We start from the raw sequence: 71811 nt of genomic DNA, 5'->3' as shown, positions 1-71811 counted from the left end.
TGACCCGGAGCCAGCCCCAGCGGAGGCCGTGCCTGGGCCCGTCCTGGGGCCGACCCCGGAGACTGCGGGAGACGCGCTGGGTGCCTCCGTAGCCGCTGTGGCCGGCGAAGGCCTGCCCCCAGAGGTCGCCGAAGTCGCACCTGATGCCTCCGCGGCGGCTGCGCCGAGCGCCGTAGATCCCGCAGCGGTGGCGGCGGAGATAACAGCGGAAGCAACGGCGGAGCCAACGGCGGAGGCTCCCGCAGCGTCAGGGCCGTCGCAGGTGGCGTAGTGGGTTTAGAGGGTTGGGGAAATTTGTACATGTTACTGAATTTTGGTTGCTGCGCAGGTTCAAGATTTTGGGCCTGCGCACACAACCGCTACTACTAAAATTTTGGCGGCTTCGACCGCGGAAGATGGTAATGAATGTGGTGGGTCTGCATCTGAGTTTTTGGATTGTGCTGACTCTGGGAGCTCGGTTGAGTGGACCGAGGAGTCGTCGGAGGAGGACTTGGACTACTTTGCGGCCTTGGATGTGGCTGCGGCGGAGGCTTCGCCGCACGTCGCGGATGCAGGAGATGTGCCAGGTCCTAGCACCGCGCGACGACGACGACGAAGGGCGGTTGCGAAGCGTAGAGTTAGTGGGATGGAGGGGGCTCGGCTTCGTGTGAGTGGGACTGGCCGGCAGGAACTATTGTCTTTGCCGGCCGCCGTGAATACGGGTGAAGGGGAACTGCGAAGTCTTTTTGCGGGTGAGGAGCTTAGGATAATGTTATTTAATTATAGGGAGATGGGAATTATTCCTAAGGTTGAGCCGATGTAGAGTGTGGTGCCCTCGCTTGTATATGTAGAGGCCTGTATGATGAAGTTGTGTGCCCTCGCTTGTATACGTGTGCGAAGGCGTTGTATACTTTGTCTAGTATGTTTTGTTATGCTGTGCTGGTGTGATTATAGTTCGGCTGCGCCCTTAGGCGGCTTCTGCGGGGATAGCCTTCGCGGTAGGCTTCGGGTTTTTCGCACTTGTGCTAATCCGGCTGCACCCTTGGTCGACTTCTGCGCGGATAGTCTTTGCGATAGACTTCGGTTTTTTGCGCACTTGTTGTGCTAGTCCGACTGCACCCTTAGGCGACTTCTGCGGGGATAGTCTTCGTGATAGACTTCGGTTTTTTCGCACTTGTTGTGCTAGTCCGGCTGCACCCTTAGGCGACTTCTACGCGGATAGTCTTTGCGATAGACTTCGGTTTTTTGCGCACTTGTTGTGCTAGTCCGGCTGCACCCTTAGGCGACTTCTGCGCGGATAGTCTTTGCGATAGACTTCGGTTTTTTGCGCACTTGTTGTGCTAGTCCGGCTGCACCCTTAGGCGACTTCTGCGGGGATAGTCTTCGCGATAGACTTCGGTTTTTTCGCACTTGTTGTGCTAGTCCGGCTGCACCCTTAGGCGACTTCTACGGGGATAGTCTTCGCGATAGACTTCGGTTTTTTCGCACTTGTTGTGCTAGTCCGGCTGCACCCTTAGGCGACTTCTGCGGGGATAGTCTTCGCGATAGACTTCGGTTTTTTCGCACTTGTTGTGCTAGTCCGGCTGCACCCTTAGGCGACTTCTGCGCGGACGGTCTACGCAGTAGACTTCGGTTTTTTCGCACTTGTTGTGCTAGTCCGGCTGCACCCTTAGGCGACTTCTGCGCGGACGGTCTACGCAGTAGACTTCGGTTTTTTCGCACTTGTTGTGCTAGTCCGGCTGCACCCTTAGGCGACTTCTGCGCGGATTTGTCGCATGCGAGGGTGGCTAGCGCTTAGCCTCGCGGTGACCTCGACTTGGTCGAATGTCGAAGACCGTCGTCGCGGTCTTTTTTCGACGCGTGTTTTTGCGGGGGATTTTTCACACATATATTACATGGCTCCGCCTCGTTAAAAACCTCACCCCCCGGGAGGAAAAGAGTGCGGGCCGGTACAAGATTGTTTTTGGCGAATTACAAGGGCAAAGTCAGCCCCGATGAGTCAAATAAAAAATTTGCGAAGGTTGTCGATGTTCCAGGAGTGCTCCAGGTCCTCGCCGTTTGGCGTTGTGAGCCTGTAGGCGCTGGGGGAAGCTTTTGTCTTGACTATGAAGGGGCCCTCCCACTTGGGCTCCAGCTTGCCCCTGGACTCCGTCCGAGCTGTTCGGACGAGTACGAGGTCCCCTTCGCTGAACACCCTCGGGATGACTGCGTGGTCGCGCCATGTTTTGGTCTGGGCTTGGTATTTGTTTAGGGCCTGTAGGGCGAAGACCCGCTCTCCGTCAATGAGATCTTTTGAAGTTGGCTCGTCCACGTCGGGGACGGCTGACGGAACTGTACGCGGGGACCCATGCTTTATTTCTTGCGGGGTCATGGCCTCCGACCCGTATAGAAGGCGGAAAGGAGTGAACCCAGTCGCCCTGCACTCAGTTGTGTTTAGCGCCCAGACTGCCTCCGGTAACAAATCGGTCCATCTGCCTTTTTTCATCGAGGAGCATCTTCTTGACAGCTGTGAAGATTTTCCCATTGGCGCGCTCCACGACCCCATTGGACTGCGGGTGATAGACTGAAGCGAAGGCAAGCTTGGTGCCGATGGAGAAACAAAAATCCTTGAAATCTTGGCTATCAAACTGCTTGCCGTTGTCAACTGTTAGCTCGGACGGTACTCCGAAGCGGCAAACAATGTTTTGCCAGAAGAATTTTTGGGCAGTCTTTGATGTTATTGCGGAAACAGCCCTCGCTTCAATCCATTTGGTGAAGTATTCGACGGCTACGAAGGCGAACTTGAGGTTCCCCTGAGCGATGGGCAGGGGCCCGACAATGTCCAGGCCCCAGCGCTGGAGAGGCCATGTATGGGCAACCAGCTTTGTATACTGCGAGGGGCTGCCTGACCGAGGAGAAAACTTCTGGCAGGCTTTGCAGGACCTTGTGACCCGATTCGCGGTGCAGATCATTGCGGGCCAGTAAAACCCTTGGCGGATCACCTTGGCAGCCAGGGCCCTTGGCCCTGCGTGCGAGCCGCACGTGCCACTGTGGACTTCACGTAGGATCTGCATGCCTTCGGTTTCGGTGACGCACTTAAGCATTGGCTGACTGACCCCTTTCTTGTAGAGTTGGCCCTCAATCAGTGCGAAGTCCCGGCTTCGATGTCTGAGGCGCTTGGCCTCACTGACGTCGGCTGGATGATAGTACCCCTGTAGGAACAGGGTTATTGGTGTCCGCCAGTCTTCGGTCATGATTAGGTTGACTATGCGGTGGCCCTCACTATCATTAGTTATTTGGAGCCCTTCGGGGCTTCGGACGGCTGGCGTGCCGATGGTGTGAAAGAACACGTCGGAGGGCAAGGGATCGCCCTTGGCGGCAGCCTTGGCCAATGCATCGGCCTCCTCGTTCTTGGCCCTATCCACATGCTGCAAGGTGAATCCCTTGAACTGTCTCTCGAGACTTCGGATGGCTGTGAGGTATTGCATGAGCGCGGGGTCTTTTGCTGCATAGTCTTTCTCGACCTGGCCGGCAACTATCTTGGAGTCTGTTTTGATGATACATGTGGTGACTCCGAGGGCCCTTAGCTTGCGGAGGCCGAGGATAACCGCTTCATACTCTGCTATATTGTTTGTGCATTTGTCGGATTCCAGGGCGAAGCTGAGGCGTGCTGCATATCTGTGTTTGACTCCGGCTGGTGAGGTGACGACTGCAGCGACGCCTGCCCCCGCATGGCACCATGCGCCGTCGCAGTGGATAGTCCAAACCTTCTCTGTGGACGGGTCTGGCTGCGTTGTTGGCCCAGTCCAGTCGACGACGAAGTCTGCCAGGACCTGTGACTTGATGGCTGTCCTGGGCTCGAAGCTGATGTGCTAGCCGGATAGTTCGGCTGCCCACTTGGCAATCCTCACCGATGCCTCCGGGTTTCTGAATAGTTCGTCGAGTCCCCTGTCTGAGGTGACTCGGACCTTGAATGCTTCAAAGTAATGGCACAGCTTGCGCGAAGACATAACGACTGCGTAGGCGATCTTCTCCAGCTCTGTCATGTTGCACTTGGACGGTGTCAGTACTTCGGAGACATAGTAAACAGGGCACTGTCTGACCGCACCCTCAACCGTCTGCTCTTGCACTAGTGCCGCGCTGACCGCGTGCAGCGAAGCCGCGACATAGAGCAATAGGGGGAGCGAGGAGTCGGGGCTCGTGAGGATTGCCAGCTCCGACAGGTACTGTTTTAATGAGGCGAAGGCCGCTGCCTGCTCCGGTCCCCAGGCGAAGTCTTTTGCACCGCGGAGTGTTTTGAGGAAGGGGAGACTTCGCTCGGTGGACCTAGAGATGAACCTGTTGAGAGCGGCCAATCTGCCTGTCAGGCGCTGGACGTCCCTGGCGGACTGCGGAGGCATCATGTTTATGATGGCATGGATCTTGGTTGGGTTGGCCTCAATGCCGCGATGTGATACCAGGTAGCCTAATATCTTGCTCTGGCGAACACCGAAGACGCACTTTTCCGGATTTAGGTGGAGTCGTGCGTCTCGCATGCTCGCGAATGTCTCGGCGAGGTCGGCGAGATGGTCCTCCTTATTCTTGCTGGCGACGACGATGTCGTCCACATATGTAAATATATTTCTGCCAACCTGCCCTTCGAGTACTGTTTTGGTGAGTCTGGAGAAGGTGGATCCGGCATTCTTGAGTCCCTCCGGCATTCTGATGAAGCAATAAGTGCCGAAGGGTGTTATGAAGCTGGTGCTGGCCTTGTCTTCCTCCTTCATGTATATCTGGTGATAGCCGGAGAAGCAGTCGAGGAGTGACATGACCTCGCATCCGGCCGCGCTATCGACTATTTTGTCGATCCGTGGCAGCGGGAAATTGTCCTTTGGGCAGGCCTTATTGAGACTGGTGAAGTCTATGCACATTTGCCATTTCCCACTTTTTTTCTGCACCATTACAACATTGGAGAGCCACGTGGGGTAAGCCACTGGCTCGATGAATTTAGCCTCTAGGAGGCGGTGCACCTCCGCCTTGGCGGCCTCTGTCTTTTCGTCGGACATTTTGCGAAGCCTTTGCTTTTTTGGTCGCACCGAAGGGTCAATTCCCAAACTGTGCTCAATTATGGATCGGCTGACTCCGACCAGGTCGAGGGCGGACCAGGCGAAGACATCTTTATTCTTGGCCAGGCAGCAGAGAAGCTTCTCTTCTTCATGTGATGTAAGGTCTTCGCTGATAGTGACTGTCTGCTTGGGCGTGGCCTGATCGAGGGGGACAATCTTGGTCCCGTCTTGGCTCTGCAGCTGTGCCTTGTCGTGCTGTTTATCGGTTGGGCTGGCGGGCGCGGGGACTTCGCGCTGGGTCGTGAGACAGTGCACGTTCCTCTGACCAGGCACGAAGTCCCGCTCTATGTTGCGCGCCGTCTGCTGGTTGCCGTAGACCGTAATAGCGCCTAGCGGACCTGGTATCTTCATACATAGGTACAGCCCGTGGATGGCAGCCTCGAACTTATTGATGGAGCCCCGGCCCATGATGGCGTTGTATGGATATACCATGTCTACGATATCAAAGGTTACTTGCTCACTCCGGGCATTGGGTGCTACACCAAAGGAGAGGGGCAGCTCTATCTTGCCAACAGGAAAGGTGCCCTTGCCGCCGAAGCCATACAACGGGTTGTCCGAAGGCTTGAGCAGGCTGTGGCTGATACCCATGCGGTCGAAGGCGTGGAGGAAGATGATGTCCGCCTGACTGCCGTTGTCGACTAGGACTTTGTGTAAGTCCCAGCCTGCCACGCTGCAATTGATGACCATGGCGTCGATGTGGGGGGCGCTGCGCAGGTCGACGTCTCGTGCGTCGAAGGTTAGCGGTATGTGGGACCACTTTGTCTGCACGACTGGGCCAGTGACGGCGACATGGTTGATGCTGCGGTAGTGGTCCCGCTTCTGCCGCTTGGTGTCGAAGTCCGTGCTTGACCCCCCTGTAATCATGTGAATGACTCCGCGATATGGTTGATCGGCGAAGTCTTCCTGCTTTGGGGCGTGGGGGATGTTTTGATGTTGCTGGTGTGGAGGTGGGGGTGGAGGAGGTACGATTTGTACTTCCTGATGGTGTTGGTAAGCGTGGTGCGGTGGATGCGGAGCGGGGGCGCGGATATATGGTGGAGGGGGTTGCTGGTAGTTGTGCGCGACAATTCTGGGGTTGTCGGCTGGCTGCGCCCGTGCCATTCTGTCTCTGGTGGCCTTCGTTTCGGGGCAGTCTTTGGTTTGGTGGGCGCAGTCTTCGCCGTGAAAAAGGCAGTAGAATCGGCGCGGCGGCTGCGCGCGCCCTCGGCCCCTGCCACGAGTTCCATTTCCGCGGCCCTGGGGGGATATTCCTGGCGGCGAGGGGTGTCAGCAGCGGGATGCTGGTTGGCGATGTTGTGTACTTGCTGCCGACTGCGGCCGTCTCGACCGGAGTCTGGCTGCGGAGTCCTCGTCCATGTGCGGCTGGACTGCGGGGCATCTTTGGGCTTCCGCTGTGACTCAACCTTGCGCTGGTGGAGCTCTTCGGATTTGGCATATTTTTCAAAGAGCTGATATAGCTCCTGGAGGTTCTTGGGTGGATCTTTGATACAATGACTGTAGAGGACGCCGGCACGAAGGCCACTGATGGCGTAGTGGATAGCGATCTGATCATCGACGGAGGGCAGCTGTGACTTGAGTGTTAAGAATTTGCGGTAATACTCCCGCAGAGTCTCCTTTTCCAGCTGCTTGCAAAGCGAGAGCTCGGCCAAGGCGTCGGTGTCTGGGCGGTACCCTTGGAAGTTGAGCAGGAACTTGTCCCTGAGACTTCTCCATGAATCAATGGACAGCGGAGGCAATCTGGTGAACCAGGTGAGTGCTGGGCCCTCTAGGGCGATGATGAAAGACTTCGCCATTGTGGCGTCGTCCCCTCCGGCGGATGCAACGGCGACCTGATAGCTCATTATGTATTGCGCCGGGTCGGTGCTGCCGTTGTACTTGGGATAGGCTCCTGCTCGGAAGTTAGCTGGCCAAGGCGTCACTTGCAGGTGTGGCGCGAGGGGACTTCGCTCGTCGAGGTAGTTGACCCCTTGGAATGGCGCGCCGTGCTGGAAGGTGTAGTCACGCTGGGGGAAGCGCGGGTTCTCCGGCTGTGCTCGGTGTTGCAGGGGTGGTCCATGCTGCAGGCCGAGGTGGTCTTCGCGCGTGTCTTCCGGTTGTGCTCGCGGCTGGAGGGGTGGCTCTTGCTGCAGGCCAAGGTGGCCTTCGCGCTGCATTAGCGCGATCTCGCGCTCGAGGTCTTGGGCCTTCTGCTCCTCGTCGCGTATCATTTGCCGCACTTTGGCTAGTGCGGACACACGTTGGCGCTTGGCCTCCAGTATCTCTTTCTGCCTCTGCAGATTGCGGTTCTTGAGGCGCAGGGCGCGCAGCTGTAGCTGTTCTTCCGTTGAGACACCGAGGACCTCACCGTCCTCAGTGAGGTCCGCGCCTTCCAGTGGGGCGAAGCCTGGGGGCGGCTGCGATTGTCCTTCGGGCCCGCAGGTGCGGAAGGTGTCGTCTTCGCAGGTGCGGGGAACATTGTCTTCGGTGGGCTCTTGGTGGGTGGATTGGGTGAGGGCGAGGGCCTTGCCCTTTCTTGCGGCGAGCAGTGCTGCCTTCGCAGCCTCGTCAGCCTTCGGGTTAGCTCTCTTGGGTGCCATCGCGGGTGGTTTTGTCGTAGCACGAACGGTGGGCGCCAAATGTTGGAACTTGCTCTCAAGCGCAAGGAGGCCAACAAGGGTGAACAGTGGTGACAACAGGGTTACGTGCTAGGAGGCAATAGCTCTGTTAATCTAGCCTCTCACGGGCACAGTGCGGGGGTATTTATAGGTACCTGAGCGCCCAGCGCCTTGTGTTAAGGACGCATGTGCCCTCAGCTACCCAGGTTATCCCCAGAATATTCCCATAAAGCAGGGTTACAGACCGTAATTACAGGAATGCCTTTACAAATGAGGCCCGTAGCACACAGCGACCGCGCAGGGCCCGTTACAATGGGCCGGATCGTACGTGGGCCTCCGAACTGGATGAGGCCGCACGGCGGGAGGACCTCGTCGCAGGCCTTCGTCTGGCGTCGTACCGAGCGAAGGGTGTCCCTGCCCGTTTTGTCTTCGTCGGACCGACGGCACCGGCGAGGACTTCGAGCGGAGGGTGGCGGCTATGCCTTCGCCCCAACAAATACCTTGCAGGTTTATGCATCTGGGGGCTCAGGCTGGATCATTGATAGCGGATGCACAAACCACATGACGAGGGAGAAGAACATGTTGACCTCCCACGTCAAGAAGAAGGATTCTCATGACATGATCATCTTTGGAGATAGGAATCAAGGCAAGGTAAAGGGGATAGGTAAAATAGTGATTACTACCAAGCATTCAATTTATAATGTCTTTTTTGTAAAATCACTTGGATACAATTTGCTTTCTATTAGTCAGTAATGTCACATGGATTACAATTGTTCATTTACAAATGTTGATGTAACTGTCTTTAAAAGAAGTGATGGTTCATTAGCATTTAAGGGTGTATCTGACGGCAAGCTTTATTTAGTGGATTTTACTAAAGTAAATGCCGATCTAGACGCATGTTTACTTGCTAAGACCAACATGGGATGTCTTTGGCATCATCGTCTAGCACACGTTGGAATGAAGAACCTTCATAAACTTCAAAAGGAAGAACATGTGTTAGGACTAATCGATGTCTGTTTTGAGAAAGACAGACCTTGTGCAGCGTGTCAAGCAGGTAAATAGGTGGGAACAAGTCGTCCAAGCAAGAATGTGATGACGAATTGACGACATCAAGACCATTGGAGCATCTCCATATGGATCTCTTTGGGCCCGTTGCTTACCTTAGCATCGGTGGAAGTAAGTATGGTCTAGTAATTGTTGATGACTATTCCCGCTTCACTTGGGTATTCTTTTTACAGGATAAATCTGAAACCTAAGAAACTCTCAAAATGAGTTTGAGTTAAAAGTAAAGAAGATAAGGAGCAACAATGGATTTGACTATGCTGGAAAGGAAGAATAGAATGCTCATTGACATGGCAAGGACGATGATGAGAGAATACAATACACCGGAATGGTTTTGGTAGGAAGCCATAAATACGGCTTGCCATGCCATAAACTATCTATATCTTCATCGCCTCCTCAATAAGACGGCATATGAACTCACCGAGAGCAAGTTGATCTTGATGACATATATGAACATGAGGTTTCGACAGCCACAATGAGGACTATGGCGATAGGCGATGTGCGACCACAGGAACAACAATGCAAGATCAACCTTCTTCCTCAATGATTGTGCAACCCCCAACTCAAGATGAGCAACAAGTACCTCAAGATTATAGCATGGATCAAGGGGGGGCACAAGAACAAGAAGGAAGAGAGGATGAAGGAGTACCACATGCACCTCCAACCCAAGTCCGCACCAACATTCAAAGAGATCATCTGGTGGATCAAATTCTTGGTGACATTAGCAAGGAAGTTACTACTCATTCACATATTGCAAATTTTTGTGAGCACTACTCTTTTGTTTCTTTTATTGAGCCTTTTAGGGTAGAAGAAGCCTTGCAAGATCTAGACTGGGTGTTGGCCATGCAAGAGGAGCTCAACAACTTAAAGATAAATGAAGTATGGAGTCTAGTGCCACGTCCAAAGAAAAACGTTGTGGGCACCAAGTGGGTGTTTCGCAACAAACAAGATGAATACGAAGTGGTGACAAGAAACAAGGCAAGACTTGTGGCAAAAGGTTATACCCAAGTCGCAGGTTTGAATTTTGAGGAGACTTTTGCTCCTGTAGCTAGGCTTGAGTCTATTCGTATATTATTAGCCTATGCTGCTCACCATTCTTTTAAGCTCTATCAAATGGACGTGAAGAGCACTTTCCTCAATGGGCCAATCAAGGAGGAGGTGTACATGGAGCAACCCTCTGGCTTCGAAGATGATAGGTACCCCAACCATGTGTATAAGCTCTCTAAGGCGCTCTATGGACTTAAGTATAAGCCCCAAGAGCATGGTATGAATGCCTTAGAGATTTGCTTATTTCTAATGCTTTCAAGGTCGGGAAAGTTCATCCTAATCTTTTCACTAAGACTTGCAATGGTGATTTGTTTATATGCCAATTATATGTCGATGACATAATACTTGGTTCTACTAATCAAAAGTCATGTGAAGAGTTTAGCAGGGTGGTGACATAGAAATTTGAGATGTGGATGATGGGAGAGTTGACTTATTTTCTCAGATTTCAAGTAAAGCAACTCAAGGAAGGAACATTCCTCTCTCAAACAAAGTACACTCAAAATATACTCAAGAAGTTTGGGATGAAGGACGCAAAGCCTGCTAAGACGCCAATGGGAACTGACGGACACTTGGACCTCAACGCGGGAGGTAAGTCCGTAGATCAGAAGTTATACCAGTCTATGATAGGATCCTTGCTTTATCCCTGTGCAAGTAGACCGAACATTACGCTTTTTGTTTGCATATGTGTTAGATTTCAATCTGATCCCAAGGAATGTCACCTTGTGGCTGTGAAGCATATTCTTCGATATTTAGTTCATACGCGTATCCTAAGAGTCTACCTTTGACTTGATTGGATATTCAGACTCCGACTATGTCGGGTGCAAGGTTAATAGGAAGAGCACATCAGGGACTTGTCAGATTCTGGGAAGGTCCCTGGTGTCTTGGAGTTCAAAGAAACAAACTTTTTCCCTATCCATCGCCGAGGCCGTGTATGTTGCCGCAAGCCACTGTTGCGCGCAACTACTTTGGATGAGGCAAACCCTCCAAGACTTTGGCTACAATCTGAGAAAAATAACACTACTATGTGATAATGAGAGTGCAATCCGCTTAGCGGATAATCCTGTTGAACACAGCCGCACTAAGCACATAGACATATGTCATCACTTTTTGAGAGATCACCAACAAAAGGGAGATATCGATGTTTGCCATATTAGCACCGATCACCAGCTAGACGATATCTTTACCAAGCCTTTAGATGAGAAAAGGTTTTGTAAGCTACGTAGTGAGCTAAATGTCTCAGATTCGTGGAACCTAGATTGATCTAGAGCATATATGTCTCTGTGTGTATTGATCATATCATTATAAGTTTAATTATGTATTTGTGGTGTTCAAGTTGTAAAACATCATCCCAGACCTCACAAGTCCTTATGCAAATGATGCATATGTTTAGGGGGGATATGTTACAACTTAGCCCTTTCAGACTAACATGTTTGCTTAAGTGATTTTTGTACTCTTAGCTGTGAATGGAAAGGGAAATGGTCAACTTGGACAACACACAAGGCTTCCACTGCAAAACGGTATCATGTTCAAGTTTACATTGGTGTTCATTGCCTTCGTGCTTTTAATTCGCAATTTTTGGTAAGGCAATGAGGTTTTAAGGCCACTAGTTTCTCCATTTTGGTGCTTAATGCCAAATGGAGAGAAATTGAGGCCAAAGCAACCGGATCAACTATCACTTGTGAATTTCAAGAACTATTGTGTTTAGTACTTGTTGTTTGATCAAAACTCTCTTATTGCAAAAACCATTCTCTTGTGGGAGAGTAATCTTTATTACGGGAAAAGGGGGATTTTTTATGGTTGATCAAAACTAGTCTTGAAAAATGTTTTGATTTGCTAAAACAAAATGTTTTTCACATAGAAGTAACAAAAAGAATTTTTATTGAGCAAACAAACCAAGTGGTGGCAAATTGATCCAAATATGCCAAATCCTAGACTTATTCTATTGGTGTTTGATTTATCCTTCAATTTGCAAAAGTTGGCTCATAATTGGGTATGTTAGTGCTTTTTAAGTTGATTTTAATGTGTTGGCATAAATCACCAAAAAGGGGGAGATTGAAAGGGAAATGTGCCCTTGGGCCATTTCTAGTTGTTTTGGTGATTAGATGCTCAACACACTATTATGCACTAAAAACTCCACATACGAGCATGAGCGCAGGTGTTTGAAAGACACATTGAGAAATATAAGAAAAATGCATTATTGCAGTATATTGTAAATCCTATTGCATTGAAGGAACAAAGGTATGATTCTAGCACTTGATAAATTGTTTTAGTTGCTAACTATGTTCATCTAAGTGCTAGGAACCTTCTTAAGACGAACTAATTTTAATAAAAGAAGTTTGGCTCAGTTTGGCCAAACTTGGGCAAGTCTGGACTGCACCGGACTGTCCGGTGTGCACTGGACTGTGTCTGGTGCCTAGACTATTCAGCCGGCGAATTGGTCGCTCTCGGTAAATCGCTGAGACGCCACGACTATAATTCATCGGACTGTCCAGTGTGTTAGCCTCACGTCTGGCCATTGGTCGGCCGCGCAATCCGCGCGGGCCACGTCAGCCAGGCCAATGGTCACCAGGCTGCACCAGACTGTCCGGTGTGCCAAGTGACCAACAGCTGTGAAGGAAACGGTGACGCCTAAGAGGGGGTGAATTAGAACTTCCAAAAACTTATCTCTAAACTAGGCCACAATTAAATCCCTAGAGAAAAACCTATGCAAATAAACAATATAGAATGTGCAAACTAGGTTTTGTCTAAGTGTTGTTATCTCTACCGCAAAGACTAAGTTTCAATCTAAATAATCTAACCAAAAGGACAAGATTGAAACTTAAATACTTAATATAAATGCGGAAGGTAAAGAGCAATGTAGAGATGCAAACTCTCGTGGATGACGCCGATATTTTTACCGAGGCATCCGAAACCAAGCAAGGTTCTGACTAATCCTCGTTGGTGCCCCTATGCAAAGGGTAGCCCATGCGAGGGCCAAGCACCTCAGTCGAGTAACTCCGTAGAGAGTCACGGGCATTCTCCACGTGCAAGTGGTGCTCCATTTCTGGCTCCTCTCGAACGCTCTCCGCTGTCTCTACTATCGAGCTTCTGGCCAAAATGTCACGGACCTCATTCCCTCCGGTACGTGGTAGCGGTCGTGACACAAACGCGGTTGTCACGATCTCGTAAGACTCTCGCCCCACTCGGTACAATTACAACGGCTCGCACAAGAGCCGAGGGGTTGTGTGGTTTTTCTAAACTCACTCAACTAACTAGGATTCACCTAGAGCAAGCGCTAATGTGGTCTAACTAACCTAAGCACTTCGCAAAACACCTATGATAATCACCGAGTGATTCTATTAAGCACTTGAGTGGTTGAGCACTTGGAAATGTCTACAATATGCCTTGGTATGCTGCTTGGGCTCCCACACCTTCAAATGCCAGGTTGGGGGTATTTATAGCCTTCCCTCAATTATAGCCATTGGACAGAAAGATGTTGTTTCTGTCGACGGGCGCACCGGACATGCACTGTTTACTGTTCGGTGCCCTAGCCACATCAGCCGACCATTGGGATCTGTAGCATTCGACCGTTGGATCCGACCATTACTCAGATTGTCCGGTGCTACACCTCGATGGTGCCTGGTTGCGGGCCCCACTACGCAGACTGCCCGGTGTCCCACCAGACAGTCTAATGCACAACTGACAGGTACTGTTCACTGTCCAGTGCGCCACCAGTGCGCTGGCTGACTGCCCACTTCATGGATTTCTTGGCTGTTTCTTGGGCTTCTTTTGTTCTTGAGTCTTGGACTTCTACACATCTTTTATGTCTTCTTTTGAGGTGTTGCATCCTTAGTGCCTTAGTCCAATCCTCTTCGCATCATGTGAACTATAGAAACAAACACTAGCAAACACATTAGTCCACAAGATTGTGTTGATCATCATACACCAAAATCCCTTAGCCAAATGGCCTGGGGTCCATTTTCTTTACAATCTCTCCATTTTTGGTGATTGATGACAACACAACCAAAGCAAACAAATATAACAAACATTTCAATGAAAATATGCAATCAACTTGCTAGATGCATGAGTGTCCCCTCAAAGTGAGATTATGGACTTAAGCCTTCCCCTAACTCCATAATTCACTAACTTCCTATTTTAGACCAAAGATACTTGAAAGACCAAACAAAAATTTAAAATTGGGTGGTGTTTGGTGTTTGATATATTTTTCGTGCTTTTGTCCCTAAAACTTCTCCCCTTTGGCATCAACCACTGAAAAAGGAACAAATTAAAAGCATATAGGAAGCAAATAAAAGTCTTGCCCTCTAAAAAGATTACTCCCCTAGAAGAGTATTCTCACTTTTGAAAGAATATATTCTCCCCTTTGTCACAGACGAAGAAATACTCCCCCTGACGGAGATCCTCTATTTAGGAAAAGCACATGAGAAAGAGAGATGCAAGATATTATTTGATTAGACTAACTCCCCCTATGCATAGGTAAAAGATATATTTTGACAACATATGCATTTATAGCAACATGGGAAGCATAGGATATGAAAATACTTGTAGATTTGCAGTGGAAGCTTATTATCTTTCTCTAGGGACTCCATTTTCCTTTAATGAGACTACTACACATAATAGACTTGAAAAAAGGCATTAGTCTTAAAGACTTAGATTATAGAGTAACCTCCCCCTGAAAATGTGAATACAAGTTTTGAATACTTGTAGGAGACTTGCAATTTGATTTTGATATCAAGAGAGACAAATTATCTATAATCCGATCTTTGGCACATATAAGTTAAATGATACCAATTGAAGCGTTGAACGATATGTCATATGAAATTCCAATTGGAGTACCATTTACTTAGGAATTTTAAATAAGTTATGTGTTGTGCTTAACTAAAAATTTAAACCATGTAGGTTTGCTCAGGTATATGAATTGAAAATGAGCATTCCTACCATATGATTGACCTAGTATGCATGCATTTTTAACCAAAAGTAAATACCACATGTAAAACTAGGCATGTACGATAAAAACTAGATATAAGAAAATAGATACGCATATCTAAAAACAAAGAAATGTAATAAATCTAGTTACCTTATTCATGGATGGGGAATTTGGGTCCAGAGTATTTTCTAACCCACTTGGCAATAGACTTGATCCAATATGATGCATCCCATGATATACATCCTAATTTTGCCAAGTCTCCAAATTCCCCGAACTCCTTCGGACTTCTCACTTCCCTCTTGGGATCCAAACCTTCTTGATGCTTTTCATAGTTGAGATAATCTCCTTTGGCACCCAAATGCGTTTGGCCTCCTATTCTTTGTTGGATTGCTTGTTAGCCTTGATTGCTATCAAATTTCCATTCTTTTTCTTCTTGATCAAATATGGTGTATCGGCCTTTTTGTCCACCTTGTTGATGTAGGTGTTGGAGATTTTGCTTGATGGATTTTGCTTGAGCTTTTGCTTTTGCTTATCCTCGGTCTTCGCCTTGCATTGGTAAGACTTGTGGCATAGCCTGCAAATCACAGTTTCGTCCTCCATAGGCTTGTTCACTCCCGCAGTGGTGTTATCCTGAGTAGGTTGGATTTGTTTGGCTTTGCCTTTCTTGTCATACAAAGTCTTGCCAAGGCGAGCCACTTCTTGCCTTAATTGCTCATTCTCCTTTGGAACCTCATTCCAACATGTTTCTATAATAACATTCTCAACAAGAACGTGGTTGCAGGGGTTAGAATTATCAATTAAATCAAATCAAGAAGTAGAAGCATATTTCTTAATGATTTCAGGTATTTCAACTAAAGATACTTCTAAGGTGCTACCAATGTTTTCTATATTAGTAGTTAGCTCATTATTGTGTATGCTAAGAATTTCCATTTTCTCTAGAAAATTTTCAATTGTTTCTTGAGAGCTAGCTAACTTAGCCTTAATTTTTTTCATTCTTTTTAATAGGGACATCATCGGTAGCTGAGGATGGAGCATTAGACTCTAATTGCTTAATTTTAGTTGTTAGCTCATAGTTTAAATTTGCAAATGTTTCAAATATTTCTAGAAAACATTGATAATCATTTTGAGAGCTAATCAACTTATTTTTCAAATTTTTAAGTTGAGCCTTTTGTTTAGTCCATACATCCTCAAAAAATTTAACGGCTTTCGCAAGCTCATCTAAGGAGGGCTTTCCCTCGCCTTCATCATCATCACTACTGCTATCATCGGACAGAAAGTTGTTGTTTCTGTCGACGGGCGCACCGTATAGTCTGGTGCACATCGGACATACACTGTTCACTGTCTGGTGCCTTGGCCACGTCAGCCGACTGTTGGATCCGACCGTTACTAAGACAGTCCGGTGCACACCGGACAGTCCGGTGCTACAGCTCGAGGGCACCTGGTTGCGGGCCCTCTGCGCAGACTACCCGGTGTCCCACCGGACAGTCCGGTGCACACTAGACATGTACTGTCCACTGTCCGGTGTGCCACCAATACGCTGGCTGACTGCCCACTTCATGGATTTCTTCGTTGTTTCCTTGTGCTTCTTATGTTCTTTAGTATTGGACTTCGACGCATCTTTTATGTCTTCTTTTGAGGTGTTGCATCCTTAGTGCCTTAGTCCAATCCTCTTCACATCTTGTGAACTATAGAAACAAACACTAGCAAACACATTAGTCCACAAGATTATGTTGATCATCAAACACCAAAATTACTTAGCCAAATGGCTCGAGGTCCATTTTCCTTATAGGCTGGCAACGGTCGGCTCGGTTGATTAAGGAAAGAAATCAGTGATTGTGTAGTGTTCGGTGTGCACTGGACAATCTGGTGCACCCACGGACAGAAGGCAACCAGGGCCTTCCAAATGAAGATCAAACGGCTCCTTGGTCCCTTGGGGCTATAAAAGAACCCCCTAGATGCATGGAGCTATAACACAAGCACACTTTGAGCAATCTACAACTCCTAGGCTCCGCGACCATGCTGTAGATTCATTAGATAGAGATTTGAGTGCATTCTTGAGTTGTGACTCTGCCGTTTTGATTCCTGCGCTCTCTTCTTAACTTGTGTGTGTGTTGGTGTTGTGATTGAGTTCTTGTGTGTGTTTGTACCCTCTCCTTACTCCGGTTTTGATTAAGATCATTTGTGTAAGGCGTGAGAGAATCCAACTTATGGTGATTCCTCACAAACGGGATTGGTTATAAGGAAGACATATGTGGTGCTCAAGTTTCCACGAAATAAAATTGTTGTCTCTTGTCCTTTTATTTTATTGCGATTGTTGACTTCTTGAGTTCTCATATTCACTTGCATTATTGCTCCTAAGTTTAATACACATCTCGAAGGAGCAATCAAGTGAAGAGTTCTCCTCTCTCCATCTCTACTCATAACAACTTGGTTTTAGCTTTCACTAACACTCATTATAAACCAAGTTTGTGTTGTTTAGAGCTGATTTTTGCAGGATCACCTATTCACCCCCTCTAGGTGCTCTCATAAAGTAATCTACTAATAGCCTAACTCCACATAAAGTTAGTCCGCCTTAGCCAAATGGGGCATTTGTCGAGTACGTTGATGTGTACTCACCCTTGCTTTCACATAAACTCTAGGTTGTCCACATTGCAACCTTTGCTCATGAGAAGAAGGCAACGAGGTAGATTTCTAGGAGTTCCAAGACTACGATGAGTTTTAGAACTAGATTAGCATTATCCCCAGTCAGCTACCGATGGAAGGCCCCTTCAATTTAGCTTCGTTTTTGTTTAAGCACTTTGATTTATGTGAAGTCTATGACTATGTGGATACCTTTGACATTAGTCTGTAATAAGTTTAAATACTCTTTATGTTATTATGTTATTCGAGGACTATGTAATGATGAATCATTAATGTAATCGCTATGTGTGTGACTTCTGGTCATTGCACATACATGGTTCGCATTCGGTTTTCCTTTTAAAGCTAGGTGTGATAGAGAAGGAGGCGATCCCCAGCAAGGTGGTATAAGTCGAGGCGGCCAACTTAAATGATGATGAGATGGTGCTCGTCATTAAAAGATTCAAGCAAACATTGAAGGAGTGCAAAAACAATGACAACAAGCCAAGGGGGAAGCACGCCTGCTTCAAATGTGGTAAGACTGGTCATTTCATTTCTAATTTTCTAGACACCGATAGTGAAGACTAGGAAAAGGACAAAAGGGGAAGAAAGTGGAGAAGAAGAAGCACTACAAGAAGAAGAAAGACGAAGCCCATATCGGCAAGGAGTGGGACTTAGACTGCAGCTCCTCTGACTCTAGCGATGAAGATCTCGCCATAGTTGTCTTCAACAAGACTACACTCTTCCCCAAGGTCAACGACACATGCTTGATGGCAAGGGAAAAGAAGGTACTTTATAGAGATACTCTTAAATATACTTTCTCTAGTGATGAAGTATCTAGTGATCATGAGGAAGATATTAGCATGGTTTTTAAAGGCCTTGATAAATCTAAAATTGAAAAAATTAATGAGTTAGTTAAAGCCATCAATGAGAAGGACAAACTCTTGGAGAAGTAAGAGGACCTTCTCTTTGATGAATATGATAAATTTGTCAAAACTGAAAAAGTTTTAGCTCTTGAAGCTGAAAAGAATATTTTTTCCCAAAAAAACTAAATGATTGCAAGTCTTCAATTTCTAATCTTACTATGTCAATAATGATTTAAATGCTGAGATTATGAAATTGAATGGATGTCATGGATCTTCATCTTTTGTTGAGCATATTTCAATTTGCATAGATGTAAAGATGTCGATATTGAATATTGAATTTCAAATGTTGCTATAATTGCTAGCTTGAATAAGGAAAATGCTAAATTATTTGTTCAAGCTAAAACTTGCAAAGAAGAACTTGAAAAATTAAAATTTGCTAGGGGAGCCTACTTGAGTGGTAGACATCACAGGATCAAGGATGGTGTTGGCTTCCAAAAGGGAGCTAAAGAGAACACCAAGATCCAAAAGAAGGGCAATGAGTTTCCCAAATTCATTAAGGAAAAGGGAAAGGCACCTATGGTTAATGATGTCAGTTCTTGTGTTAATACTCATGTTGCTTATTTTGTTCATAATGCTTATTTTTCTCATGCCATAATTGCTAGTTCTTCTTATTTATCATATGCTAAAGCAAACATGCTAGAAGTAGGCATAATGTTCATCATGCTAAATATGTTCATGCTAAAAATGCTAAAAAGAAGAATGCATCAAGTGGTCCATCCATTATTGATCATATTTTTTATGTATCATATATTTTATTCTATAAATCTGGCAAAGTTGTTGCCACCTTGTTGGACCTAAACACAAGAGTGACAAAACTTGTGTTTGGGTTCCAAAAACTAATGTCACTAGCCTAAGAGGACCCAACTAAAATTGAGTACCTAAACCCAAAGCCTAAACTTGTTTTGTAGGTATATGCGTCCGGGGGCACAAGCTAGGTAATTGGCAGCGGATGCACAAACCAGATGATGGGTGAGAATAATATGTTCTCATCCTACAAAAGGAACAAGGACTCCCAAGAGCTATCACTTTTGTCGATGTGAGTCAAGGCAGGGTGAAAGGGCTAGGTAAAATAGCTATCACCACTAAGCATTTAATTTCTAATGTATTTTTGGTGGAATCATTATATTACAACATGCTACCTGTTTCTCAATTATGTTCCATTGGTTATAATTGTCTTTTTACTTATTTTAGTGTTACGGTCTTTAGAAGAAGTGACGATTCAGTTGCATTTAAGAGTGTATTAAAGGTCAAACTTTAGCTTGTAGATTATCGAATGATAATATTGAACTTGATGCATGCTTAATTGATAAAACCAACATGGGTTGGCTATGCATCGTCGCCTAGTACATGTTGGGATGAAGAATCTGCACAAACTTCTGAAGGGAAACACGTTTTAGGACTAACCAGTATGTGTTTTTAAAAAGCATGCCATGTGCAGTATGCCAAGCAAGAAAGCAAGTTGGGACCAAGAACGTAATGACGACATCAAGACTATTGGAGTTGCTACACAAGGACTTATTTGGCCACGTTGCTTATCTTAGCATCGGTGGGAGTAAGTATGGTCTTGTAATTGTTGATGACTATACTCGCTTCACTTGGGTATTCTTTTTGTAGGATAAAAGTGAAACCCAAGGGACCTTGAAGAGATTCTTGAGGAGAGTTCAAAATGAGTTCAACTTGAGAATCAAGAAGATTCGAAGCGATAATGGAATGAAGTTCAAGAACTTGTAGGTTCAAGGGTATCTTGAGCAGGAGGGAATCAAGCATGAATTCACCTCTCCTTATACACCACAACAGAATAGTATGGTGGAAAGGAAAAATAGAACTCTAATTAATATGGTGAGGACCATGCTTGAAGAGTACAAGACATCGGACCGGTTTTGGATGGAAGCTATCAACACGCCTTGCCCTGCCATTAACCGGTTGTATCCTCATCGACTCCTCAAGAAGACTTCATACGAACTCCTCACCGGTAACAAAGACATTGTATCGTATTTTAGAGTATTTGCGAGCAAATGTTACATTTTGGTAAAAAAAAGGTAGAAATTCTAAGTTTGCTCCTAAAGTTGTAGAAGGGTTTTCTTTCGGTTATGATTCAAACACAAGGGCATATAGAGTTTTCAACAAATGCTCTAGATGTGTTCAAATTTCTTATGACGTTGTGTTTAATGAAACTAATAGCTCTCAATAAGAGCAAGTTGATCTTGATGAGTTAGATAGCGAGGAGGCTTCAACCATCGCACTGAGAAACATGTCTATTGGAGATGTGCGGCCACAAGATCCGCTACAAGAACAAGACCAACCATCCTCCACACAATCTCAACCCCCTACTCAAGATGAAGAATAAGACAACCAAGTTGATGACAATGATCAAGGGGGTTGAGGAAGAACATGACAAGGAGGAATAAGATGAAGTTCCACAAGTGCCACACTCGCGAGTCCACCAAACTGTGCAAAGAGATCATCCGATGGGAAAGATCCTGGCAGACATTAATAAGGGAGTAACTACATGTTCTAGAGTTGCTAATTTTTGTAAACATTACTCTTTTGTGTCTTCTGTTGAGCCTTTCAAAATTGAAGACGCTTTGAAGAATCTGGACTAGGTGATGGCCACGCAGGAAGAGCCCAACAACTTCAAGAGGAATGAAGTTTGGAGCCTAGTGCCACGTCTGAAACGGAATGTTGTGGAAACCAAGTGGGTGTTTTACAACAAACAAGACAAGGATGGTGTGGTGACAACGAACAAAGCTATACTTGTGGTAAATGGTTATGCCCAAGTCGCAGGTTTGGGGTTTGATGAGACATTTGCACATATAGCTAGGCTAGAACCAATTCGTATTTTATTAGCCTATGCTACTCACCATTATTTAAATTGTTTCAAATGGACGTAAAGAGGGCATTCCTCAACGGACCCATCAAGGAGGTCTATTGTAGCACCGCGAAAATTCAATCTAGAAAATTTCTTAAACTTGTTATAAATTCAAAATGAATTTTAAAACTTTGTTAAAAAAGTTTGTATACGAGTTGATCTCAACAAAGAAAATATGGTGGTCTATTTCTTCTCTAGAAGTCTCCCAAAATATCGTACAAATATTTTCCAAGTGATTCTTTTCAAATTCTTCTGAAAATAATGTCTAAATATTCCTCCAATACTTCTCAAAATACTTTTTCTCGAAGTACCTCAATTATTTTCAAAATCCATACAAATATTTTCTTGATAATTTTCCTTGCACCACTTATGCTCATACGCATACATACGCCTCCGGTGTCCTACGACGAACTCTACAAGCTAATTTCAGTTATCTCTCGCTAATCGCATGCTTATCTCACATTAATCATCGGACTTCTCTCATTAATCCTCCACCTTCCCTATAAATAGAGGTAGGGGTGAAAACGGAAATGGTAATTTTCGGATATCGGGAATCATTTTCGAAGTTTTACCAAAATTTAGGTCTAAATAGAAACGAAAACGGTTACCGAAAATATGGAAACGGAAACGATAGAAAAAAATCAGAATCGAAATCGGAAATGGTTAGTGTCTCTTCTGACCGTTTCCAGAAATTACTGTTTTTATTCGATATTTTACTGTCGGTAATAAATTCGGTATTTTTCAGAAAAATATTAAATCTAAACTCATCTTTATAAATTCACAATAAATTCATCTTAGCTTAAAAAATATAAAAATTTTATTATTTTCCTAAAATCAAGATCTATCTAATGATATATAGTTTAGAATTGTTTGAAACTTTTATAAATATTATTTATGTTTTCTTAGATGTTATTACTCTTGATACATATATTCATAATTTTTTTTAACAAACGCAGGAGAGTTGCGTGTCATTATATTAAGAAGAAAAAAAACATAGGAGAGACAAGACTTGTCAACCCCTAAATACAAAGGCCCCTGGGCCGAGACCCCCCTGACATTAACACTACGCACCACACACACACATAGCAACAACCCGACCAAAAAACGACCACCAGCAGAAAAACTGCTAGGGTCCCCTAGGAAGCTGGCGCAGCAGGAGGTCCTGCAGAGCTGATGCACCAGCCAAACACCAAACACTGCCCTCCTCAATCACAGCACTCTGAACTCGCTGGGTGCAGGGCACAACCCCCTCAAAAACACAAGCATTACGGTGCTTCCAAATCTCCCAAGCAACCAAAATGATCAAGGAGTTAAGACCTTTTCTTAGACTCTTCTCCACTTTCTTGATACTTTGGCACCACTAATTTGAGAAACGAGTGCATCCATGCTGAGGAACAATGGCTAGGAGACCTAAATTGTGTAGTATGGACGTCCATATCTGCCGAGCAAACACACAGGAGACAAGAATATGCTGGATGGTTTCCTCGGCCTGATCACACAGAGGGCAAACAACTGGATGGGGCAGACCTATTTTTGCCAGTCGATCAGCTGTCCAAACCCTGTTTTTGATTGCCAACCATACAAAGAATTTGCATCTTAAGGGGGCCCATGTCTTCCAGACACGTCGCCAAGGGCCAAAATGGATAGACCAACAAAGAGAGCATCATAGGCCGATTTGCTACAATAAGTACCATTAGCAGAGAGGCGCCAGATGTGTTGGTCTGCGATGTCAGGTTGCAGAACTACCCCATCAACCAAGTTCCATAGCTGCAGATACTCCACTAGGACCGTTACAGACAATCCTCCCCAAATATCTGACACCCATTGACGATTTGTGAGCCCCTCGGCTACTGTTCTTCGCTTTAAAGCCCTTCTAGAAATCACCTGGATAAGGGTTGGACAGTGTTCAGCCACAGTTTTACCAAGGAGCCAACGATCAGACCAGAACATCACAGATTAACCACTGCCTACCACTGAGGTAATAGCCACATCAACGAGGGCCTTTGCATTACGGTGCACTCGAATAGGGAGACCAGCCCATGGCCTTGACGCGTCAGTCTTCTGTAACCAAAGCCACCTGGCACGTAAGGCCCAACCAAACATCTCCAGGTTGAGAATACCCAGACCACCATACTTGAGAGGCCGCTGGACAGCTTCCCAGGACACAAGACAGTTACCTCCATTTGCATCACCTTGCCCCTTCCAAAGAAAGTCTCGTCTCCTCTTATCGATTGCCTTAAAAACCCATTTAGGGGGTTCTAATGCAAGCATAAGATAGATAGGGACAGAAGACAACACTGTCTTAACCATGACAAGACGACCAGCCCGGCTGAGAAGATTGGCTTTCCATCCTGGAAGTTTATCAGCAACTTTATCAACAAGCGGCAAGAGATCAGAGTTAGCAAGCCTACAGATTGATAGAGGAATCCCCAAGTAAGTGCAGGGAAAATTTTTTGTAGCACATGGTAATAAGGCAGAAATGGTGGTCAGTTCATTCGCTCCACATTGAATTGGTGTAACAGAACTTTTGGAGATGTTCGTTTTTAGCCCAGTAGCATGACCAAAGATGTCTAAAATGCTGATAATTGCTGAGATATCCTGATGAGAGGGCCGCATGAACAAAACAACATCATCAGCATAGAAGGAGATACAATGTTTGGCATGTTGATTTGCAATCGGCTGCAGGATATGTTCCTTGAAAGCATAACTGACCATAGCATTCAAAGCCTCCATGACAAGGATAAACAGCATGGGGGACAAAGGATCGCCTTGCTGAAGACCCCTATGATGCAGAATGTATTCCCCAGGCTCGCCATTGACAAGGATCCGTGTAGAGGAAGTGCAAAGCAGCAGACTAATAAGGTTGCACCAGATTCGACCAAAACCCAAGTGTTGTAACATGTCAAGCAAGAATGGCCAGGATATTGAGTCAAAGGCCTTGGAAATATCCAACTTCAGCAGGATGTGAGGCTCTTTTGTGTGGTGTAAGGATCTGGTAAGTTGCTGCACCAGTAGGAAATTGTCTTGTATACTCCTTCCTTTGATAAAGGCACTTTGGTTGATAGAGACCATACTTGGCAGGTCGGGTGCCAATTGAGCCGCTAGCACTTTGGTTACCAACTTAGCAAAGCTGTGAACAAGGCTTATTGGCCTGTAATCCTTGACCAGCAGGGCATCCACCTTCTTAGGCAGGAGGGTGATAAAAGCCGTGTTGAGGATTTTGAGTTTGGAGACATGCCCACATTGCACAGCAAGCAAAGCACCCATCATATCCTCCTTGATGATATCCCAGCAAACCTTATAAAAACGACATGTGAAACCATCTGGCCCAGGAGCCTTGTCCAAAGGCAGATCTTTTACAACTGACCAAACCTCCTCCATAGAAAAAACAAGCTCAAGATCCCCCAAATCATGTTGTTGAATGCCCAGGCTGCGCAGGTCCAGGGCGTAGTCCCTATGTTCAGCTGTACCTAGCAGGTTATCATAAAAATCCAAGGTTGCTTGCTGTTTTTCTTCTTGTGATGTGACAATACGTTCCTCAACCTGAAATTTTGCAATAAAGTTCTTTTTCTTGTGGTAGCGGGCTTGCTGATGAAAGAAAGAAGTATCAAGCCACCAAGGGGACACTAATTATATTGACTACGCCAAGTAGTAAGAATACAATTAGAATGTAAGTGTCATATCATTATACACATTTTGATTATACTTTATTTAAATATATAATAATGATTTTATTATTGTATGACTTCTTACCTTATATAGTTATTATGACCTCCTACCTTATATACTATTACTAATTTTATATGAATGTAAGGCTTGCATGAATTATTGAAGTCAATTGAGAGTACATGTTACAGTTTTTACCAATCGTATTTTAGATTTTGATCGTAACCGGTGTAATTTTCGTATCGAACTTTCGTTTCTGATGTTTCTGAATTGCCGATGTTGTTTTCATTTCCGGAGTTACCGTTTTTTATCTCGTTTCCGAGAAAAAATATGAAAACGAAAATGATTTTAGTGTTACTGGCCATTTTCACCCCTAAATAGAGGGGTAAGGGGCAACCCCAAGCCATTTCGTAGCAACCAACTCACTTCCCCAACCCCCACACAAGCACATGTTAGCACATGGTTTGTTCATCCGATCGATCGATCGTCCATCATTCGTTTATCTGATTGTTCATCGTTTGTCTGATCGTTCATCGTTCATTCATTAGATTATTCATCGTTCGTTCATCGAACTATTCATCGTTCATCCGATTGTTCATCGTTTGTCTAATCGTTCATCGTTCATTCATCAAATTATTCATCGTTCGTTCATCCAACTATTCATCGTTCATCCAACTATTCATTGTTCGTCCATCCAATTATTCATCGTTCATCCAATCGTTCATCGTACATCCGACCGTTCATCCAACTATTCATCGTTTGTCCGATCGTTCATCCAACTATTCATCGTTCATCTATTCTTTCATCCAATTATTCATCATTCGTCCAATCGTTCATTCAACTATTATCGTTTATCCAATCGCCTAATTATAGATAGTGAATATAGGTATGGGTTTTTTTTCTTTAGTGGGTATGGGTATGGCTTTGTGCGCCATTGAGTACCTTACACACTGCCATCGCCGCCCTTTTAAGCCCCTCCTCTCCTCTTCCGTGAGCTTTAAACCCTAGCCATTGGTATTCATGATGTTAAAATAGTTGGACTATTCAGCAGGAGACACAAACACGGGTTTATTAAACGTTCTTTTGGTTGTTTCATTATAGTGCGGAGAAGTATCGTAAAGAACGAAGGCCATGATCCCCATGAAAATTTTAAAAACTACAGATCTTTATATAAAAATCAGAGAACATGGTTTACAGGATCTGTTGAGGAATACCTACCTATTTTGAGAATCTAAATAGTTTGAGAGCCAGTTTAAAGATCCAAATTTTCATATGCTCTGGAATTGTTCTTCAGGCTTGGTCCAATATACAGTAGAGCATATGCATATTTCAGAAACTGAACTGCAACATCGAAGAATTGATGTACGCGTTAAAAAGAAATTGTCCCAGATTTGTCTCTCCTCGCTTCAAAACTTCTCTACCGGCTCTATATATATGTACACAGCTAGCAACTTACTTCAGTTTGACATGAATCACACTAATACAAAGTGATGTACAATGCCAGGGAAGGAGAGATCGCGCCCTTCACTGGGGGTGGGGGTAAAAGATACAGAACATCTACAAAGAGAACCGCCCGGTTACAGTTCAGTGCCAAACTAGCTGCAAAACTGCTGAGGTAAGGCCTCCTCGCTTCCCGACATTACCTCTTCCCTGAGTGATGAATCATTTCTTCTGCTATCTCCCCCGTGCGGGGCTGCGGAGGTGTCCAACAACGTCATTGATATTTGAACTGTCCTTGCCTGTGTCCAACAACGCCATTGATATTTGAACTGTCCTTGCCTCCACTTCACCGTGATTACTATCAAATTCAGCACGATGTGATTCCAGAAATCACGGAGTCTCTCAGGTTTCCTGTGATATGCGCCATTGACTGAATCTTTCCAAGACAAGCAAACTTCTACAAAGGCAAAGCATAATGCTCATGCCCAGACATTATCAGCCTTACGATGAGCGACAGTCTCCGAAACACAATTGCAAGTGACCTACATAGTGCCACATAAAAATAATGCAGTTCATCGTCAGACCTCAGTTGGCTGCTGTTCTATAGTGCTTCAGGGAAATTATCAGTTAGAGCTTAACTCACATGTTATGAGTGACTCATTTCAATAGGCCTCTGAAAAATCTTTAATTCTTTGCTTAATAATCTGCGGTACAAAAACAAGGAAATTAGAAAGCGGATAATAACTAGAATGGTAGCCAAAGTAGAATTTGGTATCAGTTGCATAGTAAATTGTTACTCATGAGTCATGACACACCTGCAGTTCCTCATGAAGCAAAAGGAAGACCTTCTTCATCAATTTATGCCTCTGCAAGGGATAACATTCACAATCAAATTTTAGGGTTGCAGTTATTAATCAAAAGTTAAATAAATAGCAGAGTTGTTTAATAGTTATTTGTTGGATAAGGATGGCTTTTAAGACAAGAACACAAAACCCCCCTTCAGGCCATGAAAAAAGAAGGGATTCATGTTAAATATATTGGTAGGAAGGCAGAAAACATACTGCTCCTGATTCATGATACATGTCTCTGAGTCTTTCCACCGTGTTATAATACTGTTCCTTGTCTCTTTCTTTCGCAACATTGAGATCATCCTGAACCCTTAAAAAATCTGACCTGCATTTCAAAAAAGAAAACAATTCCGACCTGTTATGTTATGAACTAACGAAAAGAAAAATGAAGTGCGCAAAGATCTTCAAACCACGTACTTAGTTTTGTCTATCTGACTGCTCAAGTAAGAATAGACTCCATACTTCTCATTGTACTCCTGCACATAATCTTCGAATCTGGAGAAGAATATAATCAATGGGGTGTAGGCATAAAAAATAAAAGTTATTTTGTTTAAAAACCAACAAAAGTTATTTGGAAATAGAAAAGTGATAGCTAAGAGCTTCAACAATTTGCATTGACACCTTACTGAAACGTAGGAATGATCATACTAACTACAATATTTTAGACAATACAACTGCAACAAAACCTTTGTATCCCAAGCAAGTTGAGGTAGGCTTTGTTCCAAGCAAGTTGGGGTAAGCTAGAGTTGAAACCCAACTGAAGCTACATACCCAAGGCTAAATCTTATATTCCATCCTTTCAAGTCCCCTTTAATTGTCTCTACCCATGTCAAATTCGATCTTCCCCTGTGTCTCTTTCCATTATTATCATTGTCTTAGGATCCCAGTATCCCACTACGTACTTGTACCTCTAGAGGTCTCCGTTGGACATGTCCAAACCATCCTAATTGGTGTCGAACAAGTTTTACTTCCACTGGTGTTACCCTTAGCCTATACATGTATATCATCGTCCTCGACTCAATCCCTTATATTGTATGGCCATAAATCTAACGCAACATATGCATTTCCGCAACACTTTGGGGTCTATTTGGTTCGACCGTAGATTCCTGAAAATTTGATTCTAGTTGTGAGCTGTGAGAAAGTTGTTGTGAGCTAACAGTTGTATGAAAGCTGAAATATGATTGGTTGAAACAACTACAAACTGTAGATAATGTAAGAGCATGATAACTTGGTAACACGAATGGCAAGAATCTAGAAAATTTAGGGTAAGTGGTGATTCTGAATTGAACTAGAGGAATCTGTAGATTTTTAGAAATATATTCTGATATTGTGCTCGTTTGGTTGAGATTCTTATTTTTGGCAGCGAATCTAGTTCAGAAAGTTAAACCAAACACACCCTTATCCGCTGAACATGATGGCTTTTTAGGCCAACATTCTACATCATACAACATAGCAAGTAACCGTCTAAAATTTGCCTTTTAATTTCTGTGGTATTTGTTAGCACGAGCAATATTAGGCATGGATCTTCCTATGTTTGGTAGGTCCCTTGGGTTTGGGTAGTGGATGGTAGCACAGGCTTGTTGCCTTGTGCGCCTCCTCCCTGTTTGGTAGTAGATGGCAGCACAGGCTTGTTGCCTTGTCTGCCTCCCTCCCTGTATGGTTAGTTGATTGTATTAGGCAAGGATCTCCCTGATTGGACTGTTTCCTATTCTAGTGGGCGTCCTTGCCTATTTGTACTCGAGCCTTGCTCTCAATAATCATTCACCAATTCCCCTAGTCCACTGTCTCACATGGTATCAAAGACCTGGGTTCCACCTCGGATTTCGCTTACGCCCCTCTAGCGCGCCGGTTCTTCACCGTGCAGCGCTATGTCTGGCTCCACACCCACACTGCCCAAGGGCAAACCCGCCAAGGAGAAGGCAGCCGCCACCGCCAGTCTCATCCACCAGCCCGCCTCGACCACCATCACCGGCATTCCGTCGAATGACATCGCCGCTTGCCGAGCCCTAGAAGCGGCCAGCGCCGCCGCTCTGGAGAGGCAACAGGCCTACGCCGTGTCCTTGGCTCGCCTGGCCGCCGCAGAGGAAGAAGCCTGCGACGCCGCCCTCACGCGTGCAGATCGGGAGCGGGCCGCCGCTAAGGTCGCTGTCGCCGCCCTCACTTCTTCGCCCGATGAAGGCGGCTCCTCTACACCTGCGCCAGCGGACCTCCATGGCACCATGCTGGCCTCCACGCCCAGGCCATCGCCGTCAACAACATCCGGAGCCTCGTCCCTATCGTCCTCGACATCGACTCCGGTAGTTTCAACCGTTGGCACGATCAGTTTTTACTGACCCTCGGCAAGTTCTCTCTCTAGGCTCACGTCCATCTCAAAACTCTGGTCCCCTCCCCAGATGGGGGTCGGATGGACTACATTGTCATGTCCTAGATTCTCGGCTCCCTCACCGACAACCTTGCCGAAATCGTCTCCTAGGGTGGCACTGCTCGGGGCACCTAGCTCACTGTCGAGTCCCAGTTCCTTGGGAATTAGGAGATACGCACCGTCCAGCTTGAGACGCGGTTCCGCAACTTCGTCCAGGGCGACCTTCCCATCGCCGAGTACTGTCATCGCATTAAGATGGCTGATGACCTCAACGCCCTCGGGGAAATCGTCTCCGACCGCACTCTCATCCTCAACGTGACCCACGGTCCCAACGAGCGCTTCACCCACGTCAGCGCCCTCCTTCGTCATGCTCGGCCCTTCCCTTCCTTCCTCGACGTCCGCGAGGATCTCACTCTGACAGAGGTCACCATGACGAACCAGGAGCCCTCCTCCGGCCGACGCTCTCGTCGCCACCATCAAGCCCTCAGCAGTCCCCACAGCGATCCAAATTCAACTCCGGGGGCTGCCAACGGGAACACCTACAGGAACACCAACCGTCGCACCAAACGTGGCGGCAGCAATAGTGGTGGACGACAACAGCAGCAGCGGCACCGCCCTAGCGGTGGGCAGCAGCGGCACAGTACACAGCCGCAGTTCGGTGCCAAAACTGTGGCGCCGCTAGCTAGTCCCTGGCCCTCTGTCTACAATCTGTGAACAGGGACCATCCACATGTGGCCCGACGCGCGTCCTCCCTTGGTGCCACCTCGTCGTCCTCAGCAGCAGGCTTTCATCGCCCATCAGCAGCCACCTGCGGCACCTGCTCCTCCAACACCAACTGAAGGGGTCGGGTCGTGGGCTGCACCGGGGTTCTATCACTCCATGGTTGGCCTGCCCTCCTGGGACACCCATTTGCTGGCATCTGCTTTGATCACGGAGACGCTGCAGCAGCCCCCGACCTCCGAGTGATACTTCGACTCAGGTGCTACTTCCCACATGACTTCTTCTTCCAGCAATCTTTCACATACCTTTTCCCTGCGGTATCCTACTCCATCTATTGTTATCGGTAATGGTTCCCTTCTTCCCGTAGTTGGCACTGGTTCCACTGCGCTACCTCACTCTTTATTTCTTCATAATATTCTTGTGTCTCCACAAATTATTAAAAATATTATTTACGTTCACCAATTTACTATCGACAACAATTGCTCTGTTGAGTTTGGCCTTGTTGGTTGCTCTGTGAAGGATATGCAAACTCAGAACGTGATCGCCAGGTGCAATAGCTCCAGGGCTTTGTACCCCTTGCACCTCCCTCCAACTCAGTCCTTAGTCGCCAAGTCCACCTCACCCTTGTGGCATCACCGTCTCGGTCATCCTGATCATGAAGCTCTATCGAAGCTCGCGTCCAGTGTCCCCCTTCACTTAGGGTGTGTTTGGTTTGACTTTTGGCTTTGGCTTTTGCCCCCCTAAAAGCCAAAAGCCAACCAAAGGGCTGGATCCAGGAAGCAGCTTTTCCTAAAAGCCGACTTTCTCGTAGTGCAAATCTGAAAGCACCCCTGGACCTGCTTTTAGTGGCTTTTCGGATGGAACTATGAAAACATATATCGAAGAATTTTTAATGACTTTTAGTGGTTTCCACCAAATGGTTTTTAGCTTTTTAACAGCTTACAGCCTACAGCAGCTTTTTCCACAGCTCACAGCCCACAGCAACTTTTTTCACAGCCACAGCCCAACCAAACAGACTCTTAGGGTGTGTTTGGTTGTGGGACAGCTAGGACGGGATCGTCCCCTGACGTCCTCTCTCGTCCCTCCAATTTTGAGGGACAACAGGGGACAACACTAGATAGTACTGTCTCAACCCTTGACCCAGAACCAAACAACCTAATTTGAGGAATCGTCTCATCCCATCCCGTCCTGTCATTGCAACCAAACACACCCTTAGAGGATTCCTCAGATTTATGCCATGCTTGTCAGTTAAGGTGTCATGTTCGCTTACCCTTTCACGTATATACCTCTCGTGCGTCTAATAAGTTTGATCTTATACATTGTGACCTATGGACATCTCCAGTCGTCAGTGTATCTGGTTATAAATATTAATTGGTCATTCTTGATGATTGCACGCATTATTTGTGGACTTTTCCTCTTTGTGTTAAATCTGACACTTTCAACACTCTCGCGACCTTCATTGCCTACACCTCTACACAGTACGGCGCCTCTGTGAAGGCCATCCAATGCGACAACGCTCACGAGTTTGATAACTCCAGCACTCGTACCTTTCTCCTCAGCTAGGGCATCCATCTTCGCATGCCTTGCCTGTGAGAGAGATATGTTGTGTAGACTATTGTGTATTGATGAATGAAGAGCCAGTAGGTTACAGTATTTATAGGGAGAGATCATGTGTGGCTTATAGAAATAGTGCCAGATTGATCTCCTCTATCAATCAGTATCAGGCCTTCCTAGTGTGGGTTGATACCCTCTATCAATCAGTATCAGGCCTTCCTAGTGTGGGCTGATCCAGATTGATCCCCTACACCAATCAGGATCTCTCCTACCATAACTAGCCTGGTTTCTATCCATAATAGCACAGATTGCTATCCTAGTCTAGTACACGACAGGAACTGCTAACACCCCCCGCAGTCGGAGCGTCGTGGGGATAGACGTTCAGACTGGACCGGAACTCCGTGAAGACCGAGGAAGGTAGCCCCTTGGTGAAGATATCAGCATACTGTGACAATGTCGGAACGTGAAGAACACGAAGATCACCAAGAGCCACACGCTCACGAACAAAATGAAGGTCAATCTCCACATGTTTGGTGCGCTGGTGCTGAACAGGGTTGGAGGACATGTAGACAGTACTGATGTTGTCATAGTAAACCAAGGTGGCGCGACGCAGTGGTGCATGGAGTTCTTGTAATAACTGGCGCTGCCAGGTAGCTTCCGCGACGGCGTTGGCAACAGCCCGATACTCAGCATCAGCGCTAGAGCGAGATACTGTTTGCTGACGCTTAGAAGACCAGGAGACGAGACTATCACCCAGGAACACAGCAAAACCTGAAGTGGACCTACGGGTATCTAGACAACCAGCCCAATCAGCATCTGAGTAAACCATTAGCTCGGTCTGGGCAGAAGGACGAAGCAGCAGGCCCAGATGAAGAGTGCCACGGACGTAACGAAGAATGTGTTTCAGTGCAGCAAGGTGAGGCTCTCGAGGGTCGTGCATGTGAAGGCATATCTGTTGTACTGCATATGCAATGTCTGGCAGAGTGAAAGTGAGATACTGAAGTGCCCCGGCAAGGCTGCGAAAATCCGTAGGATCAGCCACTGGGTCCCCAACAATGTTGGAAAGCTTTGGATTAAGATCAACTGGAGTGGAGCAGGACTTGCACTCAGTCATCCCAGCGCGGTCAAGAATGCCAATCATGTACTGTCGTTGGGAAAGGAATAATCCACTTGGTGTGCATTGAACCTGCATCCCCAGGAAATGATGGAGTTCACCAAGATCCTTCATTGAGAATTCCTTCTAGAGGGATGTGATGGTGCGTCGTAGAAGACTGGTGGAAGAAGCTGTCAAAACAATATCATCCACATAGAGCAGTAGATATACCATATCATCACCCCATTGAGAGCAGAAATGTGGCAAATCGACTGTACCAAGCCCGTGGAGCCTGCTTCAAACCGTATAGAGATCGATTTAGACTGCAAACGAAGTCTGGGTGAGCAGCATCAGCAAAACCAGAGGGTTGAGAGCAGTATATTGTTTCTAACAAAGTCCCATGAAGGAAGGCGTTCTTGACGTCGAGCTGATGAATCGGACAGTTGCGAGTTAGAGCCAAAGTGAGGACTGTGCGAACAGTAGCAGGCTTCACAACAGGACTGAAAGTTTCATCAAAGTCAATTCCAGGGCGCTGTGAAAAAACACGGAGAACCCATCGCGCCTTGTAGCGCTCAAGAGAGCCATCAGCATTGAACTTATGTTTGAATATCCACTTGCCAGAAACAACATTGTAGGAAGGAGGTCGGGGAACGAGGTCCCAGGTGTTGTTACTCTGTAGAGCAGAGAATTCCTCCTCCATAGCCTGACGCCAATGAGGATCAGCAAGAGCAGTGCGATAAGTCTGTGGCACTGGAGACAATGCTACAGCATGAAACAAAGCGGGTTGACGAAATCCCAGCTTAGCACGGGTGGTCATACGGTGATGATTGACCACCGGGGATACCAGGATCGCCCCAGGTGGCAGCTGAGGAGGAGCCGGTGATGAAGAGGTGGTTGTCGGTGGAGGAGCAGCCACCGCCGGTACAGTAATTCGGCGGGAGTAGACGATGTCGTCGAAACGTCGTGGAGGTGGTTGTTGGGTCGTAGTGCGGACAGTCCCAGCAGATGGTCGGTGTTGGACCTCTGCAGTGTCGTCAGGAGGGGACGTCGAGGCTGAGATGTTCCCAGGGGCAACAATAGTCATGCCCTGGGTGTGCTCCAGAGGTGATGCAGGGCTCACGGACGTCTGGGCCTGGGTACTTCCTGGGGTTGAGGCGGGAGCAGCCAACCAGTCTGGACTGTTGGGCGCCGAGGCAGCAGTACTGTCCGCAAGTGGCTGTGCGGTGGGTCTGCTGGGCGCCAGGGGAGCAGTACAGGCCGCACGTGGTTGTGCGGAAGTCGCCAAGATTCCTGCAAGTAGAGGAGAACGTGCTAGTCCGATGGGAGTAGGCACGAGAGGGTTAGCGTCCAGTAAAAAATCAAAGTCCTCGACAGATGGAGAGGCTGGATGCGTGGCAAAGGGGAACGAGGTCTCATCGAAGACGACGTGTCGAGATATGATCTTATTGGAATGAAGATCAAGACATCGGTACCCTTTGTGGTGATCGGAGTAGCCAAGAAAAATGCAAGGGGTGGAGCGGGGAGAAAGTTTGTGGGGAGCCGTAGTTGACATATTGGGGTAACACAGGCAACCAAAAACCCGGAGATGATCGTAGGATGGTGTGGAGCCAAAAAGGGCATGATGGGGGTGGAAAATTTCAGGGTTTTGGTTGGTAGGCGGTTAAGAAGACGAGTGGTTGTGTTAAGAGCTTCGGCCCAGTAGGAAGGTGGAACACTAGCCTGAAATAAGAGGAGCGAACAGTGTCATTAATGGTACAAATAATGCGTTCAGTTTTTCCATTTTGAGGTGAAGTGTAGGGGCAAGACATCCGGAGGTGAACACCATGGGTGAGAAAAAAAGTGTGGGCACTGGAGTTCTCAAACTCGCGGCCATTGTCGCATTGAGTCCTCTTATTGTAGCGTCAAACTGGGTGTGAACGAATGAGAAAAAATTGGTGAGGGTAGAAAAAGTGTCAGATTTGAGTCACAGAGGAAATGTCCACAAATAATGGGAGCAATCATCAAGAATGACCAGGTAATATTTAAAACCAGAAATACTTGGGACAGGGGACGTCCAAAGATCACAATGGATTAACTGAAAATTTGTAGTGGCACGAGATGAAGACACGTGAAAAGGAAGATGTGTGTGTCGACCCAACTGACAAGCATGACATAAAGTATCACTAGCAGGTTTATTACATGAAATCCCTGAGTGGGCTAATTTGGACAAAACTTCACGACCGGGGTGCCCGAGGCGTTGATGCCAGAGCGACGGAGTGGTGGAGGCAAGGAAGGTAGATGCCGGAAACCGCACAGGGTAGAGTGGACCGGAGCTGTCACATCGGACGATCTCTCTCCGAGAGTGAAGGTCCTTCACAGAGCAACCAAGAGGATCAAATTCCACAGAACAATTATTGTCAGAGGTAAACTGTCGAACAGAAATGAGGTTCTTAATAAGACTTGGGGAAACAAGAACATTATTAAGACGAAGAGAATCTATAAGAACAGCAGCGCCAGTGAATGTAACTGGAATAGAATTCCCGTTACCGACAATAATAGAGGAGGGAAAAGGGTGTTGTAAAGGAGTGGAATGGGAGAGAGTACTGGCATCAGAGGACATGTGGGTGGTTGCCCCGGAGTCGAAGTACCACTCATTTTGTTGAGGGGGCTGGAGTGTCATGATGTTGAAGTTGGAGATGAGCGATTGCTGGTCCCATGATGGCATGGGAACAACCTGATGAGGGAAGCCTGGTGGTGGCGTAGACCACAGTTGAGGTTGAGGCAACGTCCATGGCTGCTGTTGTGTCCCTGGCCAGGGGCCCTGGATGCCCGTGAGTATGGACTGGGGCAGCTGAGGAGCTGGCGCAGCCGGCGCAGGAGTGACCGGGCGGGTAGATAATGTCATCCGTGGTCTGGGCCACATTTGAATGGACCCAGACCAAGGATTGTAGAAGCTGGGCCAGGTAGACGTGGGGGCCTGCCCAGCTTGTTTGAGAGCACGCCCGCCTTTCTTCCCGACGCGTTTGCCGCGCTTGCCGTTGCTGCTGTTGCTGCCGGAGGACTGCTGCAGGATCGCCTGTTCTTGCTTGGGCGGAGGCCTGGCGGGGCTGGAGGCGAGTAGAGCGGTGGCCGACAGGGAGGAATGATGTGTGAAGGTGAGTTCCTCAAGCAGCAGATCGTTTCGTACCTCGAGGAAGGTAGGAAGAGGTCGCCCGCGCCGAAGGTGAAGACCGATGTTGGTGAAACGCTCGTTCAGACCGTGGATGACGTTGAGGACGAGGGTGCAGTCATGAACGGGTTCGCCAAGGTCGCCGAGAGCGTCAGCCATCCCTTTGAACTTGCGGCAGTAGTCGAAGATGGAGAGATCGCCTTGGCGAAAATTGCGAAATTCCGCGTCGAGGAAGAGTGCCCGAGTCTCGCGGTTCCCGAGGAACCGAGACTCAATTGCAAGCCAGGCGGTACGGGCAATAGCATCGCGGATGAGGACAGCATCAGCGAGATCAGTGGTGATGGTGCCAACAATCCACGACTTGACGCAGTCCATTCGAACCCAGTCAGGGGAAGTGGGCGCGAAGGTGTCGGTGAGTACATGGTCCGCCAGAGTGTACTTGCCGACGACGAGGAGGAAGGAGTCGCGCCATCTGGTGTAGAGGGTAGAGATGTCCAGAACCACAGGGACAAGAGCCCGGATGTTCTGGACGGCGACCGCCTGGGCGTGAAGGTTGATGAGCGCGGCTGCCTCGTGGATGAGAAGGGCAGCGCGAGCATCAGGGACTGCAGGATTGGTGTCGAGGTCGTGCTGGTCTGCGTCGAGGTCGGACTGGTGAGATCCGACGTCGTCGTCGAGATCAGCAGCGGCACGGGCTAGAGCGGCGCGTGCCAGGGCGTCGCGGATGCGCGCATCGGCAGCATCGCGTTCCCTGGTGGCGTCAGCGGCGTCGCGCTCAGCGTCGCGAGCCCGAGTACGGGCAGCTGCGCGGGCGAGCTGTGCCGCGTGAAGACGCTGGCCTTCCTCCGCGCCAGTGATGGTGGCAGCAGGGGTGGTCGGAGCGCCGATCTGGACGCCGTCGGAGGCGCCGAGGGGTGGGGCGGGCGGAACTTGGTCACCGGCCATGGAGCAGCGCGCAGGTGCAGCAGTTGCAGACGTGCAGCGCGCAGGTGCAGCAGGCTGCAGATTTCAACGGAAGGTGGAAGGAACGGGAATGTCCCGAACTCGTGATACCATGTGAGAGAGATATGTTGTGTAGGCTATTGTGTATTGATGAATGAAGAGCCAGTCGGTTACAGTATTTATAGGGAGAGATCATGTGTGGCTTATAGAAATAGTGCCAGATTGATCTCCTCTATCAATCAGTATCAGGCCTTCCTAGTGTGGGCTGATACCCTCTATCAATCAGTATCAGGCCTTCCTAGTGTGGGTTGATCCAGATTGATCCCCTACACCAATCAGGATCTCTCCTACCATAATTAGCCTAGTTTCTATCCATAATAGCACAGATTGCTATCCTAGCCTAGTACACGGCAGGAACTGCTAACATTGCCCCTACACCTCGTCCCAGAACGGTAAAGCTGAACGCATCATTCGGTCCATCAATAATGTAATAGATGGCAGCACAGGCTTGTTGCCTTGAACGCCTCCTCCCTGTATGGTTAGTTGATTGTATTAGGCAAGGATCTCCCTGATTGGACTGTTCCTATTCCATCCTTGCCTATATGTACTCGAGCCTTGCTCTCAATAATCATTCACCACTTTCCCTAGTCCACTTTCTCACAGTATCCTCTTGTCACATAGACCGCCATATGCTTGGTGCCACTTCCTCCACCTTGTTTTGATTCTATGGCTAACATCTTCATCAATATCTCCACCTCTATATAGCATTGATCCTAAATACCGAAAGGTATCCTTCCTAAGCACTACTTCCCATTCCAAACTAACATCTCCTTCCCCATGTGTAGTAGTGTCGAAGTCATATCACATGTATTCGATTTTAATTCTACTGAGTCTAAAACCTTTGGACTCTAGAGTTTCCTGCCACAACTCTAATTTCATATTTAGTCTTCCTCATCTTTCATCAACTAGCACTACTTTGTCAAAAAAGGCATACACCAAAAGATATCCCCTCGTATGTCCCTTGTGATCTCATCCATCACCACGGCAAAAAGGTAAGGGCTCAAAGCTAACCCTTGATGTTGTCCTTTGTACATGTCCTTAATGAGTTAAACGTACTTTGTTGGACCTTTATGTTTATCCAAAGTTCACCATATAACATTTTTCGATATTTTGTCACAAGTCTTCTCCAAGTCGATGGAAACCATGTGTAGGTCCATCTTCTGCTCCCTATACTACTACATCACTTGTCTTATTAAGAAAATGGCTTCCATGGCAGACCGTCTAAACATGAAACCAAATTGGTTCAAACTTCATAGATATCCTCGTCATTAGGGATGAAAATCATAACTGAAAATCATGCAACCGAGGCCTCGTAACTGTATCATTTCCGTAAATATAATACCATTTCTGAAAATTACCGTATTTAAAATTTGAATTTCAAATATCTATCATTGTATTGTAGTTGCAATAAGTAGATTAATTATGAAAAAATGTGTAAATTTCTGATCGACCGACAATTGTTTTTGTATACACCCTCCATACTCAAAATTAAGGTCGTTTAGGACACTATTTGTGATACCAAGGAATAAATAATTGCATGTAAATTTCTGTATATGCCCCTATTAAATAGACGTCGAGTCCAGTTCAGTCAAAACCGCATGCCTATCTACTTGGTTGTCCTTGTTGTGTTGAAGGCTCAGGTCGCGGGTTCAAAGCCCCACAAAATCATTTCTTCTTGCCTCAGGTTTGGTTTAAGCATGGCCGCGCGTGGCTATTTGGTCCAGTGTAGAGCAAAAAACTCTAGAACGACTTCAATTTTGAAATTGGCTACATGTGTAGGACGACCAGAATTGTGATGTTGGAGGGAGTAGATGACATCATTTCCAACTGTTTTTTATCGTTTTCATCCCTACTCGTCATTCCTCTCAAACGATACTCAATAGCTCTCTCACGTAGCTTCATAGTGTGGCTCATCCATGCTTATCAAGGCGTCGCTTAAGCGACGCTAAAGCGCTAAGGCGCGCGTAGACGGCAAGACATCCTGCTCGCCTTGCCCGCGGACGTAAGGCACAGCAGCAGAGGTCGTAGGCGCGGTGGCGAAGGTCGCAGGCACGCGGCCGGCGACGAAGGTCGCAGTCGCGAGAGCACACGCGGCGCGGCGGCGGCGGATGTAATAGTTGCAGGAGCGCGCGCGGTGGCGAGGTCACAGGAGCGCGCGCGGTGGAGAGCTGCTGGTGCACGACGGCGAGGTCGCAGGAGCGCGGCGGGATGGGGAGTTGCTAGAGCAGTGAATTAGTGGCGGCTGTGGAGCAGTGACAAAGTTAGGGTTTGGGTGTGGCTATGGTAGAACCTGGGTTTGTGCTGAGTTAATGGGCTTCTAGATGGACCACCAAATAAAAGTCCATACCATTCTTTTTTTTCCCTTTCTTTTCCACTTTTCACCTTTCAAAACGAAATATTGGATTCTTTGAGTTTTGTACGTTAGAGACCTATTGTAGTGTTTTAGGACCTAATTTTGTGTGCAAATATAATATATATATATATATATATATATATATATATATATATATATATATATATATATATATAAATTTATATAAACACCTCGCTTTAACTCTATATTTTCCTATCTTTATATATGAGTAAGGCATCGCCTTACGCCTTTCCGCTCAAAAGGTGAAAGGGGGGTCGCTCGCGCTTGTCGCCTTAATAACTATGGGCTCATCAACTTAACTCCTTGGTAATTGGTATAACTTTGAATATCTCCCTTATTTCTACAGATTGGTGCCAATATACTTCCACTCATCAAGCACCTTGTTCGACCGAAAGATATGGTAGACCAACTATTTTAGGCAACACAGGCAAAATAAAGATCCTATACCATTGGGACACTGGTCGAAGTGTAAACAGTAAGGGGGGAGGTCAGAGGCATTGTAAATTTATATATTGCCGGTCCAGGCCTGCTGATATAATCCAATCATTCTCAGATTTGTACCAGTAGAAATGTCTAGAAGGTAAGCTGGACTATGAAATAACCCAAAAGAAAACAGAAGCATATCTAGTCTAATAAATACCACACAGCTTACTAATTAAATATCTGTAGGAATATCCAAGATCATATCAAATAAGTCGAGAAAAGGATAAGTCAATCTATCAGCATGCTTATAGCAACAAAAGTAGAAGAAAGTCAAAATGCACTAAACAAAAGTACTTCAAGGAGACATAACTGACATTGTGAAGGATACTGGAACTTACTGTGAGAAATCTTTTATTGGACCTTTGAGTTCTGGTGCATCTTTATCATACTTGGAGAAAAATAAATTATCATCATCTGAAGAACTGTCTCTTCTCTTTCTACCTGTCTTTGTCTCAATCAAAGAGTTGTTTCTACTTCTTTCCTCATTATCTGATGTGGATATTGATTTCTGCATTCGAGACACTATGACATTATTAGTACCGTTCTGTGGAAGCCTTGAGGTTGCTTTCTTCTTCTGCATATCAGCATACTCTAGCATTCCACTATGTGCCATCCTAGTTTCCCTTTTGCTTGTTTTTTCTCCTGACCTATCTGGATACATTATGTTCTCAGAATCTGAATTATCAATCTTTGGCAAATGCAGGCTCTCTGGAAAATTCTCTCTTTGTTGAGGCCTATTATCATCAAACGCGTACACTGCTGCCTTCCTCTGAAACCCTTCCTGGTTTACATGGCCTCTATTTCCATATTCTTGAGGTGAAGGTTTCCTCTTATCATGAAAGACGGTTACAGGAGTCTTCCTGTCATTTATACTGGGGTAGAAGTTATTTACACCAGTTAGTTTAGCATCAAGCGACTTGGAGGAACTATTTCTCTCAAATTGCTTCCTTATCCTTCCATCATCATTTTCCAAAGAAGTCTCGCGAAGTTCACCCAACTCAAGATCAGAAAGCTCTCTCTGGAGCTTTTTTTTACCATAAGGTGATTTCTCAACATTATCTCTTTGTGAATTTGATGGCTCACCATTACTTTCATTAGATTCAGGAAAAGCAGTTACCTCATCAGGCACAACAATTTCTCTGGAACTTTTGGTTAAATTCATGGAATTTATATTAGCATTAGTGTCCTTCGAATGCTTAAGCATTTTATCATCAATAAGAGGATTCTCATGTCTACTCCTTTTTCTTGTGGAAGAATCATCAGAGCCATCAAAATTGGCATGGTGATCTACACCATGTGAATAACATGAGCCAAAGTCACCATCAATACCATGCCATGGTTTCTGCATCTTATCTGATTTTTTCTTTGAACTTGATTTAACAGCATTTCCTTTTGTTCCCTCAGAATGCATTGTTGGGATAGGTAAATTTGGGCTCTGATCTATCCTCTGTAAATTTCCAGGAGCTGAAGGTCTTCCTTTCATGGCAGGACTGCTATCTCGTGAAGCATCACGGCTAACATTCCCCGTCTCCTTGTTCAACCTATCATTGGTATGCTTTTCAGGGGGTAAACTTCTTTTGTGTTCTGATAAAGAACCTATTGGTGATGTTACGTCAGGTTTGGCCTTTTTGGCACTCTCAGGCTTTGCTGTGGAGTTCTCACTACCAGAAGACCTTTTTAATTTGGGTTTGGCAATATTCACTGGGACGAGTTTTGATTCATCCTTAGATGTTGATTTTCTCTTATTGCCATGCTGCACTGTCAATTGACCAGCTTCCCCCTTGGGTGAGTTCTCACTGGCTGCTCTCATGGAATCATCGAAAAGGTTGTCCACGAAAGACATTTCATTGTGCTTGTTATCAACTCCGATAGAATCCATTCTGGTGTTTGTCATGTTCTTGCTTCCCGGCATTTCAGATGGCTTGTTCAGGTTGCCAGAACTAAAGCCCTCTGCTGCTGCATCATCATTGCCAGTATTAAAATTGTTCAGATCAATATGGGGTGATGCACTCCTGTAGTCCAGATTTGTTCCAATGTCAATTTGTTCATCGTCAACATTAAGTCTTGTCAAATCTCTTGGTGATGAAGACAAATTAAGGTCATCTACTACTTTTGTGTGTGCTGTATTTGCTTTGTCATCATCACTTGTAATATCAACAATTGCATCAGATCCTTCCTTGCTGCTTGATGAGGCATCACTGTCACTATCACTGCTACTCCCACTACCAGTTTCCGCAGCACTTCTGCTTTGGCTCTCACTATCACTTCCACTGTCACTGCTGTCACTATCACTATCGCTGTCACTTCCACTGTCACTGGAAGTTCCAGCCTTACCTTCACTATCATTACTGAGTTTTCCATCTGTTACAGCAAGTGGGGAGCCCACAATGTCAATCCTCTCACATATATCAGGATCATCAATCTTTAGGCTTGGAGCAGATTCCTCAATATTCTCGCTGATGGATCTGTTAAGACACAGCAATAGATGTCTGTTAAAGCGATGGTATAATTACAGACATGTAGGGATATAATGAAAACCATGTTTGGCGAGATCAAGAAAGAGGAAAAGGACCAGAACTTGGACTTAAACAAGAAAACGATAATACCTTACTCCTTCAGATGCATGCCTTTTAGAGCTTTCTACCTCCAACCCTGGTTTGAGAACATACCTCTCAGGCCCTTGGTAATTTGCAATCTGAAAGAACATCCAAATGTCAAGTGAGTTTACTCCTTATTCCCTAAAATTTTCCTAATTGGGAAAGGACATGGTAAAAAAGTTTGATTACTCACATTCTTGACGATGCTCTCTATTTTCTTTGATGCATTTGGAAATGCATCTGCAGCAACTTTCTCCAAGGCCTGCATATGATTCATAACATGTGAGCACAAAATCAGACAAATCTTGGTGGAATACCAAGTGAAATATGCATTTTAAAAATCAGGGGAAGGAATAATGGAATATGGTGCGGCATCCATAAACATCTAGTAAGTATGATAAAAACAAAAAAAAATGTTGTTACTGTACAGAACAAAAAACACATTTGCCGTGTATGATTTAACAAAAACATGCTACTCCCTCTATTCTAAAGTATAAGACGATTTGTCTTTTTTAGAAACATTATTTTTACTATGTATCTAGACATAGTGTACATCTAAATGCATGGCAAAAATTACATACATAGAAAAGTCAAATCGTCTTATAATTTGGAACTGAAGGAGTACTTAAAGAAAGCATCAAGATACAATGACACTTAAAGAAAGCATCAAGATACAAATGGGTTTGACAGCCAAAGGAGAAGGCAACAAAGTCTGCAGAACTGTAAGTTCTGACACCTTCAACATTACTAAGGTACGAGTCTTACAAAGAATTGCAGGAAGTTTCTGAGTACTTTCCCATTTGCACATGGGCTTGATTAATGTCATGTGACCCATGCTCAGAGAGATAAAGAAAGATTTGTTACCTTTAGGCCCATTCCTTTTGGATTTTTTGAGAGCACAGATATCAAGTAGCTTCGCACTTCTTTTGTATTATTATCCACATTTGCAGCATGAGAACTTGCACGGCGATTTATACCTTTGTTAGACATCTTACTTGCAGTCGATTTCTCATGTTTACTGTTTTCCCCTTTGTTCAAATCAAAAGGTGTTGTGACTTCATTATTTGCATCTGATCCAACAGGAAATGAAGGATTGCTTGCTCCAGGTTGTTCAGGAGAAGGTGCAGGTGAACTCGAGATATTCCCTTTGGGAATATTGTTAGATAACTTGACCTTCGAAACTGATTTGGTTGGGGTGATAACAGCAGCTGGATCAGGCAAATAAACAACAGAGTTAAACATAAACACAGAAAACAAAGAAAAGAAAGAAAAATATGACCCAGCAGGATTAGAACCTTTATTCTTCTTAAAAAATTCATTCTTCTGCTTCCAGTGCATCCTCCGTGGATTGCCTGGAAGAATACAACAAAAAAGCCTTTCAGTCTCAAGCAAGTTGGGGTAGGCTAATAGCACTAAATTGTAATTACATCCTCTAACATTAGCCAGTTGAGAATTGGTATTACTAATTTACTATTGCGTATTGAAAATTCTGACAGAATAATCAGGCAGCAATGTGCATTTCTACTATGAATGCAGAATCGAGGTAGAGATCATAAACTCATAATCATTGTTTTCAGATCGGCCGACTAATCACGATTAGTCGCGATTAGTCGGGCTGATCGGTACTCAGTGCTCGATAAGGGGGTTCGATTCGATCAGGTGATCTGATCATCCATATTGTCCGACTAGTCGGCGATATGTAGCGATTAGTCGTCTGGTTAGCGATCAGTCGCGTTAATAACTCAGGTTCAGACTTCAGTTCAGAGTTTCAGACTTCAATTAAGACTTCAGACTTCAGTTGTATGATGATCTCATATAGGTGTTGTTGCCTTCTTGGTCATGGTCTAGTAAGTTGTAGAATTGCAGTTTCATAGTTTCATATAGACTTGTTGCTGGAGATGTAATGCAGTTTTGGACTATTCAAGTATTCATACTGCTGTTTTGGACTATTTATACTGTTGCCTATACTTGTGCTTGTCCTGAGCAAGTCTCTATACTATATAAGTATATATATCTATATATAGTGTTACATATGTCCGGAAAATACATAGGACGATGAGGGAACGATTAGGGTCAATCAGGGGGCGACTAAACGCCCTGATCGTCGCCTAATCGCGACTAATCGTCTGATCGTCCAGTGGCATCGATCAGACGATCAGGCAATCTGAAAACAATGCTCATAATATAATATCAAGGAAGGAAACATGAGGCGTAGTTGAAAGAAAAGACCTTCTACAGCTGCTGCAGCCATTGACTTGGCCTGACTCTTGACAGATGGATTGGCAGGGTCCAGCACGATTGATCTACAACCGGAAAAGTTAAGAGGATATTTAAGCAGTTGGGAAAAAAAACTACAATATCATAAAACATAAAAATAGAGATTCTGCATATCAGGATTATCATAAATCAATAGAAACCAAGAGGATTATAGAACAGGGAAAGCAGACAAACTTTCGAGATTTTGAGAGACGTTCAGCCTCCTCTGAGCGCATTTTCACAAGGTTCTTTGTTGATTCATCCAAAATGCGTTGCACATTCACCTTGCGCCAAGCAGAGCCACACTCCAGAAGCAACCCATTTCCATCCTCTCCACTCTGACGTTCTTCATAAATATCACACAATTCGCCACGTTCAGATGCCCAGGTGAATTTGAATTCTTTTCCACTAACATCTATAACCTGGTGCAGGAAAAGAGATTTGAGTACTCCAATTGAAACATTTAATGTACAAGTGCAATCATCATGTTGAGAAAAATTCTCATGTCAAACAAATCTAGTTTGGATGCAGTAGGGCAATTTAACTAAGCATTGTAACCTTGAAATTCTTTAAAGCATCCTTCACTCAGCCTCCACGATTTCAGTTCAGGCTGGACGTTCAAGACAAAATGGATGTGTATCCTTTGTTGTTTCAGAAGTAATGGTCATACTTGCTGGTGATTCCATATACAGAAAATAGGCAACTCATAAAACACAAGAAAAAACTGCTAGGAGAAATTCGGGACCCATCCAATCTATGCAGACCCGATGGGACTGCTAAAGCTGAGCTAATTGAAATATGACATTGTTATGCTAGATTACGTCTGGATCACCATTGAGGGAAAAGTTTCAGCAGTTCTTATAACAGAATAAAAGTTCGAAGTCATAGAAAAGTAACAATACCAAATCAAATACCATGTGAAAACTAATTGTACAATGATAAATAAGGAAAATGTGGACATGGAACAAGAAAATGAACTGAACCGAAAGAATCAAAATAAGCAATGTGCTAATATGGAACGGGAAATCTAGCTGAACAGAAAGAATCATCTAATGAGAAATGCACTTCTTCCAATCAGCCTAAATAAATTAGAATAGCCATAAGTCTAGGACCATAACGCATAGGAAAACACAAGATTCCTGAGGAAAATTGCTAAGCAAAGTCGCAACCAAACAGTAACAAATGTCCAATGATAATGTAATAAACATTCAAAATTTCCTGATAAATCAAAGTAGGTGCAAAGCAAGCAACGGTGTGCCTTGAAATGGAACCATAAGACACAGCAATGATATGAAGGCTTTAATTGCAAATAACTAAACCAAATGCCTCTTGACCCATCTAATCATATACACTGAGACAGGAGCAATGCAAGCTCGCTGTCAGAATTAAAATACCCCAAGACCATCAGACAAGATGAAGAGAATCATTATTAATCCTAGGACATCTAACAGATAATCGTGCGCCTCGCCAGTACCATGCTTAAATTTGATTGCCGTGAATGCATATTACAGAAGCCGATCAAATAAAAGTGCCAGTAGAAAGAAAACAACTCACCAGGATATATCGTATATTGGTAAAAAAAAGTATATAAATTTGTTAGGTTAAAAAGGAGGAACTTATAGAAGAGCTGAAAGACAGAGGGTGAGGGACAGCTCACGTTCTCCGACGAGTTGTACATGTTAGGGTTGAACTTGATGCGGGCGCCTCCACCGGCCTCCTCCGCCCGCCGGATCTCGTCGACGAGGTCGGGCGTCAGCCGTATTATAGCCGCAAAGGCTGGCGGCCCGCTGGACTCGAGGCGGAACGCCTCGTCGCGCCCCGCCGGCTGCGTTGCAGCGCCGGCGCCGGCGCGACCGCGGGGCGGCCCGGCCATCCCGCCGATAGAGGAGGCGCCGCCCCGGCCGCGGCCGTGGGGGGGCAGCGGGCGCTTTGCCGCGCCGCTGCCGCCGCGCCCACCACCACGGCCACTGAGCTTGTACATGGCCCGCGGCGAGCGGCGGCGCCGGCGGGAGGGCTGGTCGTACAGGGGCTCGCTGGGGGTGAGTAGCGAAAACGCCGAAGAACAGGGCAGAAATCGTATGAAATTTGGCCCCCTTTTTTCTTTTTTTGGCTGCGTTTGTCTCCTGTATTTCCTGCCAGGGCGTTTTTTTTTTCAACTGTGCCCTTCTTCATAGTTGTAATTGCAATTTTATCTTTTTTATATCCCTCTATTTTAAAAACGAAGTTGTCATTTACTCATATCATGTAACACTAATAGCGAAAATTATAATTACTGACTAAATAATAAAAAACAAAAGGTAGAATCACAATTATAATATGAGAGAAAGGTATAATCATAATTAACTCTAAAAATAATGTTAACATTTTTAGAGTTAATTGTGATTATACCCTTATTTCACATTTGAATTTTTTTATTTTTAAATCACTAATTCTGATTTTCATTAACGGTGTTAAGGGGAAAGGTAAATGTCGGTTTCGCTTTTAAAACAGAGGGATAAAATCACAAAGTTAAAAAAAATGAGAGGTAAAACACAATTGAAATGACATAGAATGGTATAATCACAATTGACCTTACTTTTTCTTGCTTCTGTGGCCTGTTGACTAGCAATACAAATAGAAACCAAAACGGTCTACTAATTAGGCATTGTTTGGGAGGGTTTCACTTCAAGAATTGTACCTTTGATTTTCCAACTCCATAAAATAGCTTCGACCTATTATTAAGGGGGTTTTAGGAGTGTTTGGCTTACACATATACTACACCTTCTATAATACAAATAATTTGTGTTAGTTTCCTTAATTACCCTTGACTATTAGTGAGACGTAAATCTATAGGTCGTGTAACAACGGCATGGTGGGTAATTTTCGTACAACTTTTATAAGGAGGTATGAAAATAGTGTTTTTGAAACAACCATTGAGGAGCTTCAAAAAAAATCCGTGAAACTGACCTAGTTTCAATTTATTTTAAAGCTAGAACTCGAGTAACTGGACCTATTTAATAGAAGAATCTGGAACGGGCCTAAAATTATTAAAGTGGAGCTCTTCCAAACATGGCCTAAATGGAAATTATGTGTCACTATATAGTTTTTATATGATATTTATTGGAAAGAAGGTCTTTGTCGGGGACCATAATTAGGGGTATCCTCAAGGCTCCTAAATCTCATCTGGTAACCCTCATCAACACAAAGCTGCAAAGGCCTGATGGGTGCGACTAAGTCAAGGATCGGTCCATTCGAGGGACGCGATCACGCCTCGCCCGAGCCCAGCCTCGGGCAAGGGCAGCCGACCACGAAGGATCTACGTCTCGCCCGAGGCCCCCCCCCCTCCAGCAACGGACACACCTTCGGCTCGCCCAAGGCCCAGTCTTCACCAAGAAGCAACCTTGGCCAAATCGCCACGCCAACCGACCAAATCGCAGGGGCATTTAATGCAAATGTGGCCTGACACCTTTATCCTGACGCACGCCCTCCAGTCGACAGAGCCGAAGTGACCGCAGTCACTTCGCCGCTCCACTGACCGGTCTGACAAGAGGACAGCGCCGCCTGCGCCGCTCCGACTGCTGTGCCACTCGACAGAGTGAGGCTGACAGCAGCCAGGCCCGGCCTCAGGCGCCATAGAGAACTCCGCTTTGCCCGACCCCAGGGCTCGGACTTGGGCTCAGCCCCGGAAGACGACGAACTCCGCTTCGCCTGACCCCAGGGCTCGGACTCGGGCTCAGCCCCGGAAGACGACGAACTCCGCTTCGCCCGACCCCAGGGCTCGGACTCGGGCTCAGCCCCGGAAGACGACGAACTCCGCTTCGCCCGACCCCAGGGCTCGGACTCGGGCTCAGCCCCGGAAGACGACGAACTCCGCTTCGCCCGACCCCAGGGCTCGGACTCGGGCTCAACCCCGGAAGACCCGTCAGAAGTCCGACTTTGAGGGGAGCTTCCTGAGGGGACGTCGCCAAAGCCAAAGACCCGTCAGAAGTCCGAGATGGCCTCGGACATGGCCGCGTGGTCGGCCTCCCTCTGCTCGGCCGCCTGGGCAAGCGCCCTGGTGGACTCATCAAGGGCAGACTCGAGCTCTGCGAAGAGCCAGAGCGCAAAGCCTCAAACACAAGTGGAGGAAACAAGCTGAAACGAAACCCGAAAACAGCCAGGACATACCTGTGGTTCAGGCACGCTGCTCCGAGGCTACGGCTAGGTCTGCCGCAAGGGCTCCAGCCCGGCTTTCGGCCTCGGCAGCCCGGCCTCGAGATTGATCTCGCTCATCGACGACCTGGTCGAACTCCGACTGCCGTCGCTGCACCTCTGCGCGTGCCGCTGCCGCCTCTGCTCTCAGATCGGCGCAGAGCAACCGAAGGTCCGCCACCTCGGCGCCCTGCTGGGAGAGGCGCGCAGTAGCCCCGGCGAGCGAGGTCCTCAGGGACCGCAGCGAGCTCCAGATATCGATCTCGTGGCAGATGAACGACGACTTGGCGGCGCTCAGATCCGTCAGATCTTGAGGGAAGGAAGCGGGGCGTCACAAAGGATGCCTTGGTCACAAAAAAGGTATGCCTAAAATCATTACCTGGAGGATCTTGGGGACGTCCCCGCAAAAGACCTCCAAGGATGACCGGAGCGACCCCACCGTTGCTTCGGCACACTCGCGGAGCTCGTCCCAAGACTGCTCCTCCCGCTCATCGTCAAGAACGAAGAAGGGATCCGAAGCCTCACGGGTCCGGAACCGGAGCAACTAGCGCCGCCTCTCGGAGCTCCGCCGCGCAGGGACAAGGCTGCCGCTCGGCGGAACGGATCGCGTTTCCACGCCCCCTCCTCCGAGGCACCAAGCGCCGACGCCTCGGCCATCTCAACATCGGCGGCGATAGGTCGCCCCCCGACTGGGACGGCAGCGGCTTCAGCAGCAGCTGGCGCTAGCGCCGGCGGCATGTCCGGTGGGCCCGAGGCCACGTCCGCGCAAGCCACCTCCCCCAGCGCGACGGCCACCTCGACAGAAGAGTCAGCCTCGGGAACTCGCTCCACGGCGACTGGTGCCGCCTGAGCCCCCCGCTGTGGAGCGCCTTGCGAGAAGGTCAGCTGAACGGCGAGGCCCGGCGCGGCACCGGCTGCGGAAGCCGACGCCGTCTTAAGGACTTTCCGGGGAGCCAGGTCGGTCAGGCCATGGCTTCGCTTGCTGAGGAGGAAAGGAAAGTCGCGGTCGGGACATACGAATGAGGAGCCAGGACGAAGACGTTCTAAGGTACTTACCCGCTCCGGGCCATGATCAACCGTGCCTGAGGAGAGGTCCCTCGGATCTCGACCCCCGAAGGTACCGCCGAGGTCCGCCTCGCCGCCAGCTTTGGTACCATCCTCGCCTTGGGCACCTTGGACGCCCGGGAGACGGACTGCCCAGGCGCTGCCACGGCGACCCGAGGGTCGCTCTCCTGCACTGCCGGCGTGGGCGATAGCTCTCGGGGAACAGGCGCCTCGGCCTGACTCCCCGAGGTCACCTCAACTTCCCCAGCCGAGGGGTCGAGTACCCCCTCGGTCTGCCCCCGCTCTTCGGGCCGGGACCTCGGCGTCCCGACCCCGGGAACTGACGGCGCCAGCCCGCTCGGGGGCTGGCTTGACGACTCCTGGCCTAGCCTCAAACCCGGGCTGAGGCCGAGGCGGGCAGCCATGTCGTCATCCTCGTCATCGTCTTCATCGTCGTCGTTGTCGTCAGGCGTTTCCGGCGATGGCTCCCTCGGGAGTCCATCCCTCTCCTGCCGACGACGGAGCTTTTCCAAGGCGTCTCGGGCCCATGTCCGCTCGCGGGCCTGAGCCTTCTTCGCGTCCTTCTTCTTCTTCTTCTCCTCCGCGGCAACCCGTCGCGTTGCTCGGTCCACCGCGTCCTCCGAGACCCGTGGCCGGGAAGGCTTGTGCCACCCTACCTCCTGGAGACAGATGAAAAGTCTCGACCGTGAGGACCAAGGGCAATCCGACGCAAGGAGAAAGAAGGAGCAGACACTCACTAGGGTCACACACCCGCGGTCGGGGCGCATCAAGGGCTGGGAGAAGGCGCTGGTGTCCGGTTTTCCCAATGCGACGACCACCCGCCCGTGGAGAACGTCGATGGGAAGGGGATCCGAGGACATCCGCGAGCCCTCCAAGTTGGCCTCCGGCGTCATCTCCCAAAGCCGCAACCGCCGCTCCGCCAAGGGAAGCACCCTCCGGCGGTGAATGGCGGCAATCACTCCCGTGGCGGTGAGCCCTCCTTTCCGCAACGCCTCTAGGGCCTTGAGAAGGGGCTCGAGGTTCTTCTGTCTGTCGTGCGGGGTACCGTAGCACCAAGCATCGGCGGCGATGGTGACCACTCGCTGAGAAAACGGCGGGAGCATCTCGTCGTCATTCCGGAGGTAGAACCACCGGCGCTGCCACCCTTTATTCGAGGACGCAAGGACGGCGAGAATATACTGCGACGCCCGTGACTGCCTCAACTGGAGGATGTAGCCGCCGGCCCGCACTGCCGCGCGGACCCTTCTCTCCCCCATCGGTGAAGCAAAAAACTCCGCGGAGAAGAAATGAGTCCACAAGTCCCAGTGGGGGTCAATCCCCAAGTATCCTTCGCACACCGCTACGAAGATGGCGGCTTGTGAGATGGAGTTGGGGTTGAGGTTGTGCAACTCCACCCCATAGTTGTGCAGGATCGCCCGCATGAAGCAGCTTGCCGGCACACCGAATCCCCGCTCGTGGAAGGAGACGAAGCTCACGACGTACCCCGGCGGCGGGGACAGGACGGCTCCGCTCGGGGGGGGGGAATCCACTCCGGCTGCCTCTCATCAGAGAGAGGGCGAAGTAAACCCTCAGCAACGAGGTCCTCCAGGTCATCCGCCGTGACTGTGGAGAAAGGCCATGGGTCGTGCGGCGAGACAATGGTCACCCGGTCGGCCATCACCGAGCAGAAGGGGTGGCGGGGGAAAGGACTAGGTGGGCAGTTTCCTTTTCTCTGGCTAAAACTCTCAGGTTGCGAAAACCTAAGAAGGAAGCAAGGAGCGGAGCAAAGAACCGTCACCAGACCCTCCCCCGAGTATATAAAGACCAAGGCGAGACCCGTTCAACGCGTCGCTCGAACCCGCCGCGGGATTCAAAGACTCAAAGCGAAACGACCGTTCCTCGAACGGCTCGCGCACGCGCAACGGCCGCCTCGCGAACCGCTCGCCCCGTCGCATTAACTCCGCAGCGGGACAGGCGGCGCCTCAGGCAGGAGAAGCGAGCGACGCTTCGCCTTCGCCATAATGACCGCGTCAAAAAAGGTACGCCACGTCATTCGATTTTGTATCCTTTTCCTTTTCCTCTTTCTCTCTCTTACAACAGGGACCGGGAAAGGGGGATACCCCGAAAAGGATCCTTCTCCGTGAAGGAAATAGGCCCCGAGCCTCACTACTTGATAGTCGCCTAGAGGGGGGGTGAATAGGGCGAAACTGAAATTTACAAATATAAACACAACTACAAGCCGGGTTAGCGTTAGAAATAAAACGAGTCCGCGAGAGAGGGTGCAAAACAAATCTCAAGCCAATAAGGAGTGTGACACAAGGATTTGTTTTACCGAGGTTCGGTTCTCGCAAACCTACTCCCCGTTGAGGTGGTCACAAAGACCGAGTGAGCTTCTCTTCTCAAATCAAAACCGGGAACAAAACTTCCCAACAAGGGCAACCACACAATTGGTGTCTCTTGCCTTGATTACAATGGAGTTTTGATCACAAGAACAAGTGAGAAAGAAAAGAAGCAATCCAAGCGCAAGAGCTCAAAAGAACACGGCAAATCTCTCTCGCTAATCACTAAAGCCTTGTGTGGAATTGGAGAGGATTTGATCTCTTTGGTGTGTCTAGAATTGAATGCCTAGCTCTTGTAAGTGGTTGAGAAGTGGAAAACTTGGATGCCATGAATGGTGGGTGGTTGGGGTATTTATAGCCCCAACCACCAAACTAGCCGTTTGGTGGGGCTGTCTGTCGCATGGTGCACCGGACAGTCCGGTGCGCACCGGACATGTCCGGCGCGCCAGCCACGTCACCAATGCCGTTGGGTTCCGACCGTTGGAGCGCTGACTTCTGGGCCCGCCTGGATGTCCGGTGGCGCACCGGACATGTACTGTAGAGTGTCCGGTGCGCCACTACGCGCGTGCCTGACTTCTGCGCGCTCTGGCGCACATTAAATGCCGTTGCAGGTGACCGTTGGCGCGAAGTAGCCGTTGCCCCGCAGTTACACCGGACAGTCCGATGTACACCGGACATGTCCGGTGAATTATAGCGAAGTAGTTGTTGCAGTTTCCTGAAGCTGGCGAGTTCCTGAGGCCGCTCTTCCTTGGAGCACCGGACACTGTCCGGTGTACACCGGACAGTCCGGTGAATTATAGTGGAGTTGCCTCTAGATTTTCCCGAAGGTGACGAGTTTGCGCTGGAGTCCTCTGGTGCATCGGACATGTCCGGTGCGCCAGACCAGAGGTGCCTTCAGTTGTCCCTTTGCTCTTTTGTTGAACCCAATACTTGGTCTTTTTATTGGCTAAGTGTGAACCTTTGGCACCTGTATAACTTGTACACTGGAGCAAACTAGTTAGTCCAATTATTTGTGTTGGGCAATTCAACCACCAAAATTATTTAGGAACTAGGTGTAAGCCTAATTCCCTTTCACTACTGATCAGAGGTTCGAAGGCTGGCCCCTCGGAGGGGTTCAACAGCCGCCTCAGAGCGTTTGGGTTCTGCGCCCACTACTGGTCAGGGGTTCGAAGGCCGGCCCCTCGGAAGGGTTCAACGGCAGCCTCAGGCCACTCGGGCTCCGCGCCCACTACTGATCAGGGGTTCGTAGGTTGGCCCTCGAAGGGTTCACAGCCGCCTCAGACACAGAGCGAGGGATGACCCTGGGTACATTCGATACATAACCAAGGCTCGGGCTACGCTCCCGAGGTACCCTAGGACATTTCCGAGATCAGCGGGAACGATCTTGTAACGGAGTCCCATCAGAGAGAGGCATCGAGCCCTCAGACCCCGTCGAAAGGGGACCGGGTCCGGAAGATCACCCGCAGGTACTTTTGAGCGTGCCTCCGGGCCTCTAGCCGACCCCTAACAAATGGGGCACGGGCGTCCACTCGGATTACCCGCCAGCAGCTCACCGGAGACACCATGTAAGGCGCCCTCCGAGGGCAACATGGTGCTTTCCCCCCCCCTCCTCCTTGCGGAAAGGCGACGCAGGGGCGTATGTAAAAAAGTCGAGTCTGTCCTTGACTGTCCTCTCGCCCTGTGCAGAGGCTCGGGGGCTGCTCTCGCAAACCCGGCTCCGGCCAAACCGTTGACAGCGTCAACATACCAGCCCGAGAACTTAGGACCCGACCGTGCACCCGGGCTACGACCAGCTCGTATGAGGGAACGACCAGACCAGCCGAAGCATTGCGCGAGGCATTAAGACCTCGGAGGAGTCAAACCACTCCTCCGAGGCCTCGGGGATACACCCGGAGGGTGCGCTCGCGCGCACCCACCGGAACAAAACGCAACCGAAAAAGGCTGGTCCCCTTGCAAAAATGTGCGACAAAAGCCTCCAAGCGAGTATTAACACTCCCTTCGAGGCTCGGGGCTACTGTCGGGGACCATAATTAGGGGTACCCTCAAGGCTCCTAAATCTCAGCTGGTAACCCCCATCAGCACAAAGCTGCAAAGGCCTGATGGGTGCGACTAAGTCAAGGATCGGTCCATTTGAGGGACGCAATCACGCCTCGCCCGAGCCCAGCCTCGGGCAAGGGCAGCCGACCCCGGAGGATCTACGTCTCACCCAAGGCCCCCCCTCCAGCAACGGACACACCTTCGGCTCGCCCAAGGCCCAGTCTTCACCAAGAAGCAACCTTGGCCAAATCGTCACGCCAACCGACCAAATCGCAGGGGCATTTAATGCAAAGGTGGCCTGACACCTTTATCCTGACGCACGCCCTCCAGTCGACAGAGCCGAAGTGACCGCAGTCACTACGCCGCTCCACTGACCGATCTGACAAAAGGACAGCGCCGCCTGCGCCGCTCCGACTGTTGTGCCACTCGACAGAGTGAGGCTGACAGCAGCCAGGCCCGGCCTCAGGCGCCATAGAGAACTCCGCTTCGCCCGACCCCAGGGCTGGGACTCGGGCTCAGCCCCGGAAGACGACGAACTCCGCTTCGCCCGACCCCAGGGCTCGGACTCGGGCTCAGCCCCGGAAGACGACGAACTCCGCTTCGCCCGACCCCAGGGCTCGGACTCGGGCTCAGCCCCGGAAGACGACGAACTCCGCTTCGCCCGACCCCAGGGCTCGGACTCGGGCTCAGCCCCGGAAGACGACGAACTCCGCTTCGCCCGACCCCAGGGCTCGGACTCGGGCTCAGCCCCGGAAGACGACGAACTCCGCTTCGCCCGACCCCAGGGCTCGAACTCGGGCTCAGCCCCGGAAGACGACAAACTCCGCTTCGCCCGGCCCCAGGGCTCGGACTCGGGCTCAGCCCCGGAAGACGACGAACTCCGCTTCGCCCGACCCCAGGGCTCGGACTCAGCCCTGGCCTCAGCCGACGGTCTCCCCCTCGCCCGACCCGGGGGCTCGGACTCGACCTCGGCCTCGGAAGACAGACCCGACCTCGACCTCAGAGGAGCCTCCACATCGCCCAACCCAGGGCACGGACCGACCACGTCAACAGGAGGCGCCATCATTACCCTACCCCAAGCTGACTCAGGCTACGGGGAACAAGACCGGCGTCCCATCTGACTCGCTCCGCCAGACAAGTAATAATGGCGCCCCGCACGCTCTATGACGTCGGCGGCTCTCAGCCCCCTTACGGAAGTAAGAGGACGTCAGCAAGGACTCGACAGCCCCGACAGCTGTTCTTCCGCCAGGCTCCAGCGCTCCTCCGACGGCAACGACACCACACGAACCGGGTGCCAAAACCTCTCCGGCTGCCACGATGGCATGTACTTAGGGCGCTAGCTCTCCTCTGCTAGACACGTTAGCACACTGCTACACCCCCCATTGTACACCTGGATCCTCTCCTTGCGCCTATAAAAGGAAGGACCAGGGCCCTCTTACAGAGGGTTGGCCGCGCGGGGAAGGACGGGACGGCGCTCGGGTGAGGCCGCTCGCTCCCTCCCGCGTGGACGCTTGTAACCCCCTACTGCAAGCGCACCCGACCTGGGCGCGGGACAAACACGAAGGCCGTAGGATTTCCACCTCTCACGCCCGTCTCCCTCCGGCTGCCTCCCCCCTTCACGCTCCGTCTCGCGCCGACCCATCTGGGCTGGGGCACGCGGCGACAATTTACTCGTCGGTCCAGGGACCCCCCGGTCTCGAAACACCGACAATCTTTGAATCAATGCTAAAAATACAAATCAGTATTTAGATGATATTTCAAGTCAGTGACATTAAATTGACCTAAAGAAATTCAATCTCTCCTCATCGGACGTCTCACTGTCACATACAGATTAAAAGCGCATAAAGCCGAAGGTGTTGGAAATAAAGTTTCAGCAACAACGACAAAAACTTCGTCTTGGGTGATACCCAAAAGAAGCTTTTGTGTGAGAAGACGTGCAAGGCACGTTCGGTAAAATATCATAAATATACACCCCAAATACGAAGCGTCACTAAATAAAACAAAGGGATAAAGATGCAATTTCATACAAGATATAAGAGCTTGAGCCTATAAATATATGAACAATAAGACCATCAAAATGTTCGACCATTTGTGCAGTTGATATTGCTCTCGTGTTACCTTGGATCATCCATAGGTATATTTCCATTACCGAAGCTTCGTTTGTAAACAATATCATTACCTGAGTTCCTTCACGTTTAAAGTCTATGTTTTCCAATTTTATATATATTTCTCCTTCTATCACAAGTTACAAAACCATTCTTTCATACGAGAATAAGGATATAAGTATGTTTAAACGTGAAACTCAATACTTAAAAACAGTTAAGCAAGGATAAAAGACTTTAGACAACCTTCACTCCTTCTAAAATATGGAAGAGGAGAGAAAATCAGTATGACAATTGTGTGGCCCTATTGGCTATTGTTGTTTTCTTAAAAAATTTGACAGGTCCCCAACATTTGACACCCACGTCAAGTGTACTCATCAACAACCACAATCATGCCTCCACAAAGGAAAATTATCGTTAGCATAACAGATTGTGCTAACACTGCTAAATAGCAAGACTACCATGATTACGACAATCCACTAAGTCAGCTCACTAAAGGCAAGAGAATAGGAAATCTCCAAGACTATTGGCTGATTAGGATAATATCGATGTTGGGGTTGAGGTGTTGGAAGCCATCCGAAGGCACATGGATGTATAGAAGTGTCGGCGTTTCGACCCCGGGGGGTCCCTTGACCGACGAGTAAATTGTCGCTGCGTGCCCCAGCCTAGATGGGTCAGCGCGAGACGGAGCACGAAGGGGGGAAATGAGGAGACAGGCGTAAAGGGGAAGCCCACGGCCTTCGTGTTTGTCCTGTGCCCAGGTCGGGTGCGCTTGCAGTAGGGGGTTACAAGCGTCCGCGTGAGAGGGAGCGAGAGGCCTGCGTGCGCCGTCCCGTCCTCTCCGCGCGGCCAACCTCCCCGTAAGAGAACCCTGGACCTTCCTTTTATAGGCGTAAGGAGAGGGTCCAGGTGTACAATGGGGGGTGTAGCAGTGTGCTAATGTGTCTAGCAGAGAGGAGCTAGCGCCCTAAGTACATGCCGTCGTGGCAGCCAGAGAGGTTTTGGCACCCTGTTCATGTGATGTCGTGGCTGTCGGAGGAGCGTTGGAGCCTTGCGGAAGGACAGTTGTCGGGGCTGTCTAGTCCTTGCTGACGTCACCTTGCTTCCGTAAGGGGCTAAGAGCCGCCGTCGTCATGGAGCACATGGGGCGCCATCATTATTTGTTTACCGGAGCGAGCCAGATGGGACGCCGGTCATGTTCCCCGTAGCCTGAGCTAGCTAGGGGTAGGGTAATGATGGCCCCCAGTGACGTGGTCGGTCCGAGCCCTGGGTCGGGCGAGGCGGAGGCTCCTCCGAGGTCGAGGTCGAGTCCGAGCCCTGGGTCGGGCGAGGCATAGACCGTCGTCTGAGGCCAAGGCTGAGTCCGAGCCCTGGGGTCGGACGAGGCGGAGTTCGTCGTCTTCCGGGGCCGAGGCCGAGGCCGAGGCCGAGCCCTGGGGTCGGGCGAGGCGTAGACCGTCGTCTGAGGCCAAGGCTGAGTCCGAGCCCTAGGGTCGGACGAGGCGGAGTTCGTCGTCTTCCGGGGCCGAGGCTGAGTCCGAGCCCTGGGGTCGGGCGAGGCGGAGTTCGTCGTCTTCCGGGGCCGAGGCCGAGTCCGAGCCCTGGGGTCGGGCTAGGCGGAGCTTCCTATGGCGCCCGAGGCCGGACTTGGCTGCTGTCAGCCTCTCTCTGTCGAGTGGCACAACAGTCGGAGTGGCGCAGGCGGCGCTGTCTTCTTGTCAGGCCGGTCAGTGGAGCGGCGAAGTGACTGCGGTCACTTCGGCTCTGTCGACTGAAGGGCGCGCGTCAGGATAAGGTGTCAGGCCATCCTTGCATTAAATGCTCCTGCGATACGATTGGTCGGTGTGGCGATCCGGCCAACGTTGCTTCTCGGCGAAGACTGGGCCCCGGGCGAGCCGAAGGTGTGTCCATTGCTTCAGGGGGCCCTCGGGCGAGACGTGAATCCTCCGAGGTCGGCTGCCCTTGCCCGAGGCTGGACTCGGGCGAGGCGAGGTCATGTCCCTTGAGTGGATTCGAGCCTTGACTTAATCGCACCCATCAGGCCTTTGCAACTTTGTGCTGATGGGGGTTACCAGCTGAGATTAGGAGTCTCTTGGGGGTACCCCTAATTATGGTCCCCGACAGTAGCCCCCGAGCCTCGAAGGTAGTGTTAATACTCGCTTGGAGGCTTTTGTCGCACTTTTTTGCAAGGGGACCGGCCTTTCTCGGTTGCGTTTCGTTCCGGTGGGTGCGCGCGAGCGCACCCGCCGGGTGTAGCCCCCGAGGCCTCGGAGGAGTGGTTTGACTCCTTCGAGGTCTTAATGCGTTTCATGATGCTTCGACCGGTCTGGTTGTTCCCTCATGCAAACTGGCCGTAGCCCGGGTGCACAGTCGAGTCCCAAGTTCTCGGGCTGGTATGTTGACGTTGTCAACGGTTTGGCCGGAGCCGGGTTTGCGAGAGCAGCCCCCGAGCCTCCGCACAGAGCGAGAGGACGGTCAGGGACATACTCGACTTTTTTACATACGCCCCTGCGTCGCCTTTCCGCAAGGAGGGGGGAAAGCGCCATGCTGCCCTCGGAGGGCGCCGAACATGGTGTCTCCAGTGAGTTGCTAACGGGTAATCCGAGTGGACGCCCGTGCCCCATTCGTTAGGGGTCGGCTAGTGGCCCGGAGGCGCGCTCCAAAAGTACCTGCGGGTGATTTGCCAGACCCGGTCCCCTTTTGACAGGGTCCGAGGGCTTGATGCCTCCCTCTGGTGGGATTTCGTTACAAAATCGTTCCCGTCGGTCTCGGAAATGTCCTAGGGTACCTCGGGAGAGTAGCCCGAGCCTTGGTTATGTATCAAACGTACCAAGGGTCATCCCTCGCTCTGCGTCTGAGGCGGCTGTCGAACCCTTCGGTGGGCAGCCTACGAACCCCTGATCAGTAGTGGGCACGGAGCCCGAGTGGCCTGAGGCGGCCGTTGAACCCTTCCGAGGGGCCGGCCTTCGAACCTCTGACCAGTAGTGGGCGCGGAGCCCGAGTGCTCTGAGGCGGCTGTTGAACCCTTTCGAGGGGCCAGCCTTCGAACCTCTGATCAGTAGGGGGGCTCGGGGCCCGCTTCCTTCGCGGAGAAGGATCCTTTTCGGGGTATCCCCTTTCCCGGTCCTTGTTGTAAGAGAGAGAAAGAGGAAAAGGAAAAGGGTATGAAATCGAACAACGTGGCACACCTTTTTTGATGCGGTCGTTATGGCGGATGTGAAGCGTCGCCTGCTTCGCCTGCCAAAGGTGTCGCCTGTCCTGCCGCAGAGTTAATGTGACAGGACGAGTGGTTCGCGGGGCAGCCGTTGTGCGCGCGCGAGCCATTCGAGGAACGGAACACCGGCGTGTCGTCTTCACGCCGTGGGAGAGGGTTCTCTCACTGTCCCAGGAGGGGGCGTGAGCTTGCTGACGACGTGACGGCTGCTTCCGCCCGCCTGCCACCATCATTACTGCCGGCCCATTTCTGGCCGTATCGACCGTCGCGCCTTCTCCCGTGGCTGACTGACCCGTGACCGATGTGCCTGGTTGGCACTGCTGGGTCATGCGCAGGGTTGCCTCGAGTCGCGGTACTGGTTCCGCAGTTGAGGAGGCACGGTAGTGGCGCGAGTGGCGGTGCAGTTTCTTGTACGCAGTAACCGGCGCGCCGGTTACATGACGTGTGGGCCTGGTCCCTCATGCTGAGCGCGTCGAAGTCGAAAAGGGTGCGCCCCCTTGGCGCGGTTGCATGCCGCCTGCATGGCGGTCCGCCCTTTCACCCGCTGGTCTGGGCGAAAGTGGAGGAATGCTCGTAACCGCTGGGCAGTTGCGCGCGCCGCGCGCGGTGGTTTTTGAGAGTCACCTAGAGGGGGTGAATAGGGCGAAACTGAAATTCTCAAAAATAATCACAACTACAAGCCGGGTTAGCGTTAGAAATATAATCGAGTCCGCGAGAGAGGGTGCAAAACAAATCGTAAGCGAATAAGGAGTGAGACACGTGGATTTGTTTTACCGAGGTTCAGTTCTCGCAAACCTACTCCCCGTTCAGGTGGTCACAAAGACCGGGTCTCTTTCAACCCTTTCCCTCTCTCAAACGGTCCCTCAGACCGAGTGAGCTTTTCTTCTCAATCACTTGGAACACAAAGTTCCCATAAGGATCACCACAAGATTGGTGTCTCTTGCCTCAATTACAAGTGAGTTTGATCGCAATGAAGAATCAAAGAAAGAAGAAAGCAATCCAAGCGCAAGAGCTCGAAAGAACACAAGCAAATCTCTCTCACTAATCGCTAGGGTGTTGTGTGGAGTTTGGAGAGGATTTGATCACTTGGGTGTGTCTAGAACTGAATACTAGAGCTCTTGTAAGTAGTTGAAGTGGGAAAACTTGGATGACTTGAATGTGGGGTGGTTGGGGGTATTTATAGCCCCAACCACCAAACTAGCCATTTGGTGGTGGCTGACTGTCGTATGGTGCACCGGACAGTCCGGTGCACACCGGACATGTCCAGTGCGCCAGCCACGTCACCAAGGCCGTTGGGTTCCGACCGTTGGAGCTCTGTCTTCTGGGCCCGTCTGGATGTCCGGTGGCACACCGGACATGTACTGTAGAGTGTCTGATGTGCCAGCGCGCGCGTGCCTGACTTCTGCGCGCTCTGGCGCGCATTTAATGCTTCTGCAGGTGACCGTTGGCGCGAAGTAGCCGTTGCTCTGCTGGCTCACCGGACAGTCCGGTGTACACCGGACATGTCCGGTGAATTATAGCGGAGCAAATTCCCGAGGCTGGCGAGTTCCAGAGCCGCTCTTCCTTGGAGCACCGGACACTGTCCGGTGTACACCGGATAGTCCGGTGAATTATAGCGGAGCGCCACTGGATTTTCCTGAAGGTGAGGAGTTCAGTGTGAAGTCCCCTGGCACACCGGACACTGTCCGGTGCGCCAGACCAGGGCACACTTCGGTTATCCCTTTGCTCCTTTGTTGAACCCAATTCTAGGTCTTTTTATTGGCTAAGTGTGAACCTTTGGCACCTGTATAACTTATATACTAGAACAAACTAGTTAGTCCAATTATTTGTGTTGGGCAATTCAACCACCAAAATCAATTAGGAAATAGGTGTAAGCCTAATTCCCTTTCAATCTCCCCCTTTTGGTGATTGATGCCAACACAAACCAAAGCAAGTATAGAAATGCATAATTGAACTAGTTTGCATAATGTAAGTGCAAAGGTTGCTTGGAATTTAAGCCAATATAAATACTTATAGGATACGCATGAATTGTTTCTTCAATTTTTGTTATTTTGGACCACGCTTGCACCACATGTTTTGTTTTTGCAAATTCTTTTGTAAATCCTCTTCAAAGTTCTTTTGCAAATAGTCAAAGGTAAATGAATAAGATTTTTGCGAAGCATTTTCAAAATTTGAAATTTTCTCCCCCTGTTTCAAATGCTTTTCCTTTGACTAAACAAACCCCCCCTAAATGAAATTCTCCTCTTAGTGTTCAAGAGGGTTTTGATATATCAATTTTGAAATGCTACTTTCTCCCCCTTTTGAACACAATAAGATACCAATTTTAAATTTATCAATTGAGAATCATACCAAAATCATACCAATTGAAAAACTCTTTTAAAATAAGGTGGTGGTGCGATCCTTTTGCTTTGGGCTAATACTTTCTCCCCCTTTGGCATGAATCGCCAAAAACAGAGTCATTAGAGCCCTTAAAAATACTCTCTCCCCTTTGGTAATAAATAAATGAGTGATGATTATACCAAAGAACGGAGTCCTTTTCTCCTCAAGGATGGAGAGTTGCTCGGAGTGACGACGAAGGATGAGTTACGGAGTGGAAGCCTTTGTCTTCGCCGAAGACTCCATTTTCCTTTCAATATACCTATGACTTTTGAAATAGACTTGAAAACACATTAGTCATAGCATATGAAAGAGATATGCTCAAAGGTATATAAATGAGCTATGTGTGCAAATCATCAAAAGAAGTTCCTAGAATCAAGAATATTTAGCTCATGCCTAAGTTTGTTAAAAGTTTGTTCATCTAGTGGCTTGGTAAAGATATCGGCTAATTGATCTTTAGTGTTAATATATGAAATCTCGATATCTCCCTTTTGTTGGTGATCCCTTAGAAAGTGATACCGAATGGCTATGTGCTTAGTGCGGCTATGCTCGACGGGATTATCCGCCATTTTGATTGCACTCTTGTTGGGGGCCTTCGGCTTCCGAAGGTCCTCAAAAACATGATTTAACAATGTTTCTGGAGTATAATGTGTGAACAGGTATCTTCGGACTTGAATCAGAAAGGGAGAAGCTCAAAAGATACGAAGGTTGACACAGTGCCGAAGCTGTGAAGCAGGAAAGCTTCGGCATGTTCGCAGAAAAGGGAAACCGACTTAAAGATGAAAAGGCCATTTAGACCTCGATAGAATGCTATAGAATTATCACCAAATGTAAAGGGCATGTATGTAATTTTGTATGGGTTGTACCCCGTGCCTATAAATAGGTGAACAGTACCCCCGTACTGTTCACGCTGACTTGGCATTTGCTTTTGCGTCACACTTGTATTTTCATCTCCTTCCAAGCCGAAGGTACATTTATAATTCGATATTGTTTCTATTTCTTTATGATGAGTTAATAAAGTTAAATGAATAATGTTATATGATTATTCACGCTATCTTTTATGTTTCATATGCTTCGTCTTTTACTAATGTATATTGTAGTGATGAAGGTTGATCCTTCATGACCTTCGTCCGGAGATCGTTATATCCTAAGGGAAATAATGCTTCGAAGGACGAAGGATCTTAATGTTTAACATTTTCTGTGTTGCCTTGTTCTTAACTCATAGCATTTGAGAACAAGTCCCCAACATTGGCGCCCACCTCCGGTGAACTCACTTCCACTTCGAGTCTTCGTGAACACCTTCGGAAGCTATAGACCTTCGCTATGGCGCCGAAGAAAGCTTCAGCGGCTGGGGCTGCAGCACTACAACCGCTGGACCACAACCAGGAGACCGTCTCTCTTCGGGAGGCCAGAAGCCAGAAGAGAAAAGCCGTCAGCCCGACGCTTGAGGAAGAAGAGCTAGACCAAGAAATCAGAGAGATGGAGATGCTACATCAACAAGTGCAGAGGAAGAAGGAGAAGATGGCCCGCCTAGCTGAGTTGCAAAGGCAAATTGACGAAGCTTCTGAGGAAGTTCGCCATCTCACTCACGATGAGCAGAACAGAAGGCCTCATCAGAAAGACCTTCATCAGGAGGGCTTCGTCAACGAAGACGACTGGTATGATAATTTCCATCAGGGAAATTTTGTTTTTGATGATGCTTCTCCTCTGTCTGCTGAGCTGCAGGCTACTCCTTGGCCTCCATCCTATAAGCCACCCCAGCTCCCCATGTTTGACGGCCACTCCGACCCGAAGCAATTCTTGATGAGCTACGAAGCAACAGTGTCTTCGTACGGGGGCAACGCTGCAATCATGGCGAAGTCTTTCGTCATGGCCGTCAGGAATGTTGCTCAGACCTGGTATTCCTCCCTTCGGCCAGGAACAATCACTTCATGGCAGAAGTTGAAGGATATGTTACTGACCAGCTTTCAAGGATTTCAAACGAAGCCGGTTACAGCTCAAGCTCTCTTCCAGTGTATTCAGGATCACGAAGAATACCTTCAGGCGTATGTCCGAAGGTTCTTACGATTGAGGGCGCAGGCACCAACGGTGCCCAATGAAATCGTTATCGAAGCTATGATCAAGGGGCTTCGTCCTGGACCTGCAGCTCAATACTTTGCTCGGAAGCCTCCTCAGACCTTGGAGAAATTGCTCCAAAAGATGGATGAGTACATTCGTGCTGACAATGACTTTCGCCAAAGAAGGGAGGAGGCCTTCAGATTTTCTGAGATGACCAGGGGCTTCGGAGGAAGATACTACCCGAGGCATGTCCGTTCCATTCACAGCACTCAGAATGATGATAAGGGGAGTCAGCAAAACAGGCCGCAGTGCTCCTCACAGGCTTCGGGGCAACAACAAACTTCCTTTCGGCCACCAGCTCCAAGAGGCAGAGGCGCCAGGGGCTTCGGCGGAAGATTCGGAGATCAGCCAAGGAGACTGTTTTGCCTATTCTGTGGAGAGGGCAAGGGCCACACCACTAGGACGTGCCATGTTACAATCCAGAAGCAAAAGGAACTAGCCGAAGCTGCATCTCAACAAGCTCAGTCGAAGCAGGTTATGCATACTGCTTCGTTTCATCCGCCTTATGTCCCACAATACATAGACAACCACCCTGCGGCTTCTGTAGCTTCGGCAAGTCAACCTCAAGCTTCCTGGCAGCAGCTTCCGCCTCCACCTCCATTGCAGCAAGGTCAACAGCCAGAAGGGAGTCAATACGCTCCACAGCAGAGGGACTTCAGAGAACAGTCCGAAGCTCGCACAGTCAACAGCACTGTGCCAGAGTCGAAGCACATTTATTGACATATCCTACCTTTGATAGCAGTCTTTTCTATTCAGTTTTATTTTCTGTGAAGCAAAAAACATTGATAGTTTCCATGTAATAATTTCGTTGTTTCCACGAGAAAAATTTATTTGATTCACAGGCCTAAGTTGCCGAAGCCTAAAATTTCTTCCGTTACCAAGAAGGACCTTCGGACTAAAAATCCTTCGGAGTAACAAAAAGTCGTTCTAAGGAACGCAGAGTAAGTTTATAAAGTCACAAAAAGTCGTTCCAAAGGGAGCGCAGCGTAAGTTTTCTGCTCAGAAGTCGTTCCTAAAGGAATGCAGAGCCTACAGCGAAAAATCAACGCTGATACCGTCTAAGTAAAAGACGAAGAAGCTCCTAAGGGAGGCTTACAGCGAAAAGTCAACGCTGATACCGTCTAAGTAAAAGACGACGAAGCTCCTAAGGGAGGCTTACAGCGAAAAGTCAACGCTGATGCCGTCTAAGTAAAAGACGAAGAAGCTCCAAAGACGTTCCTAAGGGAATGCAGAGCTTACGAATATATTTTGTGTGTATCTTCGGAACAAATGTCACATGCATAACATAACATCATCACATCATTTTGCATAGCATAAGCATCATACATCATATCGCATTTGGCAAGAAAAGGGGACACTCTCAACCTTCGAAGGGATGCTTTGAAAAAGTGACATTGAAATTGTATAGCTTCGGAATACAGTTTCGGGGAATATTTTCACGAAACATGGGCGAACTTTATCAGATCAATATCAAAGTTGCATAGCTTCGGAAAATAGCTTCGGAAAATGTTTTCACGAGGCATCGATGTCATTCATCAGAATAATTTTGACGAAGGCTATCTTCTTCACGACGCATGAAAAGAAGGGAAGGTGTTTTTTCGCCGAAGGCTCAAAAGTGGTATGTATTTAAAGTTTCATGCATCGTAAAGAATTCAATAATGAAAAGAGACTTGTATATTACATTCAAATGTACAAAGTGTTGCATAAGATTACACTTTAAATGTTTTTTCCAAATAGCACCTAATCTTCCCTCAATACTGCTTCGGCGGCTTTATTCAGAAGTTGGTCAACAACCTTGTCCATGATAGTTTCGGCCATTTGATTAATTTCTTCATCCCCTTTTGTGTGGGGGTCGGCAGATCGTCCAACAGTTTCTGAGTGTAGAGAACACTTCTTCAGTACTTTTACAAATCGCGAGCAAAGTTTAAAATGAAAATTACAACGCAACAAGAACGACTAGTTGGTACCTAACTGTCTTTCGGGCTCCCTACTCCTTTCGGCAGCGTCTGCTACTCTTCTAGCATCGTGAATGCCTTTTTCGCTTCTTTCAATGATCTCTCGCGCCATTCCTCGGCCGCCGTCGTTCCAGATATCAGTAAAAAATTTGCCTCCAACTGCGCTCGCTTCGGCCGAGGGGTCCTTGATGTCTTCGGTAGATAAGGTAGCTTCGGATTGAGCTAAAAATTTTACATGTTCGCAACCTTTCTTCTATAAGACGGAAGCAATTCCTCTGGCGCCCGAAAAAGCACATATGTCGCCACGACTGTTCAGAATCTCTTCGAAGGCCTCTGCTTCGTGGCTAATCCATTCCAGCGGACCTTCGGGATTGCCTCGAGAGAAATTCTCTTCGCTGGAAAAAGCGCCTACGCTGGCGAAGCTGGATTTAATTTTATTAACACATTCTACAGATTTCACATAATATTTCCCCTGAGATGTGCGAAGCTCCTTAACTCTTGATTCCAATTTGCTGACCATAAAATCACTAAGTTCTCGTTTCGTTTCCTCAAGAGCGCGATCCTCTTCGGCTCTGGCCAGCTGTTTCTGAAGATCTTTAATTTCGAGTTTTTGAGCTTCGGCCTGGGCCTTTGAAGCAGCTTCGTCTTTTCTCACTTTATCTACCAGTGTAAGCAGAATCTTATCTTTTTCCAAAGCTTCGTTTCTCAGTTTGATAACTTCGGAGCGTAAATTATTAAACGCAATTTCATAACTTTCATCTTCGGCGCTCTTTTGCGCTCTTAACGCGTTGCTTAGGATCAGGCCCTATATGAAAAAAGAATTCATATAAGAAAAAAGGAATGAGTTGCGTAAAAAAAAAATAGGGGGTTTTTTCTCAAGTGTTTAATTCCCGTACCTTCAGGCTGTTGTACGCGAGGCTGTCTGCGAGATCCTCTTTCGTCATGGCACTTAACCCAGCTTCAAGCTTCGGAAAGCCTATGCTTCTCGCCATCTCTCGGCAGACGGATAGCTCTTTGTTATCAGGCAGGCAGTATAAGAAGTCATCTTCATTTGTTCCATTGAATATTACTGCCCCCTTCGGATATTTCAGCTCCTTTGCATAATGGTTGGCCTCATGAGTTTCTTCCTCAGATAGCTTTTTCCCCGAAGCATGTCGTATGATGTAATCATGCATGCCGGCAGGTGCTTCGGGGATGACGGTGTCCGTTTCTTCAACTAATATTGGTTCCGGAATTTTTACTGCTTCGGCTTCAAAAGGTTGTTCTTTGAAGGGCTCTGAAGGCCCAGCTTCAGCTTCAGCTTGTTGAGCCGAAGCTTCAGTAGAAGCTTCAGCAACTTCAACACTCTTTTTTGGAATTGTGCTTGAAGACTTAATTGTCTCCAAGACGTCTAGTACATTTACCATTCTTTTCCTTTTTGGGGTCACTGATGGCCCCTTTTGGTTTTTTGCTGTCCCAATGATTGCTGCAGGACTCAAAACTTCTGATGTTTTGGAGCCCTCAGTTGCTTCTCTTACCTCCTCAATTTTTTTCTGTGAGCGGCGCTTCGGTTTTCTCTTTTGTTTCTGACAACAAAATGTTTGATTGTTCTGATTCTATCTTTGGTGGCACTTCGGCCGTTTCTGCGATCTCTGGCAACAAGGCTGGCTCGATTAGTTTTTCAGCTTCGGTGGCTGAAGAAGTTTTGCCGGTAAACTCCGACACCGAAGCTGGTTCAATATAACGCGGCCGTTGCGTAAGAACCTTTATCTTTTTCCTTTTCGGTTCTGGCTCGCTAGGAGCAGCTGCAGCTTCTTCTTTTGCAGAGATTGTGTTTTTTCTCTTCTGCCTTCGAATGGGATAGCAGTAATCAGGGTAGACAAACCCAATGGCATCAAATACCCGATTCAGTCTCTTCTTTTTTCGGCCTCCGAAGGCTGCTGACATTGCATTATCTTCAGCCTTCGAGTAGGTCCCGAGTAGCTCATCACTTAAATTGTCAATGCTTTTCAACCACTCATCATCTGGCTCAATAAATTTATCTCCAAATTTGAAGGTGTACTTCAGTCTCACAAGCTCACCTTCGTCGGCCTCTTTTATGGTTTCTTGTGGCATTTCCCATTTCTCAGCAAGCGGCCACACCCTGAAGGCGATATGTTCTTGTACTAAGTCCCTTGTTCCTATAAAAGAGCAGACAACGCCGAAGGCTCTTTGGCACTCTTCGGCGGCTTCGTTCATTTCAACCTTCGGCCTCCGAAGGCCGAAGCTTTGCCAAATAGGACGCATAATTATACCTTTGATGTCTTCTCGTGCTGATAAGTCATTCTTCACATAAAACCATTCTGTCATCCAATCCCCGGGCCATCTCTTCCGAAAGGTTGGTACGGGACAGCTTGCCCCGGACCGAGAAACGAAGCTGTAGCAGCCAAAATTGTTATGGTACTGTTCTTTGCCCCAAGGCTTTGTTTCATATAATAATTCATGAACATTACAAAAGCTTCTTGCGTCAGGCTTCAGACCTTGACTCCTCGCGGCCCACACGAAGATATTTAGCCTTATAATTGCCTCGGGAGTAAGTTGATGAAGATAGACTTCGAAGATTTTCAACACCTCCACGACGAAGCTGCTCAAGGGGAATCGCAATCCAGCTTTCAAAAAGCTTCGGTACACCACAACTTCATTTTCTTCAGGGTGTGGACAAGTTTTTTCCCCTTCGTCCGCCCTCACAATGGACAGATCCCGAAAATACCTTCCTCTCATATTAACAAGATGATTCTCTTTGATAGTTGATTTACCATAAACTGAATGGCTTGGTCGCCAGGGGCGATCTTCGGAGTCTTCGCCACCGCTGTCCATATCATAACTTTCACTGTCACCAGTATCTTCAGACAGCCCCTCCAGAATTTCCTTGGTAATCTTTTCTGTGTTGGACTTCGACATCGCTATAAGAAACCCTAGGTTCTTCTCTTCATCAAGACTCAGCTTCATCTCAGCAGCAGCCTTCTTAGCAGCTTCAGACATCTTCGGAAGCGCTAAAAAACTGTTTTTAAAAAGCCGAAGCTTCAAAGCTAAAAACTTAGCAGATCACAGTGCACAAAAGCTAAAAAATGAGTGAGCAGGAGTGGTTGGCCAGAAAGCGTGCAAAATAAGTTTGCGGTATGGCCGTATTTATACGCTTGATGCGTTGAAAGTTGAAAGACCCCACTTGTCATTGAATGTTGCTATTCTAGCAAAGGGAAGGTGTTTTTTCGGACCTTCGGCATAAAGCCTTCGTTCATATCGCAATCTGAATTTATTATTTCAAACAAATTAATATTGCGAGGGGCTACTGTTGGGGGCCTTCGGCTTCCGAAGGTCCTCAAAAACATGATTTAACAATGTTTCTGGAGTATAATGTGTGAACAGGTATCTTCGGACTTGAATCAGAAAGGGAGAAGCTCAAAAGATACGAAGGTTGACACAGTGCCGAAGCTGTGAAGCAGGAAAGCTTCGGCATGTTCGCAGAAAAGGGAAACCGACTTAAAGATGAAAAGGCCATTTAGACCTCGATAGAATGCTATAGAATTATCACCAAATGTAAAGGGCATGTATGTAATTTTGTATGGGTTGTACCCCGTGCCTATAAATAGGTGAACAGTACCCCCATACTGTTCACGCTGACTTGGCATTTGCTTTTGCGTCACACTTGTATTTTCATCTCCTTCCAAGCCGAAGGTACATTTATAATTCGATATTGTTTCTATTTCTTTATGATGAGTTAATAAAGTTAAATGAATAATGTTATATGATTATTCACGCTATCTTTTATGTTTCATATGCTTCGTCTTTTACTAATGTATATTGTAGTGATGAAGGTTGATCCTTCATGACCTTCGTCCGGAGATCGTTATATCCTAAGGGAAATAATGCTTCGAAGGACGAAGGATCTTAATGTTTAACATTTTCTGTGTTGCCTTGTTCTTAACTCATAGCATTTGAGAACAAGTCCCCAACAACTCTCATTGTCACATAGAAGAGGAACTTTGGTTAATTTGTAACCGTAGTCCCTAAGGGTTTGCCTCATCCAGAGTAGTTGCGTGCAACAATGGCCTGCGGCAATGTACTCGGCTTCGGCGGTAGAAAGAGCTACGGAATTTTGCTTCTTTGAAGCCCAAGACACCAAGGATCTTCCCAAGAACTGGCAAGTCCCCGATGTGCTCTTTCTATTGATTTTACACCCCGCCCAATCGGCATCCGAATAACCAATCAAATCAAATGTGGATCCCCTAGGATACCAAAGCCCAAACTTAGGAGTATAAACTAAATATCTCAAGATTCGTTTTACGGCCGTAAGGTGAGCTTCCTTAGGGTCGGCTTGGAATCTTGCACACATGCATACGGAAAGCATAATATCCGGTCGAGATGCTCATAAATATAGCAAAGAGCCTATCATCGACCGGTATACCTTTTGCTCCACGGACTTACCTTCCGTGTCGAGGTCGAGATGCCCATTGGTTCCCATGGGTGTCTTGATGGGTTTGGCATCCTTCATTCCAAACTTGCTTAGAATATCTTGAGTATACTTCGTTTGGCTTAGGAAGGTGCCCTCTTGGAGTTGCTTCACTTGAAATCCTAAGAAATACTTCAACTCCCCCATCATAGACATCTCGAATTTTTATGTCATGATCCTACTAAATTCTTCACATGTAGACTCGTTAGTAGACCCAAATATAATATCATCAACATAAATTTGGCATACAAACAAGTCATTTTCAAGAGTTTTAGTGAATAAAGTAGGACCGGCCTTTCCGACTTTGAATCCATTAGTGATAAGGAAATCCCTAAGGCATTCATACCATGCTCTTGGGGCTTGCTTGAGCCCATAAAGCGCCTTAGAGAGTTTATACACATGGTTAGGGTACTCACTATCTTCAAAGCCGGGAGGTTGCTCAACATAGACCTCTTCCTTGATTGGTCCATTGAGGAAGGCACTCTTCACGTCCATTTGATAAAGCTTGAAGCCATGGTAAGTAGCATAGGCCAATAATATACGAATTGAGTCAAGCCTAGCTACGGGTGCATAGGTTTCACCAAAATCCAAACCTTCGACTTGAGAGTATCCTTTGGCCACAAGTCGAGCTTTGTTCCTTGTCACCACACCATGCTCATCTTGCTTGTTGCGGAATACCCATTTGGTTCCTACAACATTTTGGTTAGGACGTGGAACTAAATGTCATACCTCATTCTTAGTGAAGTTGTTGAGCTCCTCTTGCATCGCCACCACCCAATCCGAATCTTGATGTGCTTCCTCTACCCTGTGTGGCTCAATAGAGGAAACAAAAGAGTAATGCTCACAAAAATGTGCAACACGAGATCTAGTGGTTACCCCCTTATGAATGTCGCCGAGGATGGTGTCGACGGGGTGATCTCGTTGAATTGCTTGGTGGACTCTTGGGTGTGGCGACCTTTGTTCTTCATCCTCCTTGTCTTGGTCATTTGCATCTCCCCCTTGATCATTGCCGTCATCTTGAGGTGGCTCATTTGCTTGATCTTCTACTTCATCAACTTGAGCTTCATCCTCGTTTTGAGTCGGTGGGGATGCTTGCGTGGAGGAGGATGGTTGATCTTGTGCATTTGGAGGCTCTTCGGATTCCTTAGGACACACATCCCCAATGGACATGTTCCTTAGCGCGATGCACGGAGCCTCTTTAATACCTATCTCATCAAGATCAACTTGCTCTACTTGAGAGCCGTTAGTCTCATCAAACACAACATCACAAGAAACTTCAACTTGTCCAGAGGACTTGTTAAAGACTCTATATGCCCTTGTGTTTGAATCATATCCTAGTAAAAT

The 71811-nt window shown here is 47.9% G+C and overlaps 1 protein-coding gene across 3 annotated transcripts; it reads right to left on the bottom strand.

The window, feature by feature from the left end:
• Positions 1 to 26109: 26109 nt before the first annotated feature.
• On the bottom strand, positions 26110 to 46744 carry LOC103631822 (serine-aspartate repeat-containing protein F). Of its 3 annotated transcripts, none has more exons than XM_008653565.4 (13): positions 46302 to 46744; positions 44840 to 45066; positions 44618 to 44691; positions 43684 to 43740; positions 43253 to 43596; positions 42582 to 42650; positions 42398 to 42486; positions 40130 to 42256; positions 27473 to 27550; positions 27269 to 27380; positions 27023 to 27073; positions 26851 to 26911; positions 26110 to 26749 (listed from the first exon to the last, which is right to left on the bottom strand). In XM_008653565.4, exons 1-12 carry the CDS (start codon positions 46623 to 46625, stop codon positions 26870 to 26872), a joined length of 3594 nt encoding a protein of 1197 aa, XP_008651787.3. In that variant the 5' UTR covers positions 46626 to 46744; the 3' UTR covers positions 26110 to 26749; positions 26851 to 26869. The 3 variants fall into 3 exon arrangements, with proteins under 3 accessions (XP_008651787.3, XP_035818766.1, XP_035818764.1); XM_035962873.1 differs by lacking the exon at positions 46302 to 46744 and adding an exon at positions 45203 to 45317; XM_035962871.1 differs by lacking the exon at positions 46302 to 46744 and adding an exon at positions 45203 to 45296 and having other exon boundaries at positions 44929 to 45066.
• Positions 46745 to 71811: the final 25067 nt, after the last annotated feature.

Source organism: Zea mays, chromosome 1, assembly GCF_902167145.1.
Source record: "Zea mays cultivar B73 chromosome 1, Zm-B73-REFERENCE-NAM-5.0, whole genome shotgun sequence".
NCBI classification, from domain to species: Eukaryota; Viridiplantae; Streptophyta; class Magnoliopsida; order Poales; family Poaceae; genus Zea; species Zea mays.
The sequence above is the reverse complement of the archived record's forward strand: the minus strand, read 5'-3'. Positions and strand labels throughout refer to the sequence as shown.

Coding starts and splice junctions, on each gene's coding strand:
- LOC103631822 (XM_008653565.4), bottom strand. CDS start 46,625: ATGTACAAGCTCAGTGGCCGTGGTGGTGGGCGCGGCGGCAGCGGCGCG. Junction 43,597..43,683: donor ATTTTTTAAGAAGAATAAAG/GTTCTAATCCTG, acceptor TGCCTGATCCAG/CTGCTGTTATCACCCCAACC. Junction 27,381..27,472: donor AGTCAGATAGACAAAACTAA/GTACGTGGTTTG, acceptor TTTGAAATGCAG/GTCAGATTTTTTAAGGGTTC.